The sequence below is a fragment of the Aegilops tauschii genome, chromosome 7, assembly GCF_002575655.3.
Source record: "Aegilops tauschii subsp. strangulata cultivar AL8/78 chromosome 7, Aet v6.0, whole genome shotgun sequence".
Lineage (NCBI taxonomy): Eukaryota > Viridiplantae > Streptophyta > Magnoliopsida > Poales > Poaceae > Aegilops > Aegilops tauschii.
The window spans coordinates 639,874,159-639,946,247 of record NC_053041.3 but is presented as its reverse complement, the minus strand read 5'-3'; the positions used below and the strand labels follow the sequence as shown (position 1 = coordinate 639,946,247).

At 43.7% G+C, this 72,089-nt stretch overlaps 3 protein-coding genes across 3 annotated transcripts; 2 read left to right on the top strand and 1 right to left on the bottom strand.

Moving 5' to 3' along the window:
• The first annotated feature begins 28,586 nt into the window (after positions 1-28,586).
• On the top strand, positions 28,587-32,473 carry LOC109751759 (uncharacterized). Its single transcript, XM_020310644.4, has 4 exons — positions 28,587-29,038; positions 30,217-30,346; positions 30,440-30,665; positions 32,146-32,473. Exons 1-4 carry the CDS (start codon positions 28,638-28,640, stop codon positions 32,304-32,306), a joined length of 918 nt encoding a protein of 305 aa, XP_020166233.1. The 5' UTR covers positions 28,587-28,637; the 3' UTR covers positions 32,307-32,473.
• Positions 32,474-44,442: 11,969 nt separating this feature from the next.
• Positions 44,443-50,925, top strand: LOC109751761 (uncharacterized). Its single transcript, XM_020310647.4, has 7 exons — positions 44,443-44,649; positions 44,758-44,906; positions 47,552-47,584; positions 48,490-48,514; positions 48,737-48,905; positions 50,034-50,235; positions 50,522-50,925. Exons 3-7 carry the CDS (start codon positions 47,566-47,568, stop codon positions 50,692-50,694), a joined length of 588 nt encoding a protein of 195 aa, XP_020166236.1. The 5' UTR covers positions 44,443-44,649; positions 44,758-44,906; positions 47,552-47,565; the 3' UTR covers positions 50,695-50,925.
• A 7,860-nt stretch (positions 50,926-58,785) lies between these two features.
• On the bottom strand, positions 58,786-61,928 carry LOC120968445 (uncharacterized). The gene is made up of 4 exons (XM_040395239.3): positions 61,330-61,928; positions 60,496-60,619; positions 60,167-60,392; positions 58,786-59,152 (listed from the first exon to the last, which is right to left on the bottom strand). The coding sequence occupies exons 1-4, from the start codon at positions 61,728-61,730 to the stop codon at positions 58,992-58,994; spliced, it is 912 nt and encodes a 303-aa protein (XP_040251173.1). The 5' UTR covers positions 61,731-61,928; the 3' UTR covers positions 58,786-58,991.
• Positions 61,929-72,089: the final 10,161 nt, after the last annotated feature.

Below are 72,089 nucleotides of genomic sequence, written 5' to 3'. Positions count from 1 at the left end.
AAGCCTGTGTGTAATCTCCGCTGTCAAGTACCTCGCTTCTCATAGATCCTTGATATCCTTCTCCGTTACGGAGGAGGCCATCCACTTGCCCTGGGAACCGGATCCAGCCATAGCTGGAAAAGTTGGGGTGAAGGGAAAGATTGGAATTGGGGCGCTGGAGCTCGAGAATGTAGAGGCAGGAAGGGAGGGAGGTGCGGGGGAGAGGGATAGATCCTTATCCTCTTATAAAGGCGGTGAATGTCAAGCGCCCCCTCCCTGGCCTTAAAATTTGTCTACTCCCAAGGGTTCGTGCGGATGGCACGGTTGGATTACCCAAGCCCTCATTGATGAGAATCCCGCAATAAGGGGACACGATCTCTGCTTTGACAAGACGTGTCAATGAATACCGCGTCTCGAAGCGCGAAGCGGGAGGTTGAAAAACGGTTCAAACTAATAAGGTCGGAGCACAAATACCTCGCCGAAAAAGTTGTCAGAAGACATAACCTATTTTTATTTAAGTATTTTGCCCTCGCGGTTCAGGGTTGTAACTATTGTACAGAGCCGGATATAGTTCTTTTGATCAACTACTTTGGAGTATTCGGAGGAGGAACCCACCTTGCAATGCCGAAGACAATCTGCACGCCGGACCCATCGTCATTGAAGCCTGGCTGAGGAGCTACTGGGGGAGTCCTGGATTAGAGGGTCCCCGGGCGTCTGGGCAATGTGACTTGGGCCGGACTGGTGGGTCGTGAAGGTACAAGATAGAAGGCCTCCTCCCGTGTCTGGATGGGACTCTCCTTGGCGTGGAAGGCAAGCTTGGCGTTCGGATATGAAGATTCCTTTCTCTGTAAACCGACTCTGTACAACCCTAGCCCCCTCCGATGTCCATATAAACCGGAGGGTTTAGTCCGTAGAGGCAATATAATCATACAGGCTAGACATCTAGGGTTTAGCCATTAAGGTCTCGAGGTAGATCAACTCTTGTAACCCCTATAATCATCAAAGTCAATCAAGCAGGAAGTCGGGTATTACCTCGATTAAGAGGGCCCGAACCTGGGTAAACATCGTGTCCCCTGCCTCCTGTTACCTTCGATCCTTAGACGCACAGTTCGGGACCCCATACCCGAGATCTGCCGATTTTGACACCGATAGTGTCCCTCAGGATAAAGTGGTTCCTGAGTCATTTTACCTCCTCTAGTTGCTACTCTAACAACATAATCATTCATATTATTGTTCATTTCATTAAGCAATTCTCTTTGAGATTTAGCAACTTGTTCTAACTGAGTTTGAATCATAAAGGCATGTTTTCCTACACCTCTAACATCATTAGTGGGTCTGCATAACAAGTCACTAAAGCGTGCAATCATATCAGAGTTTTGTTTCAGTTGTTCCATAACATTTGCATTGAAGTGATCTTGTTTCATAACATAATTATCAAATTCATGTAGGCATTGACTAGGATGTTCATTGTAAAGGATGTCACCTTCATCAAACTTTAATAAATAAATTACCTCTACCACCTGTGGTGGTGGTGTCTCAAGTCCATGTATTTCTTCGATAGGTGGTAAATTCTTAACATGTTCAGCTTTAATAATTTTTTCCTTCATACATTTCTTTGCCTCTTGCATATCTTCAGGACTGAGAAATAAGATAGCCCTCTTCTTTGGAGTGGGCTTAGGCGGTGAATCAGGAAGAGTCCAATCATCATGATTTTCGATATATTATTCAATAATTCCTCAGCTTGTTCAATAGTCCGTTCCCTGAAAACACAACCAGCACAACAATCTAGGAAGTCCCTAGAAGCATCGGTTAGTCCATTATAGAAGATATCAAGTATTTCATTTTTCTTAACAGGATGATCAGGCAAAGCATTAAGCAATTGGAGAAGCCTCACCCAAGCTTGTGGGAGACTCTCTTCTTCAATTTGCACAAAGTTAAATATTTCCTGTAAGGTAGCTTGTTTTTTATGAGCAGGAAAATATTTTTTAGAGAAGTAGTAGATCATATCCTGGAGACTACGCACACAACTAGGAGCAAGAGTATTGTACCATATCTTAGCATCACCCTTTAATGAGAACAAAAATAACTTGAGAATATAATAATAGTGAATTTTCTCATCATGAGCAAATAGGGTGGCTATATCATTCAGTTTAGTAAGATGTGCCACAATAGTTTCAGTTTCATAGCCATGGAAAGGATCAGATTCAACCAAAGTAATTAACTCTAGGTTGACAGAGAATTCATAATCCTTATCGGTAACAAATATAGGTGATGTAGCAAACTTAGGATCACATTTCATTCTAGCATTCAAAGATTTTTCTTTCAACTTGGCTAGTAGTTTCTTTAGATCATCTCTATCCTCGCAAGCAAGAAAGTCTCTAGCTACCTCTTCATCCATAACATAACCCTCAGGTATCTTAGGCATTTCAAATCTAGGGGAGTTAGGTCTAATAGGTGTTTCATAATTCTCAGTTTCAAAGACTTCATCAGTTTCAGCATTCTCAATATCTTTGGCTCTAGCAAGTTGTTCATCAAGAAATTCACCTAGTGGCACATTATCATCAAGAAAGGTACTAGCATCATCATAAACATCATTCAGACCAGAAGTAGCATCATCAATAACTTGCGACATATCAAGATTAATAACATGTGGTGGTGTTGCAAGTTTACTCAAAACAGAAGGTGAATCAAGTGCAGAGCTAGATGGCAGTTCCTTACCTCCCCTCGTCTTAGAGGGAACGATCTTGGTTCTTGTCTCTTTCAGATTCTTCATAATGATAAATAGATAATAATCCCAAGTGACTCATCAAGTATAGCTATGCTCCCCGGCAACGGCGCTAGAAAAAGGTCTTCATAACCCACAAAAGTATAGGGGATCACAACAGTTTTTGAGGGTAGAGTATTCAACCCAAATTTATTGATTCGACACAAGGGGAGCCAAAATATATTTGCAAGTATTAGCAGTTGAGTTGTCAATTCAACCACACCTAGAAATTAAATATCTGCAGCAAAGGGATCACTAGTACAGTAATATGATAGTTTTGATAGAAGTGGTAATAGTAACAATGGTAACGGTAACAACAGTAAAAGTTTTGTAGCAGTTGTAACAGCAGCAATAGCAATAATAACATAGCAAGAGCAATATGTGGAAATCATAGGCATTGGATCGTTGAATTCGTTGGATGATATTCATCATATAACAGTCATAACCTAGGGTGACACAGAACTGGCTCCAGTTCATAAATATAATGTAGGCATGTATTCCGTAAATACTCATACGTGCTTATGGAAAAAAACTTGCATGACATGTTTTGTCCTACCCTCTGCTACCTCTTGAGCACTGCGTTGGATTTCCCTTGAAGAGGAAAGGGTGATGCAGCAAAGTAGCGTAAGTATTTCCCTCAGTTTTTGAGAACCAAGGTATCAATCCAGTAGGAGGCCACACACGACTCCCTCGCACCTACACAAACAAATAAATCCTCGCAACAAACGCGATAAGGGGTTGTCAATCCCTACACGGTCACCTACGAGAGTGAGATCTGATAGATATGATAAGATAATATTTTTGGTATTTTTATGATAAAGATGCAAAGTAAAGAAAACAAAATAAAAACGGCGCCAGAAATAGCTTGTTGTTGGGAGATTAATATGATGGAAAATAGACCCGGGGGCCATAGGTTTCACTAGTGGCTTCTCTCGAGAGCATAAGTATTTACGATGGGTGAACAAATTACTGTTGAGCAATTGATAGAATTGAGCATAGTTATGAGAATATCTAGGTATGATCATGTATATAGGCATCACGTCCGAGACAAGTAGACCGACTCCTGCCTGCATCTACTACTATTACTCCACACATTGACCGCTATCCAGCATGCATCTAGAGTATTAAGTTCATAAGAACAAAGTAGCGCTTTAAGCAAGATGACATGATGTAGAGGGATAAACTCATACAATATGATATAAACCCCATCTTGTTATCCTCGATGGCAACAATACAATACGTGCCTTGCTGCCCCTACTGTCACTGGGAAAGGACACCGCAAGATTGAACCCAAAGCTAAGCACTTCTCCCATTGCAAGAAAGATCAATCTAGTAGGCCAAACCAAACTGATAATTCGAAGAGACTTGCAAAGATAACCAATCATACATAAAAGAATTCAGAAGATTCAAATATTGTTCATAGATAAACTTGATCATAAACCCACAATTCATCGGTCTCAACAAACACACCGCAAAAGAAGATTACATCGAATAGATCTCCACGAGAGAGGGGGAGAACATTGTATTGAGATCCAAAAAGAGAGAAGAAGTCATCTAGCTAATAACTATGGACCCGAAGGTCTGAAGTAAACTACTCACACATCATCGGAGAGGCTATGGTGTTGATGTAGAAGCCCTCCGTGATCGATGCCCCCTCCGGCGGAGCTCCGGAACATACCCCAAGATGGGATCTCACGGGTACAGAAGGTTGCGGCGGTAGAATTAGGTTTTTGGCTCCGTATCTGGTAGTTTGGGGGTACGTAGGTATATATAGGAGGAAGGAGTACGTCGGTGGAGCAACATGGGGCCCACGAGGGTGGAGGGCGCGCCCCCCTACCTCATGGCTTCCTGATAGCTTTCTTTACGTAGGGTCCAAGTCCTCTGGATCATGTTCGTTCTGAAAATCACGTTCCCGAAGGTTTCATTCCGTTTGGACTCCGTTTGATATTCTTTTTCTGCGAAACTCTGAAATAGGCAAATAACAGCAATTCTGGGCTGGGCCTCTGGTTAATAGGTTAGTCCCAAAAATAATATAAAAATGTATAATAAAGCCCAATAATGTCCAAAACAGAAGATAATATAGCATGGAACAATCAAAAATTATAGATACGTTGGAGACGTATCAAGCATCCCCAGGCTTAATTCCTGCTCGTCCTCGAGTAGGTAAATGATAAAAACAGAATTTTTGATGTGGAATGCTACTTGGCATAATTCCAATGTAATTCTTCTTAATTGCGGTATGAATATTCAGATCCGAAAGATTCAAGATAAAAGTTCATTATTGACATAAAAATAATAATACTTCAAGCATACTAACTAAGCAATTATGTCTTCTCAAAATAACATCGCCAAAGAAAGATCATCCCTACAAAATCATATAGTTTAGTCATGCTCCATTTTCATCACACAAGAATGCTCTCATCATGCACAACCCCGATGACAAGCCAAGCAATTGTTTCATACTTTAGTAATCTCAAACTTTTTCAACCTTCGCGCAATACATGAGCGTGAGCCATGGATATAGCACTATGGGTGGAATAGAATATGATGATGGGGGTTATGTGGAGAAGACAAAAAAGGAGAAAGTCTTACAGCAACGAGGCTAATCAATGGGCTATGGAGATGCCCATCGATTGATGTTAATGCAAGGAGTAGGGATTGTCATGCAACGGATGCACTAGAGCTATAAATATATGAAAGCTCAACAAAAGAAACTAAGTGGGTGTGCATCCAACTTGCTTGCTCACGAAGACCTAGGGCACTTGAGGAGGCCCATTGTTGGAATATACAAGCCAAGTTCTATAATGAAAAATTCCCACTAGTATATGAAAGTGACAAAACAAGAGACTCTCTATCATGAAGATCATGGTGCTACTTTGAAGCACAAGTGTGGTAAGAGGATAGTAACATTGTCCCTTCTCTCTTTTTCTCTCTCCTTTTTTTTGGGCCTTCTCTTTTTTATGGCCTTTCTCTTTTTTTCCTCACTTGGGACAATGCTCTAGAAAATGATGATCATCACACTTCTATTTATTTACAACTCAATGATTACAACTCGATACTAGAACAAAGTATGACTCTATATGAATGCCTCCGGCGGTGTACCGGGATATGCAATGAACCAAGAGTGACATGTATGAAAGAATTATGAATGGTGGCTTTGCCACAAATACGATGCCAACTACATGATCATGCAAAGCAATATGACGATGATGAATGTGTCATGATAAACGGAACGATGGAAAGTTGCATGGCAATATATCTCGGAATGGCTATGGAAATGCCATAATAGGTAGGTATGGTGGCTGTTTTGAGGAAGATATAAGGAGGTTTATGTGTGAAAGAGCGTATCATATCACGGGGTTTGGATGCACCGGCGAAGTTTGCACCAACTCTCAATGTGAGAAAGGGCAATGCACGGTACCGAAGAGGCTAGCAATGATGGAAAGGTGAGAGTGCGTATAATCCATGGACTCAACATTAGTCATAAAGAACTCACATACTTATTGAACAATCTACAAGTCATCAAAAACCAAGCATTACGCGCATGCTCCTAGGGGGATAGATTGGTAGGAAAAGACCATCGCTCGTCCCCGACCGCCACTCATAAGGAGGACACTCAAAGAACACCTCATCTTTCAAATCTGTTACATAACGTTTACCATACGTGGATGCTATGGGACTTGCAAACTTCAACACAAGTATTTCTCAAATTCACAACTACTCAACTAGCACAACTTTGATATCACTACCTCCATGTCTCAAAACAATCATCAAGCATCAAACTTCTCTTAGTATTCAACACACTCATAAGAAAGTTTTTACTAATCTTGAATACCTAGCATAATAGGATTATTTAAGCAAATTACCATGCTGTTTACAACTCTCAAAATAATCTAAGTGAAGCATGAGAGGTCAATAGTTTCTATAAAACAAATCCACCACCGTGCTCTAAAAGATATAAGTGAAGTACTAGAGCAAAAACTATATAACTCAAAAGATAAAAGTGAAGCACATAGAGTATTCTAATAATTTCCGAATCATGTGTGTCTCTCTCAAAAGGTGTGTACAGCAAATATGATTGTGGTAAACTAAAAAGAAAAGACTCAAATCATAAAAGACGCTCCAAGCAAAACACATATCATGTGGTGAATACATATAGCTCCAAGTAAAGTTACCGATGGAAGTAGACGAAAGAGGGGATGCCTTCCGGGGCATCCCCAAGATTTGGCTTTTAGGTGTCCTTAGATTATCTTGGGGGTGCCATGGGAATCCCCAAGCATAGGCTCTTGCTACTCCTTTTTCCATAATCCATCAAATCTTTCACCCAAAACTTGAAAACTTCACAACACAAAACTCAGCAGAAAATCTCATGAGCTCCGTTAGCGAAAGAAAACAAAAGACCACTTCAAGGTACTGTAATGAACTCATTATTTATTTATATTGGTGTTAAACCTACTGTATTCCAACTTCTCTATGGTTTATAAACTATTTTACTAACCATAGATTCATCAAAATAAGCAAACAACACACGAAAAACAGAATCTGTCAAAAACAGAACAGTCGGTAGTAATCTGTAACTAACGCAAACTTCTGGAACCCCAAAAAATCATCCAAAATAGGAAGACCTAGACAATTTGTTCATTGATCAGAAGAAATTGGAATCAATATTTTATCACGTTCTGGTGATTTTTAACAATTATTTTCATGAACAGAAAGTTTCTGGAATTTTCTGCAAGATCAAATAACTATCATCCCAGAAGATCCTATAGGTTTAACTTGGCACAAACACTAATTAAAACATAAAAACACATCTAACCAGAGGCTAGAACAAAGATTTATTCCTAAACAGAAGCAAAAAGTAAAAAACTAAAAATAAAATTGGGTTGCCTCCCAACAAGCGCTATTGTTTAACGCCCCTAGCTAGGCATAAAAGCAAGGATAGATATAGGTATTACCATCTTTGGTAGGCAATCCATAAGTGGCTCTCATGATAGATTCATATGGTAATTTTATTTTCTTTCTAGGGAAGTGTTCCATGCCTTTCTTTAATGGAAATTGGAATCTAATATTCCCTTCCTTCATATCAATAATTTCACCAATCGTTCTAAGGAAAGGTCTACCAAGAATAATAGGACATGAAGGATTGCAATCTATATCAAGAAGGGCACATAGTTCCTATTTGCAACAATAAGAACATAATTAATTATTCCCATAGGTTTCGTAATAGTGGAATCCGCAAGGTGCAAGTTCAAAGAGCAATCATCAAAATCATGGAAACCTAGCAAATCGCACAAAGTCTTTGGAATCGTGGAAACACTAGCGCCCAAATCACACAAAGCATAGCATTCATGATCTTTAATCTTAATTTTAATACTAGGTTCCCACTCATCATAAAGTTTTCTAGGGATAGAAACTTCCAACTCAAGTTTTTCTTCATAAGATTGCATTAAAGCATCAACGATATGTTTGGTAAAGGCTTTATTTTGACTATAAGCATGAGGAGAATTTAGCACGGATTGCAACAAGGAAATACAATCTATCAAAGAGAAATTATCATAATTAAATTCCTTGAAATCCAAAATAGTGGGTTCATTAGTATCTAATGTTTTGATCTCTTCAATCCCACTTTTATCAATTTTAGCATCAAGATCTAAAAACTCCGAATTTCTGGAACGCCTTCTAGGTAAAGTTGGATCATATTCAGTCCCATCATTATCAAGATTCATATTGCAAAACAAAGATTTAATAGGGGACACATCAATAATTTTTAGATCTTCATCTTTATTTTCATAGAAATTTGAAGAACACGCTTTCACAAAGCAATCTTTCTTAGCACGCATCCTAACGGTTCTTTCTTTGCACTCATCAATGGAAATTCTCATGGCTTTGAGAGACTCATTGATATCATGCTTAGGAGGAATAGATCTAAGTTTTAAAGAATCAACATCAAGAGAAATTCTATCAACGTTCCTAGCCATTTCATCAACTTTAAGCAGTTTCTCTTCAAGCAAAGCATTGAAATTCTTTTGCGAATTCATAAATTCCTTAACACTAGTCTCAAATTCAGAAGGCATCTTATTAAAGTTTCCATAAGAATTGTTGTAGGAATTACCATAATTATTAGAGGAATTACTAGGATAAGGCCTAGGATTAAAGTTTCCTCTATATGCGTTGTGTTACCAAAATTATTCCTACCAACAAAATTCACATCCATAGATTCATTATTATTCTCAATCAAAGTAGACAAAGGCATATCATTAGGATCAGAAGAAACACTCTTAGTAGCAAATAATTTCATAAGTTCATCCATCTTTCCACTCAAAACATTAATTTCTTCTATCGCATGCATTTTTTTATTAGTAGATCTTTCAGTGTGCCATTGAGAATAATTAACCATAATATTATCTAGGAGTTTAGTAGCTTCTCCTAAAGTGATTTCCATAAAAGTGCCTCCTGCGGGCGAATCTAAAAGATTTCTAGAAGAAAAATTCAATCCGGCATAAAAAATTTGTATAATCATCCACAAATTCAAACCATGCGTAGGGAAATTGGGTATCATTAATTTCATCCTCTCCCAAGCTTGTGCAACATGTTCATGATCAAGTTGCTTAAAATTCATAATATCGTTTCTAAGAGAGATGATCTTAGCGGGAGGAAAATACTTAGAGATAAAAGCATCTTTGCACTTATTCCATGAATCAATACTATTTTTAGGCAAAGATGAAAACCAAGCTTTAGCACGATCTCTAAGCGAAAAAGGAAATAGCTTCAATTTAACAATATCATTGTCCACATCTTTCTTCTTTTGCATATCACACAAATCAACGAAGCTATTTAGATGGGTAGCGGCAACTTCACTAGGAAGGCCGGTGAATTGATCTTCCATGACAAGATTCAACAAAGCAGCATTGATTTCACAAGATTCAGTATCGGTAAGAGGAGCAATCGGAGTGCTAAGGAAATCATTATTGTTGGTATTGGTAAAGTCACATAATTTGGTATTATCTTGAGCCATCGTGACAAGCAAGCAATCCAACACACGAGCAAACAAGAAGCAAGCGAAAAAGAGGCGAACAAAAAAGAGAGGGCGAATAAAACGGTAAGGGTGAAGTGGGGGAGAGGAAAACAAGAGGCAAATGGCAAATAATGTAATGCGGGAGATAAGGGTTTGTGATGGGTACTTGGTATGTTGACTTTTGCGTAGACTCCCCGGCAACGGCACCAGAAATCCTTCTTGCTACCTCTTGAGCACTGGGTTGGTTTTCCCTTGAAGAGGAAAGGGTGATGCAGCAAAGTAGCATAAGTATTTCCCTCAGTTTTTGAGAACCAAGGTATCAATCCAGTAGGAGGCCACGCACGAGTCCCTCGCACCTACACAAACAAATAAATCCTCGCAACCAACGCGATAAGGGGTTGTCAATCCCTACACGGTCACTTACGAGAGTGAGATCTGATAGATATGATAAGATAATATTGTTGGTATTTTTATGATAAAGATGCAAAGTAAAGAAAACAAAATAAAAACGGCGCCATAAATAGCTTGTTGTCGGGAGATTAATATGATGGAAAATAGACCCGGGGGCCATAGGTTTCACTAGTGGCTTCTCTCAAGAGCATAAGTATTTACGGTGGGTGAACAAATTACTGTTGAGCAATTGACAGAATTGAGCATAGTTATGAGAATATCTAGGTATGATCATGTATATAGGCATCACGTCCGAGACAAGTAGACCGACTCCTGCCTGCATCTACTACTATTACTCCACACATCGACCGCTATCCAGCATGCATCTAGAGTATTAAGTTCATAAGAATAGAGTAACGCTTTAAGCAAGATGACATGATGTAGAGGGATAAACTCATGCAATATGATATAAACCCCATCTTGTTATCCTCGATGGCAACAATACAATACATGCCTTGCTGCCCCTACTGTCACTGGGAAAGGACACCGCAAGATTGAACCCAAAGCTAAGCACTTCTCCCATTGCAAGAAAGATCAATCTAGTAGGCCAAACCAAACTGATAATTCGAAGAGACTTGCAAAGATAACCAATCATACATAAAAGAATTCAGAAGATTCAAATGTTGTTCATAGATAAACTTGATCATAAACCCACAATTCATCGGTCTCAACAAACACACCGCAAAAGAAGATTACATCGAATAGATCTCCACGAGAGAGGGGGAGAACATTGTATTGAGATCCAAAAAGAGAGAAGAAGCCATCTAGCTAATAACTATGGACCCGAAGGTCTGAAGTAAACTACTCACACATCATCGGAGAGGCTATGGTGTTGATGTAGAAGCCCTCCGTGATCGATGCCCCCTCCGGCGGAGCTCCGAAACAGGCCCCAAGATGGGATCTCACGGGTACAGAAGGTTGCGGCGGTGGAATTGGGTTTTTGGCTCCGTATCTGGTAGTTTGGGGGTACATAGGTATATATAGGAGGAAGTAGTACGTCGGTGGAGCAACATGGGGCCCACGAGGGTGGAGGGCGCGCCTAGGGGGTAGGCGCGCCCTCCTACCTCGTGGCTTCATGGTAGCTTTCTTGACGTAGGGTCCAAGTCCTCTGGATCATGTTCGTTCCGAAAATCACGTTCCCGAAGGTTTCATTCCGTTTGGACTCCGTTTGATATTCTTTTTCTGCGAAACTCTGAAATAGGCAAAAAACAGCAATTCTGGGCTGGGCCTCTGGTTAATAGCTTAGTCCCAAAAATAATATAAAAAGTGTATAATAAAGTCCAATAATGTCTAAAACAGAAGATAATATAGCATGGAACAATCAAAAATTATAGATACGTTGGAGACGTATCACCCTCCCGTGGCAGCGGGGTCCATAATGAAAGTAAGGGATATTAAGGCATACTTTTAATAGAGAACCGGAATAAAGCATTAACACATAGTGAATACAGAAAGTATCCCAATTACTGTCACCCTGGGGTTTACGGATCATAACACGCAGCAGGTGCATATGACTTGCAAGACTGGATCTAGAACATAAATATAATGGTGAAAACATAAACGGTTTAGATCTGAAATCATGGCACTTGGGCCCTAGTGACAAACATTAAGCATAGCAAAGTCATAGCAACATCAATCTCAGAACATAGTGGATACTAGGGATCAAGCCCTAACAAAACTAACTCGATTACATGATGAATCTCATCCAACTCCTCATCGACCAGCGAGCCTACAAAGGAATTACTCACTCCCAGTGGGGAGCATCTTGGAATTGGTGGAGAGTGGTTGGTGATGACGAAGACCGATGATCCCCATCTCCGGAGCCCAGAACGGGCTCCAAATCTGGCCTCCCAATGAAGAACAGGAGGTGGTGGCAGCTCCGTATCCTAAAACGCGATGAAACTTCCTCTCCTATTTTTTCTGGAAAAATAGGATTTTATAGCGTCGGAGTTAGGGTCAGCGGAGCCACGAGGGCCCCACCACCCACCAGGGCACGCCCTGGTGTCTTGTGGGCAGCCAGCCACCCCCCTCCAGTGGGTCTTGGTTCTAGTATTTTTTATTTATAGGGAAATAATTCTACAAAAAGTTTCGTCCAAATCTGAGAACTTTTATTTCTGCACAAAAACAACACCATGGTAGTACTACTGAAAATAGCGTCAGTCCGGGTTAGTTTCATTCAAATCATGCAAATTCGAGTCCAAAACAAGAGCAAAAGCGTTAGGAAAAGTAGATACGATGGAGACGTATCAGTGCTTGAGTAGTAAAGCGTTCTCGAGGGTTCCGGAATCACTACCACATATATGAACTATCGAATCCTCTGTTCACTAGTCAAATGTATAAGTGCGCGGAGCTAGGTACAAAACACATTCTACTCGAAGTAGACTTCATGGCACGCATGCCACCATCAGTCTCCCCCATAGGGTTACAACTAATGATAATTAAGGGTTACCCCGTGGATGTGGCCTCTCTAAGGGTTCTCCAATTGTTCCCCTATCAATTGTGACGGCGAGGAATCAAAGGCTTTTACTGTCACCTTGAATTATCCCAATGCCCCAACCCTTCACAATGATAGTAGTTCCTCTATGACCTATCATGGCAATAGTGCGAACGAGACCACCTCTCCACACTCGTGAGAACGCTAACTCTAATCATGAAAAGAAGATATTGGTTCACATCAAGTATAACATAGTGTTCAACCATATCCCCAAGAACTATTGTAATTACTCAAACAAGTTAATGGTACACATAGAGGTGAGGGTCAAGTTACAAGCCGGCGTCATGCCAGTGAAGGGAGAAGGCATAGAGGCACCGATGATGATGGTGGTGGCGATGGAGGCCATGGTGGTGATGACGGAGGCGGCGCCGGTGGGGTGCCGGCGCAGTGGAGATGGGGCCGGTGCTCGCGGTGGTGGAGCCCTCTCTTCTTTCCTTGATCTTGTCCCTTCCTCTATGGTGGTGATGGAGAAGCAATTGAGATGGAGATGGATGTGTTGGAGTTGAATGACATGGTAAATGATCGTGGAGGCGACTGATACATCTCCAACGTATCTACAATTTTTTATTCTTCCATGCTATTATATATTCTGTTTTGGATGTTTAATGGGCTTATTTATACACTTTTATATTATTTTTGGGACTAACCTATTAACCGGAGGCCCAGCCCAAATTGATGTTTTCTTGCCTATTTCAGTGTTTCGAAAAAAAGGAATATCAAACGGAGTCCAAACGGAATGAAACCTTCGGGAGAGTTATTTTTGGAACGGAAGCAATCCAGGAGATTTGGAGTAGACGTCAGGGAAGCTTCGAGGTGGCCACGAGGCAGGGAGGCGCGCCTGCCCCCCTGGGCACGCTCCCCACTCTCATGGGCCCCTCTTGGCTCCCCTGACCGACTTCTTTCGCCTATATATATCCATATACCCTAAAAACATCTGCGAGCAGAATAGATCGGGAGTTCCGCCGCCGCAAGCCTCTGTAGCCACCAAAAACCAATCGGGACCCTGTTCCGGCACCCTGCCGGAGGGGGGATCCCTCACCGGTGGCCATCTTCATCATCCCGGTGCTCTCAGGGACGAGGAGGGAGTAGTTCACCCTCGGGGCTGAGGGTATGTAATGGTAGCTATGTTTTTGATCTCTCTCTCTCTCTCTCGTGTTCTTGATTTGGCACGATCTTGATGTATCGCGAGCTTTGCTATTATAGTTGGATCTTATGATGTTTCTCCCCCTGTACTCTCTTGTAATGGATTGAGTTTTCCCTTCGAAGTTATCTTATCGGATTGAGTCTCTAAGGATTTGAGAACACTTGATATATGTCTTGCATGTGCTTATCTGTGGTGACAATGGGATCTTCACATGATCTACTTGATGTATGTTTTGGTGATCAACTTGCGGGTTCCGTGACCTCGTGAACTTATGCGTAGGGGTTGGCACACGTTTTCGTCTTGACTCTCCGGTAGAAACTTTGGGGCACTCTTTGAAGTTCTATGTGTTGGTTGAATAGATGAATCTGAGATTGTTTGATGCATATCATATAATCATACCCACGGATACTCGAGGTGACATTGGAGTATCTAGGTGACATTAGTGTTTTGGTTGATTTGTGTCTTAAGGTGTTATTCTAGTACGAACTCTATGATAGATCGAACGGAAAGAATAGCTTCGTGTTATTTTACTACGGACTCTTGCATAGATCGATCAGAAAGGGATAACTTTGAGGTGGTTTCGTACCCTACCATAGTCTCTTCATTTGTTCTCCGCTATTAGTGACTTTGGAGTGACTCTTTGTTGCATGTTTAGGGATAGTTATATGATCCAATTATGTTATTATTGTTGAGAGAACTTGCACTAGTGAAAGTATGAACCCTAGGCCTTGTTTCCTAGCATTGCAATACCGTTTGTGCTCACTTTTATCATTAGTTACCTTGCTGTTTTTATATTTTCAGATTACAAAAACCTATATCTACCATCCATATTACACTTGTATCACCATCACTTCGCCGAACTAGTGCACCTATACAATTTACCATTGTATTGGGTGTGTTGGGGACACAAGAGACTCTTTGTTATTTGGTTGCAGGGTTGCTTGAGAGAGACCATCTTCATCCTACGCCTCCCACGGATTGATAAACCTTAGGTCATCCACTTGAGGGAAATTTGCTACTGTCCTACAAACCTCTGCACTTGGAGGCCCAACAACGTCTACAAGAAGAAGGTTGTGTAGTAGACATCAGCGATGGCTAGGGTTGTAGATGATATATATGGAGCCTCCCTAGCCTCCTCTCTTGATGGCTTCATCCAATGGCTCAAGATGAGCCTTATCCTCTCCCAATATCTTCTTTACGAGCCAAGGATCTCGTGGAATTGAACGGGGATGAAGTCGGTGAAGAATCCCCTCTGGAAGGGCAACTTCGGAGGTGTATGCACGTCAAACAACAGTGTGCGGTCGTTTGGAACGTCGTATGTCACTCTAACCTTGTCCGGTAAAACGGCCGCGCTTCATAAGAACTCGGAATTTGACATTCTTGGGTTGGCTGGACTCGTATGATCGACGCTGATCCATTTCCGGTCTTAGATCTTCATTTGGAACACTTTGGAAAAAATGACTTCTCCCGACCTCCGAAATGGCTAAGTTCGCCCCCCTGGTTGACTCTGTATCGAACGCATCCTTGGTCCTTTCATAGTGCTTGGTCCTAGGTTGCTTCAAAACACCTGTAGACACAAGAAAACAAGAAAAACTTATAAAAATAACTAAAATACTAAATGTGCAATGCTAATACTAAAAAGTGTAAATAACGTTAATCATGCATAATGGTCAACTATTTTGTTCAATGGGACATGATATATAAAGAGAACTTGCAACAAATGAGCTCTAAAAATGCATAAAATATAGAGCAATCATGCCACCAGCCGCGCGCCTGCCGCAGGAATAACACATAAGCGCCGACAGCTACACGGTGGAGGGCCCCAACTCACCCCCCCCCCCCCCCCCGCAAGGACCAATGCCGGCATCCCAGCGGCTCGTGGAGCAGCTAGCGTCGATTTTTGTTTTGGGGCGGGCACGACTCTGAGGTTGTCCTCAACGAGCACCACCAGCGAGACATCCGTGTTGGCGTAGTTACGGTGCACGTCGGGCCCCACGCGTCCCCACCCGTTCTAGCGGCGCGCGACGTGTGTCGCCCCCCGGGCGCCCCAGGCGCACCAGATCCCGCCGGAACTGGCGACGCTAAGAGAGGTGGCCAACCCCGAGGACACGCCAGGGCTTTTGCACGCAATTCGCGTCTAGGTGTCGACGTCGAGTTTGGTTCCATCGACAGAGCTGTGAGACACGAACGACTCGGCGCATTAGCCGGGGTACATGACCATCGTCCACGAGTTGATTCAGGCAGCCAATGACGAGCTCGTGTTCCTCGACGACATCGACGACAACAATGATGATGGTGTCGAGACGGCGACGACAGCGAGATGGACATCAGCAACCTGAGTGGCAACAACGACGACTTAGTTACAATTTATTTTTCAATTTTAAATTTCAATTAAGACCGGTGTAAAATATCCTTAAATTTGAATGAAATTTAAGTTGTTTTAATGAATTATGAAGATTTAGCATAACATGTATAAAAAATGATGAACGATGGATGAGCCACAAATATTATGTCAGTTATATGATCATGCAAAGCAATATGACAATGACGATGTGTGTCATAAAAACGGAATGGTGGAAGTTGCATGGAAATATATCTCGGAATGACTATGAAAATGCCATAATAGGTAGGTATTGTGGCTGTTTTGAGGAAGATATCAGGAGGCATATGTGTGATAGAGCGTATCATATCACGGGGTTTGGATGCACCGGTGAAGTTTGCACCACATCTCGAGGTGAGAAAGGGAAATGCATGGTACCAAATAGGCTAGCAAATTGTGGAAAGATGAGAGTGCGTATAATTCATGGACTCACATTAGTCATAAAGAACTCACATACTTATTGCGAAAGTTTATTAGCCCTCGAAGTAAAGTACTAATACATATGACCCTAGGGGGATAGATTGGTATGAAAATACCATCGCCCCCCGACCGCCACTCATAAGGAAGACAATCAATAATAAATCATGCTCCAACTTCTTAGCAAAATGAGAGACTATACGTGCATGCTTCGGGATTCACAAACCTTAACACTAAAATTCTTACTAAACCACAATCATTCACTAGTATCTCCCACATATTACCATCTTTATATCGCAAAACTATTGCAAGGAATCAAACTTATCATATTCAGTGATCTACATGAAAGCTTTTATTATATCCCTCTTGAATACCTATCATATTAGGACCAATTTCGTAACCCGTGCATATTGCCATTACTATTTATCGAACTCTCAAAATGATATTAGTGAAGCATGAGAGAGAGCAACTATTTCTTTAAAATATAACCACCGTCGTGCTCTAAAAAATATAAGTGAAGCACTAGAGCAACTGCCTAGCCCAAAAGATATAAGGGAAGCACAAAGAGTCACTACAAAAAAAAGACACATCCATGACATTTTGGCCCGAACAATTTTTTTTCTGTCATGGTTATGACATTTCTATGACGATAATTGTGACAAAAACACGTATCATCATAGATGTGGTGGGCTCCTACTTCTATGACAAATAATCATAACAAAAAATGGGCTTTTCATCCTAGGCGGGCCAGGGACGCACCTACATGACATTCTTTGGGTCGTCCATGTTGGAAAAATTGTGGTAGAAGCAAGGGCGAGGAAAATTTTGGGGAGTTCCTGGTTATGGTGGGTGGTCGGGGCCGAGCGATGCACGGAGTTTTGCGCGTTTCTCTCATATACGTATGCGCGTGTATGCGAGCGTTGGGCTCTAACTGAACCCGAGCGAGGCGTTCGCTTACTGAACTCGAGCTATTGCACTAGCTACATTCCTGAACTTGAGCGATCGATCCCTGGCTATTAACTGAACCCGAGCCATTCCTTCGCTGCTGACTGAACCCGAGCGATTCCTTCGCTACTGCTGCTAACTAAACCCGGGCGATCAATCGCTGCTGTTGCTTACTGAAGCCGATCGAACCTGCCTCTTGATGAACAGTGACCGTTGGGGGTTGGTTGAACGAGTCGAGACGTGGTGAGTCTAGCCGGTTGGTTGGGGTTGGATGAAAAGTTCCCGGTGGGGGTTGGATGAACATGACCCCGTGGTAGTAGGCCGTTGTCGTTGGATGAACAGGACCCCGAGGAGTCTGCCACACCCGAGCCGGTTGGGGTGGATGAACAGGACCCCATGGAGAGCTGGTTGAATAGTAGCCAGTGGAGGCTGGATGAACAGTAGCCCGTGGATGAACAGTAGCAGGTGAAGGCAGGTGGAAGTCGACGGTGGATGAACAGTAGCCCGTGGAGGCTGGTGCGTGGCAATAGACGGTGGATGAACAGTAGCCAGTGGAGTCCCATTCTGCGGTATGCCACACCCCTCCCGATGAACATGACCCCATTTCGATCGTAGGAGCTCAAACAGAAGTCAATTTCCTCCGTTTTGCGGTACACCAGACCCTTCCTGATCAACAGGATCCTGTTTCGACCGTATCCGATCGAACAGAAGGCCGTTTCCTCCGTACTACGGTACGCCAGACCCCGTTTTAGCTGTTCTCCAAACCAGTTGGCTCCCATCGAACATGACACATTCCGACCCAGTCTGTTGCCTCCTAATGAACATGACGATGTTTCTCCATTCTAACCCAGCCAGTTGGCTGCCCGATGAACAGGACGTCGTCACTGTGCGCATTCGAGACCATGCCTGTATGTACGTACGTGGCCGTCTTTTTGCAGCGTGGTTGTCATATGTGTACACGATTTAGACGGGACTGCCTGAACAGCTACCGCTCCTTCCTAGGCCAAGGTTCATCGTGGCAGAAAGACCGATGGACTAGTATGTACACGTTTGCGACCAGAATGACAACGCTACGTACGCTTCAACTGGGTGGGTCCTAGATGTCAGGGAGGATAAGAAGGCACTTCCGTGCGTGCGAAGATATTGATGGTGGGTCCGAGCTATCAGGGGGGATTCATTTTTTTGCGCGTAATAAGGAGGCACTTCCTTGCATGCGAAGATGTAGCTGGTGGGTTGACGTGGCTTGTATCTGCGTCGGTATTTCCCCAAAGAGGAAGGGATGATGCATCACAGCTACGGTAATTATTTCCCTTAGTTATGAAACCAAGGTTATCAATCCAGTAGGAGAACTAAGCAACACTATGTAAACGGTACCTGCACACAAAGAACAAATACTTGCAACCCAACGCGCAAGAGGGGTTGTCAATCTCTCTACGGTACAAATATAGATTAAATTGTATGAGATTGGACAAATAGATCTAGCAAAAACACAAAATAAAAAAATTAAAGAAAAAGTGCAGCAAGGTATTTTTTGGGTTTTTGAAATAATCGATCTGAAAATAATATGATAAAAGATAGACCTTGGGGCCGTAGATTTCAGTAATGTCCTCTCTCGAGAAAATAGCATACGGATATCCAAGGCAATGATGATGTATATAGGCATCATGTCCAAGATTAGTAGACCAACTTCTGCCTGCATCTACTACCATTACTCCACACATCGACCACTATCGAGCATGCATCTAGTGTATTAAGTGTTGGAATCGTAGCATAATTTAAAATTTTCCTACGCTCACCAAGATGCATCTATGGAGTATACTAGCAACGAGGGGAGGGGAGTGCATCTACATAACCTTGTAGATCGCGAGCGGAAGCGTTCCAATGAACGTGGATGACGGAGTCGTACTCGTCGTGATCCAAATCACCGATGACCGAGTGCCGAATGGGCGGCACCTCCGCGTTCAACACACGTACGGTGCAGCGACGTCTCCTCCTTCTTGATCCAGCAAGGGGAAAGGAGAGGTTGATGGAGATCCAGCAGCACGACGGCGTGGTGGTGGATGTAGCGGGTCTCGGCAGGGCTTCGCCGAGCTTCTGCGAGAGGGAGAGGTGTTGTAGGGGAGGAGGGAGGCGCCCAAGGCTGCGTGCTACTTGCTGCCCTCCCTCCCCCCCCTTTATATAGGCCCCCTTGGGAGGGGGGGCGCCGGCCAAACCCATCTAGGGTGGGGGCGGCGGCCAAGGGGGGTGCCTTGCCCCCCAAGGCAAGTGGGAAGCCCCCCACCCTAGGGTTTGCAACCCTAGGCGCATGGGGGAGGCCCATGGGGGGCGCCCAGCCCACTAGGGGCTGGTTCCCTTCCCACTTCCGCCCATGGGGCCCTCCGGGATAGGTGGCCCCACCCGGTGGACCCCGGGGACCCTTCCGGTGGTCCCGGTACAATACCGGTAACCCCGGAAACTTTCCCGGTGGCCGAAACTTGACTTCCTATGTATAATTCTTCACCTCCGGACCATTCCGTAACCTCTCGTGACGTCCGGGATCTCATCCGGGACTCCGAACAACTTTCGGGTTTCCGCATACACATCTCTCTACAACCCTAGCGTCACCGAACCTTAAGTGTGTAGACCCTACGGGTTCGGGAGACATGCAGACATGACCGAGACGCCTCTCCGGTCAATAACCAACAGCGGGATCTGGATACCCATGTTGGCTCCCACATGTTCCACGATGATCTCATCGGATGAACCACGGTGTCGAGGATTCAATCAATCCCGTATGCAATTCCCTTTGTCAATCGGTATGTTACTTGCCCGAGATTCGATCGTCGGTATCCCAATACCTTGTTCAATCTCGTTACCGGCAAGTCTCTTTACTCGTACCGCAATGCATGATCCCGTGACTAACGCCTTAGCCACATTGAGCTCATTATGATGATGCATTACCGAGTGGGCCCAGAGATACCTCTCCGTCACACGGAGTGACAAATCCCAGTCTCGATCCGTGCCAACCCAACAGACACTTTCGGAGATACCCGTAGTGCACCTTTATAGTCACCCAGTTACGTTGTGACGTTTGGCACACCCAAAGCACTCCTACGGTATCCGGGAGTTGCACGATCTCATGGTCTAAGGAAAAGATACTTGACATTGGAAAAGCTCTAGCAAACGAAACTACACGATCTTTTATGCTATGCTTAGGATTGGGTCCTGTCCATCACATCATTCTCCTAATGATGTGATCCCGTTATCAATGACATCCAATGTCCATAGTCAGGAAACCTTGACTATCTGTTGATCAACGAGCTAGTCAACTAGAGGCTTACTAGGGACATGTTGTGGTCTATGTATTCGCACATGTATTACGATTTCCGGACAATACAATTATAGCACGAACAATAGATAATTACCATGAACAAAGAAATATAATAATAACCATTTATTATTGCCTCTAGGGCATATTTCCAACAATTTCATCTATTTCTTCAAAATAAAACCACCGTCGTGCTCTAAAAAGATATAAGTGAAGCACTAGAGCAAATGACAAAACTACTCCGAAAGATATAAGTGAAGATCAATGAGTAGTCAAATAATTATGCAACTATGTGAAGACTCTCTAACATTTAAGAATTTCAGATCTTGGTATTTTATTCAAACATCAAGAAAAACAAAAGAAAATAAAATGGCGCTCCAAGCAAAACACATATCATGTGGTGAATAAAAATATAGCTCCAAGTAAAGTTGCCGATGAACGAAGACGAAAGAGGGGATGCCTTCTGGGGCATCCCCAAGCTTAGGCTTTTGGTTGTCCTTGAATTTTACCTTGGGGTGCCTTGGGAATCCCCAAGCTTAGGCTCTTTCCACTCCTTATTCCATAGTCCATCGAATCTTTCCCAAAACTTGAAAACTTCACAACACAAAACTCAACAGAAAACTCGTAAGCTCCGTTAGTATAAGAAAGTAAATCACCACTTAGGTACTGTTGTGAACTCATTCTAAATTCATATTGGTGTAATATCTACTGTATTCCAACTTCTCTATGGTTCATACCCTCCGATACTACTCATAGATTCATCAAAATAAGCAAAAAACACAAAGAAAACAGAATCTGTCAAAAACAGAACAGTCTGTAGTAATCTGTATCATTCGAATACTTATGTAACTCCAAAAATTCTGAAATAAATTGTTGGACCTGCGTAATTTGTCTATTAATCATCTTCAAAAATAATCAACCTAAAATCACTCCCCAGTAAAACATGGCAGCTAATCTCGTGAGCGCGCAAGTTTCTGTTTTTTACCGCAAGATCACATAGACTTCACCCAAGTCTTCCCAAAGGTTCTACTTGGCACAAACACTAATTAAAACATAAAACCACATCTAAACAGAGGCTAGATGAATTATTTATTACTAAACAGGAGCAAAATCAAAGAACAAAAATAAAATTGGGTTGCCTCCCAACAAACGCTAACGTTTAACGCCCCTAACTAGGCATGATGATTTCAATGATGCTCACATAAAAGATAACAACTGAAACATAACGGGAGCATCATGAATAATATTACTAGCACATTTAAGTCTAACCCACTTCCTATGCATAGGGATTTTGTGAGCAAACAACTTATGGGAACAATAATCAACTAGCATAGGAAGGCAAAACAAGCATAACTTCAAGATTTTCAACACATAGAGAGGAAACATGATATTATTGCAATTCCTACAAGCATATATTCCTCCCTCATAATAATTTTCAGTTGCATCATGAATGAATTCAACAATATAACTATCACATAAAGCATTCTTTTCATGATCTATAAGCATAGAAATTTTATTACTCCCCACATAAGCAAAATTCTTCTCATTCGGAATAGTGGGAGTATCATAAGAGACTCGAATACTACAAATTGTTTCCACATTAAAAGAGTAATGTTCAGAAAAGGGGTAATCATAATCATGAAAAGTTTTATAAATATAATCATCACTACTTTTTATAGCATAAGTGTCATCACAATAATCATCATAAATAGGAGGCTTGCTATCATCATAATAAATTTGCTCATCAAAACTTGGGAGGCTAAAAATATCATCTTCATTAAACATAGCATCCCCAAGCTTGGGACAAACATTAATTGCAGCAAATATATTCTCAAACATGTCATTCTCATCAAACATAGCATCCCCAAGCTTGGGCCTTTTCATATCATAAGCATAATCACTCTCATCATTAATAGTATGGATAGCACCAATAGTATAGCAATTATCATCATCACAATGAGTAATAGGAGCAACATCATTTGGGAGGGATACCTTTCTACCTTTGCTTCCCCGTCTTTTCTTTTTCTTCTTCCATCATGTGTGGGTTTAACCCTCTTTTTTTAGCTCTTTATTAATGAGATTGGTTGAATAGAAAGCTCCTCCTCGTTACCTGATTCATCATAAGAAATAATAGGAGGATATTGGGAAGTCTCTTCCCTTTCATTAGTATTCTCTTCATCTTCTATTTGTTTTCTTTTCTTTATGTAATTGGCAATATAATTATTTTCAATGCAATTCACCGCACAATACATAAAAATTTCTTCTAGATCAAAATCAAGAACTTTATCAAGGACAAATTCTGGCATATCCTTAGTTATACGTTTCATTTCTTCATAACCCAAAAGCAAACTAAGTTCATTATGATGTGCAAGGGAAATCAAGTCATCACAATTTTTGGACACAATGCGATCATGAAACAATTTGCATTGGATATTTAAATGACCACGTTCATTGCAAAGTTCACAAGGATGACTAAGAAAATTTAAATTTTTAGCACAAACATCTAGCCTTTCTTGCAACCATTTGGTTTCTAAATAAGTATGCCTCTTGCAAAATCTATCTTCCATATTTGGTGTGTACTTGCAAACTCTATGCACTCCACAAAAATTTACATGCTTATAAGAGACATTTTCATCATGACTAGTGCAATCATCATTAGTACCATGGATATTCAAAGAGTTCATACTAACAACATTGGAATCATCCTCATCATTCAAAGATTTAGTGCCAAACATTCTAATGCATTCTTCCTCTAGCAATTGAGCACAATTATCGGAATCCTTATTTTTCACGGAAGACATTAAAAAGATGAAGCATATGAGGCATCCTCAATTCCATTTTTTTACAATTTTCTTTTAGAAACTAAACTAGTGATAAAACAAGAAACTAAAAGATTCGATTGCAAGATCTAAAGATATAACTTCAAGCACTCACCTCCCCGGCAACGGCGCCAGAAAAGAGCCTGATGTCTACTATGCAACCTTCTTCTTGTAGACGTTGTTGGGCCTCCAAGTGCAGAGGTTTGTAGGACAGTAGCAAATTTCCCTCAAGTGGATGACCTAAGGTTTATCAATCCGTGGGAGGCGTAGGATGAAGATGGTCTCTCTCAAGAGACCCTGCAACCAAATAACAAAGAGTCTCTTGTGTCCCTAACACACCCAATACAATGGTAAATTTTACAGGTGCACTAGTTCGGCGAAGAGATGGTGATACAAGTGCAATATGGATGGTAGATATAGGTTTTTGTAATCTGAAAATATAAAAACAGCAAGGTAACAAGTAATAAAAGTGAGCGTAAACGGTATTGCAATGCTAGGAAACAAGGCCTGGGGTTCATACTTTCACTAGTGCAAGTTCTCTCAACAATAATAACATAATTGGATCATATAACTATCCCTCAACATGCAACAAAGAGTCACTCCAAAGTCACTAATAGTGGAGAACAAACTAAGAGATTATGGTAGGGTACGAAACCACCTCAAAGTTATTCTTTCTGATCGATCTATTCAAGAGTCCGTAGTAAAATAACACGAAGCTATTCTTTCCGTTCAATCTATCATAGAGTTCGTACTAGAATAACACCTTAAGACACAAATCAACCAAAACCCTAATGTCACCTAGATACTCCAATGTCACCTCAAGTATCCGCAGGTATGGTTATACGATATGCATCACACAATCTCAGATTCATCTATTCAACCAACACAAAGAACTTCAAAGAGTGCCCCAAAGTTTCTATCTGAGAGTCAAGACGAAAATGTGTGCCAACTCCTATGCATAAGTTCACGAGGTTACGGAACTCGCAAGTTGATCACCAAAACATACATCAAGTAGATCACGTGAATATCCCATTGTCACCACAGATAAGCACATGCAAGACATACATCAAGTGTTCTCAAATCCTTAAAGACTCAATCCGATAAGATAACTTCGAAGGGAAAACTCAATCCATTACAAGAGAGTAGAGGGGGAGAAACATCATAAGATCCAACTATAATAGCAAAGCTCGCGATACATCAAGATCGTACCACCTCAAGAACACAAGAGAGAGAGATCAAACACATAGCTACTGGTACATACCCTCAGCCCCGAGGGTGAACTACTCCCTCCTCGTCATGGAGAGCGCCGGGATGATGAAGATGGCCACCGGAGAGGGATTACCCCTCCGGCAGGGTGCCAGAATGGGTCTAGATTGGTTTTCGGTGGCTACAGAGGCTTGCGGCAGTGGAACTCCCGATCTAGGTTATGTTCGGGGGATTTCTGTATATATAAGAGGTTTTGGCATCGGGAAAAAGTCAGGGGGGTCTCCGAGGCGGCCACGAGGTAGGGGGCGCGCCCCCCACCCTCGTGGTGGCCTCGGGACTCTTCTGGCCCATCTCCGATGCTCCGTGGGCTTCTTCTGGTCCAAAAACAATCTCCGTTGAATTTCAGGTCAATTGGACTCCGTTTGGTTTTCCTTTTCTGCGATACTGAAAAACAAGGAAAAAACAGAAACTCGCACTAGGCTCGAGGTTAATAGTTTAGTCCCTAAAAATCATATGAAATAGCATATAAATGCATATAAAACATCCTAGATGGATAATATAATAGCATGGAACAATCAAAAATTATAGATAAGCATCATGTCCAAGATTAGTAGACCGACTTCTGCCTGCATCTACTACCTTTATTCCCCACATCGACCACTATCGAGCATGCATCTAGTGTATTAAGTTCATGGAGAAACGGAGTAATGCAATAAGAATGATGACATGGTGTAGACAAGATCTATTCATGTAGGAATAGACCCCATCTTTTTATCCTTGATAGCAACGATACATGCGTGCCTCGCTACCCTTCTGTCACTGGGTGAGGACACCGCAAGATCGAACCCATCACAAAGCACCTCTTCCCATTGCAAGAAAAATCGATCTACTTGGCCTAACTAAACCAAAGATTCGGCGAAGAAATATGAGACTATAACAATCATGCATATAAGAGATAAAAAACTCAAATAATATTCATAGATAGATCTGATCATAAACTCGCACTTCATCGGATCCCAACAAACACACCGCAAAAAGTCATTACATCAAATAGATCTCCAAAGACATCGAGGAGAACATAGTATTGAGAATCAAAAAGAGAGAATAAGCCATCTAGCTACTGCCTACAGACCCGTAGGTCTATGGTGAACTACTCATGAATCATCGGAGGAGCAGCAATGAGGATGATGAACCCCTCCGTGATTGTGTTCCCCTCCGGCAGAGTGCCGGAAAGGGCCTCTAGATTGGATCTCGTGGTTCTGGAACTTGCGGCGGCTGGAATTGTGTTTTGATCGTTCCCCTAGGGTTTGTGGAATATCTGAGTATTTATAGAGCTAAGAGGCGATGGAGGGGACCTTCATGGTCCCCACCACCCATCGGGGCGCGCCAGGGACCTCTGGCGCGCCCAGGTGGGTGGTGGGCCCATGGGCCTCCCCTTTGGTGATTCCTTGGCTCCCAAGTTATCTTCTGGTCCAAAAAAATCTCCAAAAAGTTTTACTGCGTTTGGACTCCGTTTGATATGGATATTCCGTGAAGTAAAAAACAGCAACTGGCACTGGGCACTATGCCAATAGGTTAGTCCCAAAAATGATATAAAGTTGCTATAAAATGAATATAAAACATCCAAGAATGATAATATAATAGCATGGAACAATACAAAATTATAGATACGTTGAAGACGTATCAGCATCCCTAAGCTTAATTCCTACTCGTCCTCGAGTAGGTAAATGATAAAAACAGAATTTTTGATGTGAAATGCTGCCTAACATGTTCACCACACATTCTTTTTTTTATAGCATGGACATTTAATTTGGACTTTTAGGTGGTTCAAAGCAATAGTCTATATTTGACATGAAGAATTCAATACTCAAGCATATCAACAAGCAACCATGTCTTTCAAAATATCAACACTAAAGAAAGCTATCCCTAGCCCATCATGCTCAATCATTGATCCATTCACGAAACATACTCGAATATTAGCTACATCCAATGCACAAGTATGATCATAATGCTCCCTAGTTGGTGCTTTATAAGAGAAGATGGAGACTCAAATAAAAATAAAAATTCCATAAAAGTAAATAGATAGGCCCTTTGCAGAGGGGAGCAGGGATTTGTAGAGGTGCCAGAGCTCAAAGATTAAATTGAGAGATAAAATATTTTGAGAGGCATATTTTTCCCGTCAACGAAAACGGCCGAGTAGTTTCCAATACTTTTCATGCTAGATACATCATAGGCGGTTCCCAAACATAAAATAAAGTTTATTCCTTTTTTTCACAGTTCTTTCACAATCCATGGCTAGCCGTATTTACGGGTGCCTTCCATACCAACACTTCCCAAGAAATTTATTATTTGACAACATAAAGTAAACTTCTATTTCATTTCGGGACTGGGCATCCGTATTACCGCCACACTCTCGTGCAATGACAAGTGAATAAACACTCATCTTGAGAATAACACACCGGTTGTCTTTGGCAATGGGGTGTAGCCGCGGGTAGCTCAGGCACACTGTTTGTCTTTGGCAATGGGGTGCCTAGATCCGGATCTGGAGGCTGCTGCACGTCGCGGGTGTCCTCGGTGCCTCATGGTGGCACTGGTGAGCTGCCAAGCGAAAGCTCCGCGCTTTGGTGCCCACACCAGCGACACCTACGGGGTGCCGCTATCCTCCCGGGGACGCTGTTGTGGTTCTACTCTCTGTGCCTAAGTTTTGGGTGAAAACGCTCGTTCGATTCGGGCGTGACAACGATGATGTTTGGCGCCCTTTCCCCTCCTGAGGGCGTTGTCATGGAGCTTAGGTGTTCTAGGGCATCTCGTGGTGTTATAATCTAGTCGTCCTATGTTTTCTTTCGACATCATAGGGGCGTGCGTTTGTGTTGTCCGGTTATCCCAGGGTCTACTTTGTAAAAAGGCTGCCTCACTACCCTGTATCATTGGGCCGTGTATTTGGTTGTGGTGCTTTATTATATATAGAGCGGGGACGAAAACTTGTTTCGGGAATAGTCATGAATACGAAAAATCAACAAGAGAAGTATGGAGAATCATACGGAGGAGGAACAACTTACTTGTGGACCCGTGCGGCTGTTGTTGTCAACGCCTTAGCGGCATGTTGAATGTGGTACGTCGTCGGCTCATCTGGGGCGGTCAGCCGTGGCTTATTGCCTTGGTATGACTTACTTAAATTTTTAAAACATGTTCATCGTGCATTTAAAAAATGTTAATGTAGTGTAAATTTTTGTTCTTGTAAGGTTAAAAAATGTTGGTAATATGGAAAAAATGTTTGTGCAATTTAACAATATTCAAGCATTTCAAAAAATGTTTGTGGCATTTAAAAAATATTATACAATGTGAATGTTCGCGTAATTAAAGAAATGTTTTGTACCATTCAGAAAAAGGTTGCAACCTTTAAAACAAATTTCATGTATTTCAATATGTTCCTGCCCTTTTTAAAAATGTTTATTATAGATTTTTTTAAGGTAAAATGTTTATTATATTAGATGTAAAAAAAATGTCCCCGTCCGGGCTAATTGGGCTGTCTCCGAGCTCTGCTGCCGACCGAAAACGGCAATCTGCCGATTTGGTGCGTGGGATTCGACCCGGACACGGGCCACTGCGTTTGGTCCGCAACATAGCCCACTATAAAAAAGAGCACCTCTCCTCTCCTCTCCTCTCCTTTGAGAGAAAACCTAGACAGCAGAAATCCCCAATCCAAATCGAGGATCCATGGAGACGGAGGGCGGCTCCAGTGGGTCGCCGTCGAGCGGGTCGTCCGCCAAGTCCTCAGGCTCAAGTGGGTCGTCTTCGAGCGGGTCGGCGGCGCCGGCGAGGACGAGGAAGCCGGGGACATGGAGGAGGCTCCCGCGTGTCCCGCGCGCCCCGACCCATGCCATCAAGGAAAGGGGGGAGATGGGGATATGGTTCATAACGCCTGAGGAGTTGCAGCGGCAGGCCCGGGAGCGTGCCAACGAGCTGGAGAAGATGGACGACAGCGGATGCGACACGGAGGAGGCCAAAATCGCCTTCCGGGCCTTCAAGGAGGAGCATCTCCGCTTGGACCGCTGGATCGCCAAGGGCTGGCCGGAGCATATAGTCGTCAACCGCACCAAGCACTTCAGCGACACACAGTAAGGACACTCACTATTTGACTTGCTCAGTTAATCAACTACTGTAGCTGCAAAATTTAAACATATTTCCCAGCTACTTAAGATATGAAACAGGAGAATATATGCCAAATAAAAATATATTCCACGATTTGTTAAGTATTGTGGATATAGATAAGTTTCTCTATGTAAACTTGGTCACAGTCTATGAAGCTTGACTTTTGAGAAACCCAATGGGCACTATATTACAGAAAAGGAGGGAGTACTCTGTTTTGGGGTAACATGACTAACTGAAGTGGGGGCAAATAGATGGTATTTTACTAAGTTGCAACCAATTTGACCCCAAGTATCAGTATGGAGGCAGTTTCCACTTTAATTTGTTTATGTAGCTATGCCATTCCGCTTTAAGCTATTTTTAGTTGCTTTGCTTAGTGCAATGAAAGTATATAGCTTGTGCAATCCCATCAAGGGCCTTCGAGAACAATCAGGCGGATAGATTCTACTTTATGTTAGTCTTTCTTGGGTACTCTTGAAGAGAGTGAATGAAGATGATGCCTTTTTCTTGTAGAATTCACATTGTACATGGTTTTCGGTAATGCCTTTTTTGTTGATCCCATACGTGATGATCAACAGTACTGATCCTAAAATGGCAACCTTGGTATTCTTATACAAATCCTTATAATATTGCACCATTACAATGGCAACTTTAAGACAAACATGTTAGTGGTGCAATGCTTGGTTGTCCTGGAACTTGGAAATTTGGACAATCATCTGGCCACCATTCACCGTAGTGTTGGTAGGAGCATCTCAGTGCTCATTTACTCACTAGATAGATGAATAGATGCACATCTCATTGCATATTACAATGGCTACAAGTGGCAGTGGCCAATTGGTTTGTTCATGCAAGATATGTGTGATGTTAGAATCCAAATTGGGGTTTAGGATCTCGAAAATACTCCTGATAAACGATTATTCGTTTTTTTTTTCCTTTTTGCTGATGATGCTCACTACTAAAAAGAAATTTTTTGAGAATTTCCATTTTTGTGTTTGCCTATCCAGTTTAAACATGTATGTATGTTATCTAGAATGACAATGGGCATGTAAAATATCAATGGAACATGGAACACTCAAGAGAAAACTCTGATTTTCTATCCAATAATAATGTGATAAAAGAAGTGCTAACTACCTTCCTTCACTTGCAGGGAGGAGTACTTGACCGCTGAGGACATGGAGGCACGCTTCGCTCATCGTGACCCCACTTTGCTTCACGTCGAGCAACTAGAACACTTTGCTCACCTTGCCTTGACGCATTACAATGCCAGAAGGACCGAGGTTTGCATTGCATCCATAACTTATCAATCTTCTATATGAGTCTATTGCTTGATGCACTAACAATATCTTGCTAAAACAATTCTCAACAACCAGCACAAGTTTGACATTGCTCAAGCCTTGACGTCTAACTGCTTCTCTGAGGCGTGCGGGACGACATATGCTCATGTCAACTTCACCGCCACTCCCCGGAACAGTGATGACCCTACAAAGAGGCTGTTCTTTGCTGAGCTCATGCTCGTCCCAGAGCTCCAGCTGCAGGAAGATAAAGAGCCTATGCGTGTGCTGCATGTCTCGACCATTGATGATGTTCCCTGTTTTGGTACGTTTTCTGTACGTCTTACTATGCAACACACGTCTCGACAATGAAATTCATTTTTTTCACTTACACTAAAGCTAAATAGTTGTCTTTTCTGTTGTTATTGTTAGTTTACACATTCTTTTACTAAAAAATGTCAAAAGAAAAAATAGCATGCATGGGTAAGATACGTCTTGATAATACAACACGTTTTTTTTTAACTCCACCTTTTCTTTAATGAGCTGTCTTTTCCATGGTGTTTGTTCGTCCACAACTTCGTAATACAAAAATGCTAAAGACTAAAGAGAACACTCATCATTCAATCATCACAGCTACTGGAAGAAACAAATAAGGATGCAAAGCATATTTACATTTGGGACCCACCAAAGACTTGCATTGCACCGCTAGGTGCACGCTCTTATGGCTCTATCCTATCACATGACAGCCAGAGATACATCAGACTCTACCTTTGCTATTGTCAGCTCACGCATGATAATGTGTAGAACCTGCATGACATCCTGAGCAGCCTTTGTCTCCATCCGAGCTGTAAACTGCTTGAGCCAGTGGAGATGACTTCTTGCAGTGAGCGTAAACCACCTTGAAATTTATCTAATGCCTAAAATATCATCATACATACACTATCCAGTAGAATCAGAACAAAATGCAAGAGGTGTCTCTATAAAAAAAAACATCACTACAGGGTAAAAAGGTGGATAAGAGTTTCTAAAATTTACAGATAAACATATCTCGAGTTTATTCTAGCTATATTGTTGGTGCGCCCCCTCCTTGGGCTGGTGCAGCTCCTGAGCTCCTCTTGCACAGATTTGTGGAACTTGTTCCGGTCACTAAAACACGTGTTCCAAAATAGACAACTGCAATAGCAGCCCTTTGAACAAAGAAATCTGGGTTGCTGTGATAATATTGCAAGTAATTTCTTGAGAGAAGTGGAGCAGGTCCTAAAATTATGGCATTCTATGTGAAAACTTATTTGTGATAGCTACTGTATGCCATTCATTATTATTTTTGAAGAGCACATCCACCTGTGGCATCGCAGTCAAGGTGTCACCTTCTCTACACCGCCGTTTTCATTAGACAAAAATGTCTACATACAAATACAGAGTATCATATGGTGAGAATGAATGCAATTGCAGAATATCGGTAGTGTAGATAAATATTTATTTTCTTGTAGTGCTATATATTCACCATTTGTTTGCTAATGCAGTTTGCTACATTTTTGAACTTTGAAGCGATACATGAAGACCACTCTTATTAATACATAAATCTTGTGTACTGCTCCCTCTGTCCCGTAATATAAGACGCTTTTCGACACTACGATAGTGTCAAAAAACATCCTACATTATGGGACGGAGGGAGTACCACATACATTGTGGCAGCATGCATAAATCTTTATTATTCTGTACTCCCTCTGTAATAAATAAACTAATATAAGATCTTTTAGATCACTAAAGACGGGTATTAATTTTGAAATATCATATGCCTGCAGGTGGATGCCATGAGATATATCGGAAGATCAACCACAGGATGAGGGGCGACATGGATTACGAGCGCTGCCATGCGTGTCACAGCATTCTGAAGCATCCAAAAGGAGATCTCTTCATCGGAGGGCATGATAGCACGAGGATGCCTTACTACTCTGCAACCTGAAATCTGAATTGGTACCAATTTGGAGGTTACCCCTATAATAAAAAAACGATTTGGAGGTTGAAATCACCATCACGTGTGATGTGATGATAAATTATTGTCATGTATGTTGTGAATTAGTACAACATTGAAAATTGTCGTGATGTGTGATGTTTGCACACTTGGATTTAGAGGGTTAAAATTGTTGAGCTTCATGCACTAGCCAACGCAACCAAAAGTTCGAACTGATGGAAAGGGCTAGTGCAATCCACATATACTGTAACACCCCCCCTCATGTGTGACGGGGAAGACAAGTCAACACGTGCAACCGGAAGAGAGCGACGGCGCGCGAAACTCACGTATGACTCAAGAGTAAATTGCAAGAAACCACCAGTTTGAAGGCTTGGTTTGCAGAAAACACTACGTTACATTTTTTTTGACAGAAAGTACCGCATCTTGTGTAATCTTGTTGCAAATAACACTGATTGGCGGATTAGAGCGCTTTAAGTATGTTTGTGACAGGTGGGTCCAGATTTTGCCGACGTGGCATAACGACTCGGCCGAGACGGCGTCATAGTCGACAGGGGCCCACCCGCCAGCTGGATTCTTCGATTCATCCTTGTTTCTCACCGGAAATTCCTCCTCGATCCCCTTTCTCATGGTGGACGCAGGTGTGCCGCCACCCACGGCCGATCCTAACCGCCACCACACGGCCGGACTGCGCCGTGACCGCCGGCGTCGACAACGAGCCCAGCCCTCCCTCTACTCCTCCCTGTTTCCTGGATCGACCGTGTACGCCGCTGCCATGGACCAGCGTCGTGGACGCCACTGCCATGGACCAGCGTCGTGGACGCCGCCGCCATGGACGAGCGCCAAGGACGCCGCCGCCTTGCCGTCGCGGCCACGCTGCCACATCAGGTTCGAAAGAAAAATTGTTGGCCGCCTTGAACTGCCTCTCCTTTCCGAGCACAAACACGGCCACCACCCGCGCCCAGTCGTCGGGCTTGAGCGAGGCCGGCTTGTCCCTCACCTCGAGGATGGTCTTGCGGTCCGGGAGGGAGACGGGCGGGATCCGGCGGAGGCGGGTGGCCTGGAGGAACTCAGTGTGCTTGAGGTCGTTGTGCTGGGCGAGGAAGACGGCGGCGGAAAGCGGGTAGGGGCGGCCGGACTGCTTGGAGGCAAAGGCGGTGGGGAGGTTGGCCGGGAAGGTGTAGTCGTCGCCGAAGAGGACGTCGTCACCGTTGAAGATGATCTTGTCCAGGTCGCCGCGGGCGGCGTAGTCCCAGAGCACGGCCAGGGGATCCATCGCCACGCCGCCGGAGCTCTGCTTTGGCTTGGCTTCTCGCTGGATCAGGCGGCTCTGGGGTTCTGCTCGCGTGCTTGGGTAGGCTCCAGGGAGCTGATTGCTTTTTTGGTTTTCATCTAAGGGTTCCTTTAAAATTACAGGGACTTGTTTGTAAATCTAGACAAATGCACCATCTAACGCCGTCTCAGCCGAGTCGTTATGCCACGTCGGCAAAATCTGGACCCACCTGTCATAAACATACTTAAAGCGCTCTAATTCGCCAATCGGTGTTATTTGCAACAAGATTACACAAGATGCGGTGCTTTCTGTCAAAAAAATGTAACCTAGTGTTTTCTGCAAACCAAGCCTTCAAACTGGTGGTTTCTTGCAATTTACTCCGTGGACACAAAGGAGGGCTACGAGCAATTTTTGAATAAATTGCGAAAGCCAGGACTTGAACTCAAGACCTTGGACCTTGATACCATGTTGAGCTTCATGCACTAGCCAACGCAACCAAAAGTCCGAACTGATGGAAAGGGCTAGTGCAATCCACATATACTGTAACAAAAATAACTATTATGTGACGGCACAGATTATTGGCATCTGATATCTGAATGCTTACTCGTTCAACTATTATTAAATTTTTTTGACCCTGAAACAGCAGGGGAGGGTCGAATGAGAACGGACTTTTGAAAAAATCAAAATACAAATTGTCCGCTTTAAAAAAAATCAGAAACAAGTTGTGCAAGTAAGAAGGATGTTATGTTTATGTGTGTAAATTTTTATAATGAAATACCTTGACATGCGGTCTATAAAAAAAGACAAATTTTGCTCTGAAAATTTACACACTTGTGTTATGCCTTCATGTATATCTATAACTTTTTTTAAGAATTTTTGAAATGTAAAAATATGAATTTTGAAAAAATTTGAAATTTTCATTTGAAGGCCTCCATGGAGGCCAAGCTCCAAAGCAATTTTCAAGGGCCGTACGGCATACGAGTTAATAAAGCAAATACCTTGCATATGTGTAAGGTGAGGGTCTACCACTTTGGGCAGGGCCCAAAAAGGAAAAATCTCTATCTCTATCTCTATCTCTACCTAATATTAAAGGGAGAAGCGTTTCTCCACTTTTTTTCGTCACGTAAGTGTTTTGTACGTCGTCATCTGAGGATTTGGTACGTCCGTCGTGTGTTTTAAAAATATATAAAAAAATATGCGTCCAGATGGACTCGAACCGGCACGAACAACCATCAGGCCAAGCTGATGCTCTCGGTTGTGAGGCGGAAGTTCTTCTATTATTGAGGCCGGTGGTAGCTGGCATTTTTCCGTGGGCCGGCCCAATATGAAAAGATGATGTCCCACGTATTTTTTCTTTTGTTTGTACTTTCTGTTCCTTTTTTTCTCTTATGTTTTTTATTTTCATATTTCTTTTTTCCTTTTTAGGTTTCTAAATTATTCATCTTACTTTAAACAGATGTAAATCATTTATTTGAAACAAATATGTTTTTTATCTACAAGAAAAATATATAAAAATAATGTTAAACATATATAAAAATGCTTCAGATGTATATAAAAATTGTATAATGTGCACAAAAAAAGTGGACATCAAAACATATGTTTCCTGAAATTTTAACATGTATAATCAAATATTTCATATGCACACAAACAATTTACAATATGTAGAAAAAACTAGACATCAAAATGTATATATGAAAGCATATATTATAAAAATGTTAAACATGCACAAAGTTAGTACAAAGTTCAATCACTTATTTTGGGACGGAGGGAGTATAAAAGTATGTACAATGTGTATTAAAAAATGTAGACATGTCTTGAAACAAAGTAGATCAAACATTTACTTTTAAAAATTTAATTATCTATTTGAAAAAATTTAAACATGTATAAAGAAATGTGCCTGATATATACAAACAAATGTACAATGTGCAATAAAAACATAGACAATTAAACATATATTAAAATAATGTTAACCATGTATTAAAAAATAATAAACGCATGCAATAAAAATGTCCCTTACGTATAAAAAAATTGTACATTATGCGTAAAAAAGTAGACAAGTGTTGAAAAAATAAAAATAATTTTTTTATAAAAATCTGAAAGGAATAAAGTGAAGGAAATCATAAAAAACAAAGAAATAAACAGTGAAATGGAATAATGAAATAGGAAAAAGGAAAACTGAAAATACTGAAGAAAAACAGGCTTCAAGCAAGGGAAAAAAACAAAAAAGATATAAAAATTAAGGTACAATGTTGGGCCAGCCCACTATTTCCTATGCGTAGGCGTTCCTAATAGGATCAGTACGAGAGAGAAATAGTCATCACGGTCTTATTGTGGAAGAGAGTTTTCTTATAACATAAATTAATAAACTGCTCGTTCCTCAAGCCCACTGAGTTGGGCACATACGCTGTTTTTTTAGTCGCGCCGCACGTCCCTATTCTGGATACGTTTTGAGTTTTTGACTATCAAATCGCTCGGTAGCCAAATTATTCTTGCTCTCACTTACAAAAAAGCCTACAAATCAGGAGGAAAATATATTTAAAATTTTTAGGTGAAAAGTTATTCCAGGCAAGGTAGAAAACTAACTCTACGTCCGAGAGTTCATGGAGCACATGTCGGACCCCAATCATCCATCTCCGATTTGTCCTTGCCTCCATGACTCGCACCGTCACGGACATCTCATGTGCACGCGATGTGATCGACACCACCCACATCGAATTGATTGCTAATCAGTACTATGTCCGAAGACATCTTCTAAGGAAGGCCTATATATATATATACAACCTTCAGTGGAAGCGATCGCAATATCTCAGCGTGTCGTCAATGTTGATGCTACCGTGTACCTCCCGCCAGACATCCAAATACAGATAGACATGGTAATTATCGTGACCCTTTTTATTTTTCAATGAAAGTACTCAACGATAACCTGGACATATGAAATCATCCAGGAGCATTAGATGGGCGGGTGTTGGACGTGTACAAGGTGCATGCATGCACACGGCATACCATCACATCTTCACCAGCTACCGCATCAACTAGCAGTCGCCGGCATTGATGCGCTTCTATTTTGGGTGTCATCGGGCAGGAGCCCACCTCATTTGCCCCACTACCATCGCTGGGTGGCATCATCCAGAGGCTGGTGTGTCGCGCTGGTGAATGTTTTGATGGACACGATAATTTTCTCTCCCGTTGCAACGCACGGGCATATGTGCTAGTAAATATAAATAGAACAACAAGAATCATGTTTTCAAGGAATCCTTGGTCCTATATAAGATAAGAGAGTGAAATCTGCCTTGTAGCGTCATCCGGAAAGAAACAAGACATGATGGTTGCTGGTTGGTCTCAACTTTTGCCTACATTGCATACATGCCTCAACTCAGTCTGGTTGAGCAAAACCAAGCCAAAAAACAACATATGCATGTTGTTTGGTCGCCCGCATTGCATCAGTGGCCATTTTAGGGCCAAATATTTGGTTGCACACATTTGTGCTTCAAGGTCAGCAGATGCACACCACAGTTGTTTGGCTGCGTGCACGTTTGTGTTCTGCTGACATCTTTAAAATGTGGTGGCCTTACCACCACATTTGTAGCATAATAAGATGCACAACAGAAAAGAAGACAACACAACAAAAAACAGTAAAGAACAACATATTAATAGGCAAACTACATTAACTACGACCATAAGTTAAAACAACATGGACATCCCATGCCCCCTGCTTCAAACCAGGGTGTTGATCCTAGCCAAAATATTAACAAGTACATCACGGCAGAAGTTCAAACGATCACCATTAGCACAAACTAACAACATGTTCATAGTCAAGACCGAGTACTAGGTCTAGAGTGAAAGAGAAATGTCGTCGACGCAGCTGTGCTTGGTGCAACAAACCCTGCACATGATCGAGCTATCGTGGTTGTAGATCCGAACCTTCAAACCATGTCCGGAGATGCGCAGGACGAGGAGGTCGCCCGGGACGATCCTGTGGCGGTGGCAGAAGTACTGCAAGCCCTTACCAAGGACTATGTGGCCCTGGAAGTTCTAGACCTGAACCCAGAACTTGCACCACTTGTTGGCCGACAACCTGACGATGCTCAATGGCTTCGTCACCAGCCACTGCAGCAGCACCTCTGTGAACTTGCGCGGGATGACGAGCATGGCGAGATCCTCCATGTCCTTGGTATGCACATAGAGACGCAACAGCTCTCATGCCGCTCTTTGTGGGCGGTCCTCGGTCTCATCCCCGTGACCGTGGCTGGCTCATGGCAGCAACCCTGCCAAGCAGGTTCAATTTCTTGAGCCACCCGTTCGTCGGGATGAGGTCCTTTGCGCCCTCTGTGCCTACGTCCCACTTCGTCTTCATGATCTTGCCAGGTAAGATGACATGTGTTAGTAATAGAGCATTGACAACTGCCTCAAATGGTTGACAGTTGCAAATGGTCAGTGAGATGATCATTGGCAACTGGCACTGATCAGTGGCAGTTGGCCAAGTGCAAGTGGCACTGATGAACATGCAATGCTCTGTTTCAGATCATAGCACTGGATTAGTGGCAATTGCCAAATCAGCAATACGATCTAAACATAGCAGTGCACGTTTACCAAGTTCCTAAACATACAATGCTATGTTTATATCATAGCACATGATTAGTGGCAATAGCCAAATCAGTGGTATGATCTTAACATAGCAGTGCAAGTTGTGCCAGTTGCCAATCATTAGCAGGGCACCCACATTTTGGAAGCTTGGTTGGTGCGGAGGGCCATCGCGACCACTTTTGATGTAGCCTTCGGAGCCCTGGTGGCGGCCTTTGCTGCAGTCGTCGTTGGCGGAGCAGTCGTTAAGCGACCACTCCTCGCCGTCAAGGCGGCAGCGGTGCCTAGCGTCCATCTCCGCAATGGTGACGGAGTGGTCGAGAGCCCATGTGGCGGCAAGGGCGGGGTCGCTGAGGACCCAATCTCATGCCACGTCGATTTTGGCGAACGCGAAGCGTCGACCGACATTGCGGCAGTTGTACAACGCTTTTTGCCTCGCCGCGCACTCCTCGTCGGAGACGACGACCCAGGATCCCGAGGGACCGCTGACACCGCCGCTTCAGAGGTATAGTGGAGGATGCAGCCCTGTGCCTTCGTGATCATGAGCGGCAGCTCCTCTTTGACGACAGCCGTGCCAGCGAGGCAGGCCCGTTGCTACCTGTGAGTTACATTGGGTTTTTCCCCCGAAGAGTAGAGGAGATGCAGTACAATAGAGATAAGTATTCCCCTCAGTTAAGAACCAAGGTTATCAATCCAGTAGGAGAATCACGCAAAGCCTCGTGAATAGCACCTGCACACACAGAACCAAATACTTGCACCCAACGCGAGCAAGAGGGTTGTCAATCCCCTTGTACTCATTAATTGCAAGGATCAAATCTCGTAGTGGTAGATAGATAAATTGCAAAAAAACAAAAAGTAAATAAAATGTAGCAAGGATATTTTGGATTTATATATGATAAAAGTGAGACCCGGGGGCCATAATTTTCACTAGAGACTTCTCTCTCGAACACATAGCATATGGTGGGTAAACAAAATACTATTAGGCAATTGATAGAAAAGCGCATTGTTATGACAATATTCAAGGCAATGATCATGTATATAGGCATCATGCCCGAGACAATTAGACTCACTCATGCCTGCATCTACTACTATTACTCGACCCATCGACAGCTATAGATTATGTATCTAGGGTATTAAATTAATAAAATTAGAGTAACGTCTTAAGCAAGATGACATGATGTAGACAAAGTAAATTCAATCAATATGAATAAATCCCATCGTTTTATCCTTAATAATAACAATACAAAGACGTGTATTGTCCCCTTCTGTCACTCGGATATAGAGCGCTGCCAGATTGAGCCCATTACAAAGCACCTCTTCATCTAAAGATAAATCAATCTAGTTGGACAAACCAAACAAATAGGTCGGAGAGAAATACAAAGTTATAACAATCATGTATAATAAAGTTCAGAAAAGACTCAATTACTTCTCACGAATAATCTGATTATAAACCCACAATTCATCGGATCCCAACAAACACATCGCAAAAGAAGATTACATCTGGTAGAACTACAAGAAGATCGTGGAGCACATGGTATTTAAGATCAAAGAGAGAGAATAACCCATATAATTACTAGCTATGGACCCGTATGTCTGTTGTAAACTACTCACGCATCATCGGAAGGCAGCAATAATGATGTATAAACTCTCTGTGGTCGATTTCCCCTCTGGTAGAATACCCAAAAATGCCTCCATATGGGATCGCGGAAGAACAGAAACTTGCGGCGGCGGAACGGGTGTCTTTGTGGTATATTGGGAATATTTGCAAATTTATGAAGTTGAAATTAGGTTAAGAGGTGCCACAAGGGGCCCACAAAGCTCAGAGGGCGTGCCTAGCGAGCTTGTCGCTCCCTCGTGACTCTTCTGGTCCAGAAAAAATTAATACAAAGTTTTTTCTTTGTTTGGACTTCGTTTGATAATGATTTTCTGAAAAGCCAAAAACAAGCAACAACAGCACTGGCACTAGGCACTGAGTTAATAGGTTAGTCCCAGAAAATAATATAAAATAGTATGAAAATACATATAAAGCATCCAAGATTGATAATACAGTAGCATGAAACAATAAAAAATTATAGATACACTGGAGATGTATCACCCGTCAATGCGTGCGTACTGACTTTGCGGGGGGCGATGTCGGCTCGTCCTTGACCCGCCAAAGCGGGGACTCTGGTTCACGCTTCACACGGTGGCGCAGCGGGGACGCCGACTCCTCCTTGCGCGCGTCAGCAATGGTGGCGACTGGCCCATGTGACAGAGCGAACGCTCCGTCATTATCTCAATTTGACAGACGAATTCTTCATCTGTCACAGCAGCCTCTAAAGAGAAGGCGGGGCCCCTGCTGCGGCGGCTCCTGCGGCTGCGACGATGGCGTATAGTCCTCCTCGTCGCTGGAGGAGATGACAATCCCCCACTTGTCGGAGGAGGCGGGTGTCGTGGATGCCGAGGGCCACGGAGAGTGAGGGTTGCGGTGCCAAGAACCACCGAGCAAAGAATTTCCAGCGTATCCGCCTGCCGGCACGGAGGACCAGGACTTCGGCATCGCCGCTAGGCTCGGAGAGGAAGAAGGGTTCGGGGATGGTGACGCGGAGGGGGAGTGGGACCGTGCTCGAGAAGGGGGAGTGTGGCTTTGGCGTCACCGGTGCACAGCTTAAATAGCCACAGCCAGGCTAGGCGAAGGGGCGGTCAGCTCGCTTTAATGCGGTGCAGCAGCCGGAGTTGGTTTCTCGGGATGCGGCATCCGCACTGAAATGGTGATTCCCGAGTAGTTACGTCCGTCAGCGCCGCCCTCCCATCTGGTCAAATCACTGACATCAATGCTGGGCGCTGCATGCTCTGGTCCGGCAAGCGGCGCGAGCGTTCGATGGAAAGCGTGAAAGAAGCGGGTGGTTTTTTTGGATGGGCCAGGGCAGTCAGATACGGGTTTAGCAACAGTCTGGACGCCCGCAAAGCCTCCCCACCCTACTTTTGTCTTCGGTTTGCGGGGAAAAAGATGTTCAGACCGGTAAGCGAACCGCGTTGGATGCAAAACATGTCCGGACTGCGTGGTCCGGACGTATGCGGGCGGTTTAAGGGTTGGTGTTGGAGATGCCCTAAGGACGCATAAAAAAAAAGTGCGCGACCCCTCATGCATTTTTGTTCGGACACGTCTAGGGACACTAGTAGAAAACGGAGCTTTAATACCGGTTCATAAGGGCCTTTAGTGCCGGTTCTGCAACCGGCACTAAAGAGTGGAGACTAAAGGCCCCCCCCTTTAGTACCGGTTCAGCACGAACCGCCACTAAAGGCCCACCACGTGGCGTGAGCTCGCGCCGTGGTATGGGGGGCCTTTAGTACCGGTTGGTGTTACCAACCGGTACTAAAGGTTTTTTTAAATTATTTTTTGAAAATTTTGGAAAAAAATTGATTTTTTTCGATTTTTGATTTTCTGAATTATTTGATGATTTAGTCTCTAATCACCACTCTTAACTGCTCAAGTGTGGATCACTCCCCCAGCCTGAGCATGCTTAACTTCGGAGTTCTATTCCCCCTACTTTCCAAGTCTGCACTTGTTGTTTTCCTGACAAATGTAAGCTGTAAATCCTATTAACCCTCAGCAGTTTAGCTTGAGCATTAGGTCACACATTTCACCGTTTGAGTTTGAAACTATTATTCTAAAAAACAGTAATTATTTAGTAACACTAATATTTCTTGAATAAGTTTGACCATAGTTTGACCACAGTTTGACCATAGTTTGACTAGATTTGACCAAAATTCAAAAAATTGAAATAATTATTTAGTAACACTAATATTCTTGAATAAGTATGTAGTAACATTAATACTTCTTGAATAAGTAGTTTGACCATAGTTTGACCAGATTTAACCAACATTAAAAAACTTAAATTTGAGCATATCTTTTTCCCCTTTTGGAATTTGAGGATTCTAAAAAATTGCAAACATGCCGTAGGCCGTCAAAATCGGATGCGGATTTTCGTGCTGAATTTTTGATATATTATACGTTTTTTTTCCGACATCGTATGCAAAAGTTATAGCCGTTTTACATTTTCCCTACACTTTTTGCAAAACATGTCCAAATTTAAGTTTTCAAATTTTCCTAACTAGTAGATGTAGTAATATAACTACCTCTCGAAGGATTTTATTTTTTGAAGTTTTTATCATTTTCTTTTGATTTTTTCAAAACTGAAATGGCGATACGCGGGGGGGGGGGGGGGGAGGGGGGAGGGGGGGTAGAGTTTGAAAATTTCCCTGTAGTGCCGGTTTGTGTCTCCAACCGGTACTATATGTCAGACCTCTTTAGTACCGATTCGTGGCACGAACCGGTACTAAAGGTTAGCCCTTTAGTACCGGTTTATGACACGAACCGGTACTAAATGTGATCATGGGGCCCCGGCCTGACGCCAGGCTGCCATCACCCCATTAGTACCGGTTCATGGCACGAACCGGTACTGAAGGTTCAACACGAACCGGCATTAATGCATAGCCGTTCGAACCGGCACTAATGGTACCATTAGTATCGGGCTAAAATCAAACCGGAACTAATGTGTCTCACATTAGGTCCCTTTTCTACTAGTGGGAGCGGCCGGCTGCTCCCTAGCGGTCCAGAGTGGCCTACTTATTTGGAATTTTTTTGTCCCCACATGATCCTAAAAAGAAAATATTACCTTTCGTGTGAATCAAAAGTACTAAAAAGGACATTGCTAATTAATCATCCCATGTGATCTCTTATCATATGATGGATCTCTGCATGCCTCCCACTCACGTTGTCTTTTGTGCAATAATTTTGGGTTTTCAATTTTTTTAAAAGCCATATCTTTCAAACGGCGTGTCGGAATTCAGATCCGTTTACACCGTTGGAACCATCGTGACGTGCTCTTCGAAACTAGATCCCACATGGGTATGTTTTGTTGAATTTTTTTATGTGCAACTAAGTCTCTCGTTTTGTGCAACTGCCTAGCAGTGGATGTAAACTACCTGACATTGGATGTGCAACTTTTCGCCTACCCCATGGAAGTGTAGTTTTCATTGATGGCACATCTACCCCCAAACTACCTCCTCCTAGTGAGATGTTCAAATTCGTGTTTTGCCCAGACCAAATGCCTAGTAGTTCATGTGCAACTTTCCACCCGCCCGTGATTGTGCTTTAACTGTTTGCTGCATCAGCCAACTAGCAACTTTGGATACTGTCACCGCCAACTGTCTGCCAGTGATGTGCAACTATCCCTCATACCTCATGGATGTGTAATTTCCTTACTAGCACTCGGAACCACACATCTAGTGGGATGTGCAACTTTAGGGCCCCATTTATATGCAACTTTTACTACCCTCATGAATATGTAACTTTTCAGTACCCTCATGAATGTGGAATTTTCACCATCCAACTCTCTCCGCTTCTGAGATGTGCAACTTTATATGTTGCTCCGGCCAACTGCCTAGCAAACTTTGTGCAACTTTATTTGTTTCCCCCGCCAACTGAAACTACATATCCACAAGTAGGGAGGGGAATTAGTTGCACATTTAGTAATAGAAAGTTGGCTCGTACAACAGACTAAGTTGCACATATCACTGGTAGGGAAGGTGGGGCAGGGTGTGTCAACTATAAAAAAAACTACACATCCACGAGTAGGGACAAGGGTTGCGCATCGACTACTACATATATAGTTGGTCGGGACAGTAGACAAGTTGTACATCAAGTTTTCATGATTCTCTAGGTTGTAACCTCATGTGAAGTTAGATCATGCAGTTCCAAAAAACTGGTTTTAAAAAAAATTGCACCATGCAGTACTAAAGTTGCACAATGCAGTACTAAAGTTGCATAATATAGCGCCAAAGTTGGCATCAAAAAAATTTCGTCGAAACATACCCATGCGGGATCTAGTTTCAAAGATCTCGTCGCGAAGAATTCAATAGTGAAAACGGATCTGAATTCTGACGCGCGGTTTGAAAGATATGGCTTTTAAAAAATTCAGAAAACCAAAATAATTATACGTGAAGCTGTTTCTTTCAAATCAAACTAACAGTGTGAACACATTAAATACTGATACAGACATGCATTAGCAGACAAAAAAAATAACTCATGCATGGCTAGGAAGCCCAGCCGCTCGTTGTGTCCAAATAATGCGTATACAATTTTTAGATTTTAGGTTTTTGTTTTTTTTTGAGAAAAGGGCCTGGCTAGAGAAAAAGGATGCGCGTGGTCAGCCCGCGTCCGGCCCAAACGCTCGGCCGGCAGGCCGGCAGCAAACGTTCCCAATTAATTTTTTTCGGTGGCGTGGACGTAGATGGGTCTGCCCGTCAGGATTGACTGTCCCCTAGACCCTAGCCCACCATTTCCCCACTTCTTCCATCCCCCGCTCCGTCCGTCGTCCGCCGCCGCCGCCACCCCCGCCGGCCGCTGCCGCCGCCTCCCCCCGCCGCTACACCGTCAGACGCCGCCTCCCTCCCCCGTTTCTATCTCCTCCGGTCGCAGCCGCCTCTCTCCCCCGTCTGGTTAGCTCTCCCGCCCGTTGCCGCCTCCCTTTCCCCCCTCCGGCGCCACCCCCGTCCGGCCGGGCACCCTCGCCCATCCATCCTCATCCGTCTCTATCTCGTGTGTAGTGCTGAGCTCCCCGACTTCCTCCACTGTCCTGCGGCTCACGGTTAATCGAGTTCGGGAGAAGACCTGCGAACATCAACCGGAGCAGCAGCAGGGAGATCTGAAAACAGTCTCATCGAGCCGAAATCGTCTCAAAAAAACCAAAGACAAGGTATGTTCTTGGTTGAAACACCGTATACATTTTCTTATCGTTTTTGTCCAAACCCTAGCAGTTCACAATACTAATAATGGAGTCGCACGAGGGGTGTTGAATACATAGCTACTGCCCAGCTAGGTCATTGTTTAGTACTCCATTCTACATAAAACAATGCTACTTTTCAAGGATTGGAGTGCACCAGCCATGATCCATGGCGGATCTGGTTATGCTATTTTTATGATCCCAGTGTAGAGTGTAGACTGAGTTATATAAATTAGTAGTCTGATTGTGTGTGCAGTGTACAGATTCACATCCATCTATGCAGTGTACTCAATACCTTTTGCTTTCTGACCAGGACATATATTATTTTATTTGGTTTGGTCAGTGAGTAGTGTATGGCTTTTTCATCAGTTCTATGTACTTAATTTGCCAATGGTACTCCCAGGGAATGGTTGTTGGGTGCAGCACCCATGTTTAATTTGCATGTTATGATTCTATGAGTGATACCGAAGCATTCCAGTTAAGAAATGTCGGAAAGGCATGTTGGTTTGACTGTCATAGGAGATCTCTTCCTGTAGGTCATGAGTTTATAACTTAAGCTGATCTTTTTCAAAAAGGCACAATATCGTTAGATCAAACACCTGGGCATAATGCATAACGAGCAAAATGTAGCCAAGTCTATCTGGAGCACATGCTTAACTAAATCCGTTTTACCAATTAATTTGTGCAGAACCAGATTTATAGGAAAATACGTTTGGCTTACTCCTCCCGTGACCTTTCTTCCCGAGTCCCCCTGTGACCCCCAAATTGACCTTTGGAGACAGCTCCCAAGCCCCAGCCTCTAATTCCTCCTCAGTTCTGCATCCTCAATCTCTAGGCACCATTGTGTGTCTTCCTCGGGCTGGCCCTGGACGATTCCGTGCACTGACGCCTGCAAGGGGTTTCCTGGGTCACTTAGCTTGCCTCTCCTACTAGCCTCGCCGACGTCGTGGTTCCACGAACGGTGTCACCAAAGTACCATGTCGTCTCGGCCGCCATGCATCCCATGTATCCACGCATGCTGAGGGACTCGACGGAGGTGCGGTCGTCCAAGACCAGCACGAGCACGCGCACGCCCATGTTGTCCTTGCGTTTCAGGAGCTTGCCGAGGGTGTCATCGTCGAGGCGTGCCCGGGCACTGTCCCACATGTAATCTTGGTATACACCAACTAGCCGGTGATGCACATCAGGTGGCGGCTGTCGCTGATGGCGTGAAACACACAACACCGTCCCTGCTAGTAGCTCTGGCCGCTGGCGAGCAGGATCCTGGGTACGAACGCATCCAGGGTGATTCCAGGTCTGCCGCCCTTCAACACTTTATGTCGAGGAGCATCTGTAGCAAACAGCAGCGCAAATCACATTTATATAAAAACGACTATCCATAAACGCAGAATTCTTGTTTTTGTAAACAAAGTTTTCTATAGCTACAAATTTGTTAAAGCATCCAAACGTGGTTTTATTCTGTTAGGATGATTTCCTGGTTTATAGAGAATCGGTTCTCTACATTCAACCTATCCAAACAACCTTGTAGTGTGACTCCCTACGCATGTAAACACCGCCTCCCTGCTATTGGCGTGGGTTGCTGCGTTCTTGTATCATTTTCCTCCTGATTGTCGTTTTTGTAGGTTCTTGACTAGCGTACAACTCAATGCTATTTTGCTGTTTTGATCGTGTGGGCAGGTTAGTAAGGTAACATATAATGTTGGAGGATGGATATCCACTTAGAATTAGAAATGCACAACAATCAATTACAAATCAGTGTGTTTCTCATCCCTACCAAATAAGTGAAGCTAAAGGAGCACAGCTAAAGATTGATTGTTATACAAATTTTTCGGATAGATGGCATTCTCAGTGGACACATTGCTTCTGTGATGTGTATTGGTCTCTTTCGGCAGAAGGAATATCTGCATGCAGAAGTAGCCTTAATCTTCCATACACACAGGAAACCTTTCTTATCAGTGGCGATATGTTACTTCATAGATACATATAGCTACAATTTACAAATTTGTGCAAATTCTGTCAGTTCTGTTCAGAGTGGTGGATACCTTTTTTGTCAGTACACCAAGCAAACATGTGAATTTGTGTTAAACAAAACTTGATCCTCGTACGTTCTTATTTGCCACATAAATTCAGTATAACGCAGTTCCTCAGAATCCTATCTGAAATTCACCATGGCAAAATGCAAATGAATTGCACCAGTTTCTATCACAGTAAAAAAACACCTGGGCTAGGATTTAATACATCTAGTTTCTATGGCATAGTCATTACGCTGAGATTAGTTGAGTAACTGTAGTACAAATCCATTTGATGCTTCTTTTGCTAATTCTCGGTTGCTTGAAAATTTTCAAAAATATAGATGACCTAACAACCCTGAGTTTCAGTTTCACTCCTTTTATACATTTCAATTTAGTAAAGTATTAATTTAGTTCATATGTTTTTAAATTTGGTTAAACATTAATTCAGCTTTTAGTTGTCATATATGTGATGACATTGACTTGAGAGATAATGGTACTTGAACTTCCATCAAAAGACTTGTAAATGTGATTAAATTTTTAAAAGGAACAGATCACTCATTATTAGACGACCCCTAAATCCTAATTGCTAATTATTTTATCTTGCAGGCTGACACAAGCTAATGATGGCATCTTCATCAGGTTAGATATGAAGTACATTTTTGTGTGACAATGGCAGCATCCTAGTCTGCTAGAATAGTAAGCCTATATATTCTTCTCAATTCATGGCGCGTCTCACATTTACAATTAAGAGAACATAACAGGTAAACCTATTTGTACACTGTGAACTAGGGTAACCTGTTTGCTTAATGGTCTGAGACTGTCAAATTTGGCTCTCCATCTTAAACTATCGACCTCTTGGCTTCTTGCTATCCATAACGTCCCAGTTGGTAGCGCATCTAGAGAAAAATAATGATCTAGATTCTTTTCTGTAACATAGACAACTTTTTTTCGTGGGAACTTTATTAGAGGAAAAGAATGTCAGGATTATTGTGTCTGGAGTTCTAGTAGCACTCAAATTGCTGCAGTTCCAACGTATGTCTTTTATCAGATCAATCCACTATGAGGACCTTCCCCTTGCTTCTCTTATCTGTTTAGACTCAAAATCTTTCATTGTTTGGCAGCACTTTGAAACACAAAATTCCAACCAACTCTTTGATATTCTGATTGTCCCTTTTCCTATAGCAACCTGCAAAATTCCCAGTCGCATAGCAGCGGCAGGAACTCCTTTTAATTTTAAATAATACCCAGTATGCATGGATGTAACTTAAATTATTTGTATCTGCTAGCACCCAACAGGAAGAAAGCCATGAGATAGTCGCCTAGTTTGCAGTTGTGCGCCAATAACAATCTAGACATGTTGCAACGCTTGAGCTAGCACACAGTAAAAATAGTAGTCAGAAAAGAAAATGTAGTTTAATGTTTTTTTTTCACTTAAGGAAGGCACACCCTCCCTCCCACGATTCAGACCCTACTAATAATAAAATTGCATTGACTTCATCAGTATTTTTTTACTAATAAAGTATTGTTTGGTCATTTTACTTTAGGTCAACCTGCGAAGCCTGGGAAGAGGTATGCCTCCAAATATCTTTCCAGATTAAAAGATTACACCTGTTATTTCTCAAAAAGACAAATATGAGTAGCTTAGGAGTAAATAGGAATTTTCTGATCATATCAAAGTTAAGAGATAACATAGCAATAATATATATATGTATATATATATAGTAATGCTTTTAGTTAAAGGTAGATTTCATCGAATTATAATAAACTGAACATATTTTTTCTTTTTTGTAGTGTTGGTGAGGAGTTCGTTGATCATCGACTGCTCAGTCGAAATGTTCATTATCCTGATTCAAAAAATTTGCCAAGACCCCTGGACATGGCGGCATACTTCGAGGATGATCCTCCCTGTCAAACAACACACTGCACTAATGTGGCAGTTGAGCAGCACAATAAAAAACAGGTACACATTTGTTTTTAAAACACGATCCTTTAAGTCTGATTCATTAAAAATGTTAGAAGAGAGTTGCCCGGTTAACTAATGGAAACCCGGGTGAAACTGTTACAACACACCCACAATGAAGGGCACCCGGCTTACTTGGCACTCTCAAGACCCATGTAGTACACAGTAGAGATCGCCTGCAATGTCATCGTCATCATCTCTCCCTGAGCAAGTGACTCTGACTTCGCCACTGACGATCCGTCAAGACCCCTCTGAACGAATGGTGCATGAGAACCCTGCCGGCCGAAGCCAAACAATCGGCAGAAGGCATCGAGGACCAGCTCAAACTTTGATGACGAGCCTTGCAGGAGAAAAGGAGCACGCCTTGCACCGATAGAGTCTGATCTGCCCATCGCCTGGCATCATTGCCGCAAAGTTGCCCGGCAACTCCGCAACTCCAACTTCACGCTCAGACGATTGACGACGAAGGCAAGCCGCGACCCTGCTCATCTTGCAACCATCATCGTCGCCAAGTCGCAATGCCACATCCGCACCGTCAGCCGGGCACCTTATGTATTACATTGTTTTTAAGGCGTCACACTTGCCTTAGCAGCGTAAAACATCTGCCTTGTAGCTTTAAGGCATGTAGGGTGTCACCCTTGGCCAGTCTAGTTAAGGTGTTGCGCTAGTCTAGACCATTTGCTTTGAAATGGAATGAAAACAAATCATTCAGACAACAAACGGTTGTATTATTTACACATTTTCAAACCTATATACAACTGGAAGCTTATCTGGTTGTGTCATCCAACAACACAAAATACCCACATTAATTTGAGTTTGATGCTTAACTGACGGTACTTTGCTGACTCCAAGAGATTTGTTTTAAGCAAAGCCTAAAAAATCGCAGGTTGTGTCTATACTCTATAGTGTGTTAATCACATCTCAGCATCTCACATCTCTGAATTATCATTTATTACATTATTTTTTATATATACTTGCCTTATTACTGTATGGCTGTTTGTAGAAATTGTTGTATCCCATATCACCGTATTCGTATTGTCGTGTCCGTGTCCTCATATCGGTGCCATGTAGATTAAGAGTATACTTTAATCTGGGTGGAATACTAATCTTTTCTGTTCTATTCCATAGAAGGGTGGTAAGCTAAAGATAAAGCGTGCTGTTGGAGTTCATAGCAACATGTTCGTTTTGGACCAGAATGACCCAGTGAGTTATTGGCATGTTTACTTCAAAGGGCACGATGGGAGAAGAAGAAGACGGTACAGGTACTTTGCCGAGTTGAGCGGGGTAAAAGGACCTGAGTTGCTGACATTTTGCGAAGTCGTGGATAAAGGTGCAACTAACTGTCTTGTCACTTTGAATCAATCATTAAAAAGCAGTTTTATAAAGTTTTTTTTTTATTTGTGATGAGTGCTCTCTTATCGAAAGTAGTACTAGTATAGTTCCACATACAAAAAGTACTACTAGTATAGTTCCACTATTTATTTACTGAGATGGGGCAATATTGTTTATGTAACCAATTTAGTAACTAGATAAAATGGTTTCTAGCATAATATATGATTTGTCAATTTGTACTAATTATGCAAAATGTTTATTTTGGGTGATTTGTATATGTGCAGCTAATGTTGTCTACTGCCCGCACTGCTTTGGAGGAATATATCACCCCCCAACCACAGAATCCGGTTCAGCGTCGGATCGTAGGCTGAACAGTGTAGCATTGGGTGAAGCTATACGTGGCCCCGGCAGAAAGAGAAAGGAGGCTGTCAGCTCCATTGATTCGATTCAGGCCTAGAGTATGTTTGGTTCCGGCAAAAAGAGGTTGTCATCTCGATTGAATCGATTCAGTCCCAGAGTACAATGTTGTGAGTCTGCCTGCGTTTTGCGTATAAATCAGCTGAACTGGCATGCTATGCGATTGTTCTGAAATGATGAAGATACCAAGTGTAATTGAACTAGCTTCTGACGCTTACTTTTATACAGAGATGCAGGGGAGATGATGATTGCATTTTTTTTCTGGGTTAAACTTAATAGTGTAAAGGGAGAAGCATTTCTTACCATCGTAATTTCATCCGTCTGTCTGTCGCTTTTTTATTTTTTTAGCAGTGCAAAAAATAAATAGTCTGCTGGCATGAAAAAAACCATGAACTCTGAAACGGTTTTTTTTTTTTAGCCGTGGGTGGTTTTGCTCATTTGATAGGTGGCATATCGAGTTGAGGATGACATCATATGTGGAGTCTGATGCCGCTCATCAGGTGTTGGACAAAAGCGGTGCTCTGCTCCTTTTCTTCCATCTGTTTTTGCACTGTTGGTGTCCTGCAGTGCCATCGGAACACGGCGAAGGCTTTGACGGAAGAGGAAAGCGGGTGCTCTGCTCACTTGATGGCCGTGCTGGTATGCATGGGGCGAAACTGCATGCGGCCGGACAAAGGGAATGGCCGTGCTGTGCCTGTGCGTGGCTGGCGACCTGGCGTGCACCGGGGAACCCAACCCGCGTACTGGCATCAGCATCCACCCGAGAACGTCGACGAACCCAAGATAACACAAGACAAGTATCGCGGCGTCGCCGATGTTCTCTCCGTACAAACCGATTGGGAGTGCATCAAGACCATCCGAGCTGTGCAATTTCCCAAACATCGACATCCCCATTGGCAGATTCAACCAACTCTCGATCGCACAGCCCAACATCCCCTCTCTCCCCGAATGACAAACGGCTGGTGCATGCGCGCCTGCCCTCCTCAGATTGAAACAACCGCACAACACAAAACCAAAACCAAAACCAAAACCAAAAATATCTCCCGCAAACAGGACGCAGTCGGTTTCGGAGCTACGAGTTTAGGGTTCGTTGTTCGCTGCTGCTAGGCTGCGGCCGGAGGACTGGGCTCACCTCGAGAGCACCGGGGGAGCAGAGCACTGCACAGCACAAACAAAGCAAAAACAGACAGAAGAAAAGGTATATACATACATACATACATACATACTCCCTCCGTTTCTAAATACTTGTCTTTCTAAGCATTTCAAATGACTATCACATACGGATGTATGTAGACATATTTTAAAGTGTAGATCCACTCATTTTACTCCGTATGTAGTCACTTGTTAAAATGCCTAGAAAAACAAGTATTTAGGAACGGAGGGAGTACATATATACATACATACATAAGAAAAGGAGCAGAGCTAGCACCATTCCGTCCAACACCTGCCATGCAACATGGACTCCACAGATGACGTCATCCTCAACTCAATACCACCTATCAAATGAGCAAAACCACTCACGGGGGGAGATTTATCCGGTTTGCCAGATTTCAGGCCCTAAAAAACCAGTTTTAAAGTTCAGGGAGTTTTTGATGCCAACACCCACATTTGTGGAGGGGGGACTCAACTCGCGACGTGCTAGCAGCGGCATTCAAGTGAATTATGAAAAACCACCACACTGGCACATAGTTTTGCAGAAAACACCGGTTTACGAATTTCTGCCAGGAACCACTAATTTTTGGTCTAATCTTTTGCAGAAAACACTAATGAGTCGCTTGCGATATTTTAACCTCGATTATGACATGTGGGTCATGTATTTGATGACATGGCATAACGGTTCAGGATAAGACGACGTTAGATTGGTCATTTCCAAAAAAACTCCCTCACAAAAACACATCTTCCTCCCCCTCCCGATCTAGATCGGTATCTGTCGTTCCTGAAGTACGCCAGAGAGAAGAGGAGGTGCGACCTGGACGCTGCCGAGGTCCAACAGCCGCCCTTTGACTACCCAGCCGACGAGGTCCTGTTCTTGGCCAGCGCTCACTGCTTCTCCTCGCCACCATCTCATGTTGCTGCTCACCGCCATCTATTGCTCATGGCCTCCGCCGCCCCATAGTGTTGGTGCAGCTTGCCGGCTCGTCGGCGCGGACGAGGCGAGCAGGTGAGGAGTCGGCGGGTGCGGCGGGTACAGGCGAGGCGCCGACGGACGAGGCAAGCAGGTGAGGCGCCGACGGGTGTAGCAGGTGTGCCGATGGACGCAGTGGTTGCAGCGAGTACATGTGAGGCGCCGGCGGACGCAACGGGTGCTGCAACGCGGGGGCTGCTCCTAGGAGCAGCGTACGCAGGCAACGACCCATTTGTTTGCGTGCCCACGCGAGCAGGTGAGGCGCCGGAGTTAATTGCATGGAACTACCACACTTCGGCACGTCGTAATGAATCAATACCATTAGTCATTTTTTTTGCCATGCAGTACCAACTACCAACTCTAAGTCTAAGTGTTGCAAACGGTCTAAGCCATGTATAAACGCGTATTTTTTTAATGTATAAACGCGTATTGATGGTGTATCTGATTGCTGGGACCCGTGTGTCAGGAGCCAACCTGGCATATTTTTTTTGCAGAAAACACCTTTGTTATAAATTTAATTACTCAAAGCTCCCCGCCTCCCCTGTGCCATGCCGCCTCGACCTTGCCGGCCTCCCCTCGCCGGAGCCCCATCGCTGGCTCGCCGGAGCCCAGTCGCTGGCTCACCGGAGCGGTCGCTGGCTCGCCAGAGGACCGGTGCCCCTCTCCCTTCTCCTTCATTTCCTCTCCTCTTTGCTAGCTCGCCAGGGTGGTGGTGGTCTTTGACGCTGGTGGGATGCGTGGGTTGGTGATGGTGGCCGTGTGGGCGTCGCCCAGATCTGGTGTTAGGCGACGGGGGTTGAGGGCGGCGCGGCGGCGTGGTCGCCGGTGGCCGAACAGGAAACGGCCGCTGGAATCAACCCCCACCGCTGTGTTCCTCGTCAGATCCGCTCGAGGTAGACGAGCCAGAATCGCGTGGGCTGCAGGACGGCCCAATCGTGACCCAGTGAGGCCAACACATTGTTTTTTCTGCAGGGAGTGAGGCCAGCACATATAGACCTAAAAAGAACAATTCTTTTCATTTTTTGTAATTATATATTAGTACTATTTAGTGACAAGCACCAGACCCACGCACGGCAAGATTTTATGTGGGTGAGTATTATTTACTGCCAAGCATGAACTTTTTCCTAAAATTTATGTGGATTAAAAGATCAAATGTAAGAAAATTTTATGTGACTTCACTCAGGACCACACGCATGGACAACTATTATGCATCATCAATATATTTTTGAAATACACAATTAAACAAATTATATGCCCAACTTACAGTTACTGCATATATTTTTTGTATTTTTTTAATGCACAGTTACTAAAAAAATGATAACATTTACTAAAAATTATTGTGTAATCGTAAATAAAAAATATTGCATGACGCACATTTTAGAAAATACATTTACAATTTTTAAATACGTGTTCAACATTTCCCAAAAATGTTCTGAATATTTTTTTCTTCAAATGCACAAACACTTTATTTACCTTTCAGAGTAATTTTAAATTTTTTTGAACGTCAACCCAAAAAACAAAGCAGAAACCAGCAGGTTTATTCTTCAGAGCTTGGGTATTCTTCAGACATTGTATACTATAAAATGTTCAACATATATACGATGAACTTTTTAATATATTATGCAATGAATATATTTTTAATTATACGACGCGACAAACATTTTTTTAATGTCATATATTATATTTTTAGTATCTTATAAAAATCGGAACGGCTAGGAGTTTAAGGCGTATACGCGTACTAGTTGACGCATAGGATGCGCAAGCAAGCGCTGCAAACGACTAGGCGCGGGCTCGATTTCTGTCGGACGGGCGCGCGATTTTCTACTTGGTAAAAAAACGAATTGCCCAAAATATAAAAACATCTACACATGCTTGTTGACGCAAAAGGAGTAACAGCACAGCGGCAGCGAGCTACCCATGCGTTTATTTTCGAAAAAAGATTTTTTGTGGCAACACCTTCTTTTAACAAGCAGAGGATATATGCGTGATTAAATAAAAAATAAGGGTTGTTTTTGTAAAAGAGCATGCCACGTCAGCCCTGACGCACGGGTCCCAGCGGTCAGATACGCCGTCAATACGCGCTTATACGGCTGTCAAACCGTTTTGCAACACTTAGTCTTAGAGTTGGTACTGCATGGTAAAAAAATGACTAATGATACTGATTCGTTACGACGTGCCGAAGTGTGGTAGTTCCATGCAATTAACTCGAGGCGCCGACATTCGGGTGCCTCTCAAGGGAGATGGGCGAGCTAGGGCTGATTGCATTTTTGTATTCTGATTGAAGGGTGTCTATGCAAAATACTAGGGACTATTCGGTAAATTTACATCAAACTCTGTCTAGCACCGTTCGGGACCAACAGTTACGCCATGTCAGCAAAAGTGGGCCCCACATGTCATAATCGTGATTAAAATGTCCAAAGTGATTCATCAGTGTTTTCTGCAAAAGATTAGATCGAAAATCAGTGGTTTCTGATAAAAATTCGTAAACTGGTGTTTTTTGCAAACCTTGACGCTAATGTGGTGGTTTTCTGCAATTCACTCAGCTGCATTGGGCGTCGGTTCCTTATTTGGTCCAGAGTTTTTGACGCCAACACCCACATTTGAGGGTAAGTGCAACTTTTTTTTTCAAGAATCAAAATAAGTGCAACTGTGAGGCTGGTTGTAATGGCAAGTATTATATACCAGTATCATGCATATGATACTAGTGTATGATACTACATCCGTAATGTATAGTATTATATGTTAGTATCATAGATGACTTCATTTATTAGCATGCATGACATATAGTAGCACAACATTTAATATGACACAGCATCATGATATGATACTCAACCCCCTCTTTTTTCATTTAATTATATGCCACATCATCAAATTTGCGTAGTTGTCATGCATGATACTACCTATGATACTCCTATTACGACCAGTCTGAGGGCTCGAACTCGCGGCGTGGTAGCCGCTGCATTGAGCCTCGATTCCTTATTGGGTCCTGATTTTCAATGCAACCCAGCCAGCCTATCCAGTCCGAATTGCAAAAGTAAATAAGTGCAACCATCAGGGATTGAGCTCACAACGTGCACCCATTCTCAGAGCATCTCTAGCAGATCCCGTATCTTCCCGCCCCCTAATTTTCATTTGCGGGTCCCTGTAAAACCAATTTGCGGAAACGCGCAAACTCGCACAGAACAGATCTGGTATAAACATATGCAAATTTAAACTTAGATAAACAAGATAGTTCACGCACATAGTTCGCCCGAGTTCATACAAACGTTCACACAAACTAGATAAAACTAGCTAGATAAACTTGTTGTAGCTGGAGCCGCCATCTACTCCTCGCCGGCTTCCCTCCGTGCAGCGTATCGTGGATGAGCTGACCGGGAGCCAGGTTTGGAGCTGGTACTCCGCCCAGAGCGCCGGCAGCTGCGCAGCCGCATCTTCGGCCGGTGGTCCTTCCCGCCCACCACCCCTGCTCTGCCACGCGCTGCCGTTGGAGAGCCGGGTCGAAGAGCCGGCCGCAGCGCCGGAAGGTCTTCCACACACAGGACTTGGATCAGACGCTGCGGGACTTGGCGCTGCGCTTGCGCGTCACCTCGCGTTGCCGGTCTGACACGGGAGGGCGGAGGCCAGGGCCGCCGGCCTCGTCATCGTTGCGGCGCTTGCGGGCGACAAAGCCTCCGCGCGCGCCGCCTTCACCGCGGCAACCGAAGCCCCCATGACGACTGAAACCGTCACTGCCGCCACGCCCTGCACCCACGGTCGACATCCCCGGAGGTTTTCGATGGCCGGACGCGCCGGAAAAGGCTGCCGGAGAGGAGTGGATTTGTCACCGGAGGGGGGAGATTCGCGGCGGAGGAGGGTCCGGGATATGTGGGACTACAACCCTAAAAATCGTTGGCGCCCGGATATATAGTGGAATTGGGGTGGTTTACTCAACCTCCACATAGGGATGGCAATGGGTACCCATTACCCACGTACCCCGCGGTTACCCCGTTAGGGTAAGGGTATAGGACAAAAAGTTACCCATGGATATATAAATAGGAAATTCTCAAACCCATCGGGTAGAGAGGGTATGGGTAGCTGGAGAGGAGACTATCACGTTTGGATATAGGTGGGTAGCTGGAGATGGAGCTAGGATATTGAATGGGGTGTAGTTCTTCATCGCATTAGAAAACTCACAAACCTTCGTCCGATAATCCGCCCATGTTTGCTCGACACTGGCAACTAGATGAAAGCTCACCTCCAACCATGTGAAGCATAACAACCAGTTCTCCTTCATCGTGTTTATGTGGCTCTCTTCGCTTTCTGGATTCTGTACACATCGGGCTGGGGGGGGGGGGGGGGGGGGGGGGGGGTTCATTCCACCGATCTTATGGTGTCCATCCGCGGAGCTGGCGCATTCCTAAGGGGACAGCTGCCCGATGAGCTGCGAGGACTCAATGACGTTGTAGTCGGAGTTGTGGTCGATAGTGAACTGTGACGATGGATCAAACTAGGAGACCAGGGCAACATGGGAGACCTGGGCAAAATGGTTGGTCGATAATGCTTTGTAGGCTATATCTGCTTTTTCCCGCGCTGCCGCACCTGCAATTTAGGCATTATACGCAGTATAAATTCTGAGTTCGGCCCAACGGGCAATGGCACCTCGAAGATGTCGAAATCATTAATTAAGGAGTACTAGTTGCAAAGAACACTTCATTTCCCAGGTCATGACAAGTGGCACACATGCAGCGCGCCACTTGTCGCAACCTGAGAGTTTTCCATTTTTTCGTAGATTCGTTTATTTAAAACGTTTTATCTCTTAAACCGTGCGTCCAAATCTCAAACCGTTTTCACCATTGGATTCCTCGCGTCGAGATCTTTAAAACTAGATCCCATGTTGATAGGTTTTGACGAACTTTTTTTTCACGAAAAAAACCGGACGAAAAAACCAAACCGGGAGCACGGTTTTTTTCCTTTCCGAAAGAGGCACACCCGTGCCTCTCGCGAAATCACAACCGTGCCTCTCCTGGAAGCAAAACCGTGAGTCTCGTAGAAAGAAAAAAAACAGAAAACGCGTTTTTTCCCTTTTCGAAAGAGGCACGCCCGTGACTCTCGTGAAAGCACAACCGTGCCTCTGGCAAAAGCAAAACCGTGACTCTCGCGAAAGAAAAAAAACAGAAAACGCGTATTTTTTTCCCTTTCCGAGAGGCACGGCCGTGACTCTCGCAAAAGCACAACCGTGCCTCTCGCGGAAGCAAAATCGTGACTCTCGCGAAAGAAAAAAAACAGAAAACGCGTTTTGTTTTTCCCTTTTCGAGAGGCACGGCCGTGACTCTCACAAAAGCACAACCGTGCCTCTCGCGGAAGTAAAACCGTGACTCTCGCGAAAAAAAAACAGAAAACGCATTTTTTTTTGTTTCCGAAAGGCACGGCCGTGACTCTCGCGAAAAAAACATGACTTTTCACGAAAGAAAAAAAGTATACGCATTTTTTCGTGCAAATTTTTTTTTCCAAAAATATTTTTTTGGTCGAAACGCTAAGGAAGACCGGGGAAAAACCAAAACATCGAAAAAACCCGGGAAAAAAACCGTTTAAAAAACCGAAAACGCGTGCGAAAAAAAAACAAAATCTGGAGGGAACGTCCAGAGCGCGACACGTGGCGAATGGCTGAGAGCGCGCCAAGTGGCGCTGATCGTTGCGAGGCTCCCGAAAGAGCGCTTGTTAACTAGTTGCTTCCCGAAGATATTGGATAGGCGGAAGAATATGTGGGATTATTTGCAACAGCGGTTGTGGTCGAGTTAGGTGGGGTGGCGGCATGAGGTCTAAGATTGGGAAGAGCAAGTGGAGGAGGTGTGTGGCGGATGGGGAGGGGTCGGGATGTGATTAGGGGTGGGAACGTTTTTTTCAGACTGATGTGGCGTACAATCAAGATTTCGTGAGTATGTATTCTCCTCCATTTGGGGCCAGACTGGGTGGTATTTAACAGTTTGGACTGTCCAGACCAAAATGGGGAAGCAAGTTGTGTTGCATTGTCGATCTGGACATTTGTGGGATGAATGTGGGAGACTGCTTGATTTGCTCTGACCCATAAACTGTAGTCATGCGAACATCAAACCTACCAATAATTTACACCATCACACCACATATAACAATAATATTAAACATCTAGCCTTTACTCATGCAAACATCACACTTGATGGTAATTTTAACCTTCTAAGCTGTTACTAATTCACATCTTAGGTTGCAGAGTAGTAGGGCATCCTCGTGCTATTATGCCCTCCGATGAACATATCTCCTTTTGGATGCTTCAGATTGCCGTGACATGCGTGGCATCGCTCGTAGTCCATGACGCCCCTCATCCTGTGAGTGATCTTCCGACATATTTCATGGCATCCACCTGCAAAGCAAGCAAAAGTATAGCAGGCATGTTATATGTCAGAATAAAAATACAAAATACTCCCTCTGTAAACTAATATAAAAGCGTTTAGATCACTAAAGTAGTAATCTAAACGCTCTTATATTAGTTTACGGAGGGAGTAATAAATATTACATTCATGTGCAAACGCACATATATACTCCAAGGTATATTGTACATAGCACAATATTATGTATGAATAGGAGTGGTCTTCATGTATCAGTTCAACACATGCAGCAGACTTAGACTAGCAAGCAAAGGGTGCAAATATAGCAGGCACTACAAGAAAATAGATATCTATCAATCTTTGTTTACATGGCACCCCTACCAATATTATATATTTGGATTCGTTCTAGCTACAATGTAAGATACAATCCAAGAGCCTAAAGTCCTCAAGGTCACGGCACTACCACAATGGATGTACATTGTCATCCTATATATTTGTTGTTCCATAATATTCTAATCTTTCTGATTCATGTCCGGAATTAAATTGGTACACACGAAAAATCCACATTGGAAGCAGCTTCTCAATGACTTGTTTAGGAAATTAGCATCTTTCCTCGTAGTAGGATCATGGGAATGAATGGGAAAGACTTCACTATATTTCTTACTGTGAACAGGGCTTATCACTCCTGTTGAGCAAATAGTACATGCCAACATCTGTTGTTTCATAATTATTATTTGTATGCTATTGGTTTTACTATGCATTTATCAAGGTCGCATGTGTTAGTTGTTAAATAATGTTAGCAGCAAAGGAGATCTACAATGTATAGTATTACCGAGCACCAATTAATTGTGAGGACCTAGAGTCACTAACATTTTCTTGGTCCCTGTTGGTGTGACCAAGTAAGGGTTGGTACTTAATGATCGGAGCTTTAGCCACCAAGAGCACGATGTTGGTCGCTAAATACCTCTAGCGAGTGGTGTCAATACATAATTAGCAACCAATATTTAGGTACAGCACCAGCTACATAATAAGATATCCGGAAAACATACCATAACAGGGAACATCATCAATAGTCGAGACATGCAGCACACGCATAGGCTCGGTATCCTCCTCCATCTGGAGCTCTGGAATGAGCATGAGCTCAGCAAAGAATAACCTCTTCGTAGGGTGATTACTCTTCTGGGGAATGGCCGTGAAGTTGACATGAGCATATGTCGTCCCACACGCCTCAGAAAAGCAGTTAGACGTCAAGGCTTCACCAAGTTCAAACTTGTGCTGGTTGTTGACAATTGTTTTGGAAGATCTTGTTAGCTCATCAACCGTAGAGTTATATCAAAAGAAAAATATCAGAGTAATAAGTTGTGTGTGCAATGCATACCTCGGTCTTTGTGGCATTGTAATGTGCCAAGGCAAGGCAAGCGAAGTGTTTTAGTTGTGCTCCATGAGTGGGGTTACGATGTGAGAAGCGTGCTTCCATGTCCTCGGCGGTCAGATACTCTTCCCTGCAGGACAAGTAAGCTAATTAGCACTTATTTTATTACGTTAGGTAGATAAAATTATTTCGTATCTTTGGTAGCTCCATGTTTCATTGATAATTTACATGGCCTTTGTCGTTCTAGATAACACAGATATATACATAGGTGTTCAGACTGGGTAGAAAAACACAAAGCATGCAAATTCTCGGTTTTTTATTAATAGAACATCAACAACGAAGATAAAAAAAGAATAATACTTATCCTCCTTTTCAAAAAAAGGAGATGTGCATCTATTTATGTATATATCTAGCTAGTGAGTAAACCAAGCATGGCCGTCTTTCTAGTACATGCATATTTGATCTGTATGTTCATTAACTAGTGGTGGAGCATGTAGTGATGAGGGCGAGGTGAAATAGTGAGTGTCCTTACTTTGTGTCTCTGACATGAAAAAATTGTGTCTTCTCTTGAATAGCTCCATGAATAATTTAGATGGACATTGTCGCACGAATTATGTACCAGCCTAAAACACAATTATGTACCAATTCGTTGCTGCCACTTGCTGGTCTAGGAAAGGCTGCCTCCATGTTTTACATCTATCTATCTATCTATCTATCTATCTACTGAGTAAGCCAAACATGGTCGTGTTTCTATCTACTGCATGCATACTTTAACTGTATGTTCATTAACCAGGGGACAGTGGTAGACAAGGGAGCACGTCGAAAAGTGGGTGTCCTTACTCCGTGTCGCTGAGCTCCGGGTTGCGGTTGACGACTATATGCTCCGGCCAGCCCTCGGCGATGCTGCGGTACAAGCGTACATGACGCTTCTTGAATTCCTGGAAGGCGATTCTGGCCTCCTCCGTGTCGCACCCGCTGTCGTCCATCTTCTCCAGCTCGTTGGCACGCTCCAGGGCCTGCCGCTGCAACTCCTCAGGCGTTATGAACCATATCCCCAGCTCCCCCCTTTCCTTGATGGCATGGGTCGGGGCGCGCGGGACACGCGGGAGCCTCCTCCATGTCCCCGGCTTCCTCGTCCTCGCCGGCGCCGCCGACCCGCTCGAAGACGACCCACTTGAGCCTGAGGACTTGGCGGACGACCCGCTCGACGGCGACCCACTGGAGCCGCCCTCCGTCTCCATGGATCCTCGATTTGGATTGGGGATTTCTGCTGTCTAGGTTTTCTCTCAAAGGAGAGGAGAGGAGAGGAGAGGTGCTCTTTTTTATAGTGGGCTATGTTGCGGACCAAACGCAGTGGCCCGTGTCCGGGTCGAATCCCACGCACCAAATCTGCAGATTGCCGTTTTCGGTCGGCAGCAGAGCTCGGAGCCAGCCCAATTAGCCCGGACGGGGACTTTTTTTTTACATCTAATATAATAAATATTTTACCTTAAAAAAATCTATAACAAACATTTTAAAAAAGGGCAGGAACATATTGAAATGCATGAAATTTGTTTTAAAGGTTGCAACCTTTTTCTGAATGGTACAAAACATTTCTTTAATTACGCGAACATTCACATTGTATAATATTTTTTAAATGCCGCAAACATTTTTTGAAATGCTTGAATATTGCTAAATTGCACAAACATTTTTTCCATAGTACTAAAAAAATTTAACCTTAAAAGAACAAAAATTTACACTACATTAACATTTTTTAAATGCACGATGAACATGTTTTAAAAATTTAAGTAAGTCATACCAAGGCAATAAGCCACGGCTGACCGCCCCAGATGAGCCGACGACGCACCACATTCAACATGCCGCTAAGGCGTTGACAACAACACCCGCACGGGTCCACAAGTAAGTTGTTCCTCCTCCGTATGATTCTGCATACTTTTCTTGTTGATTTCGTATTCATGACTATTCCCGAAACAAGTTTTCGTCCCCACTTTATATATAATAAAGCACCACAACCAAATACACGGCCCAATGATACAGGGTAGTGAGGCAGCCTTTTTACAAAGTAGACCCTGGGATAACCGGACAACACAAACGCACGCCCCTATGATGTCGAAAGAAAACATAGGACGACTAGATTATAACACCAGGAGATGCCCTAGAACACCTAAGCTCCATGACAACACCCTCAGGAGGGGAAAGGGCGCCAAACATCGTCGTTGTCACGCCCGAATCGAACGAGCGTTTTCACCCAAAACTTAGGCACAGAGAGGAGAACCACAACAGCGTCCCCGGGAGGATAGCGGCACCCCGTAGGTGTCGCTGGCGTGGGCACCAAAGCGCGGAGCTTTCGCTTGGCAGCTCACCAGTGCCACCATGAGGCACTGAGGACATCCGTGACGTGCAGCAGCCTCCAGATCCGGATCTAGGCACCCCATTGCCAAAGACAAACAGTGTGCCTGAGCTACCCGCGGCTACACCCCATTGCCAAAGACAAACGGTGTGTTATTCTCAAGATGAGTGTTTATTCACTTTTCATTGCACGAGAGTGTGGCGGTAATACGGATGCCCAGTCCCGAAATGAAATAGAAGTTTACTTTATGTTGTCAAATAATAAATTTCTTGGGAAGTGTTGGTATGAAAGGCACCCGTAAATACGGCTAGCCATGGATTGTGAAAGAACTGTGAAAAAGGGAATAAACTTTATTTTATGTTTGGAAACCGCCTATGATGTATCTAGCATGGAAAGTATTGGGAACTACTCGGCCGAGGCACCGAGGACACCTGCGACACACACCAGCCTCCAGATCCGGATTTGGGCACCTCAATTGCCAAAGACAAACAGTGTGCCCGAGCTACCTGTTGCTACACCCCTTGCCTGTTGGAAATATGCCCTAGAGGCAATAATAAATGGTTATTATTATATTTCTTTGTTCATGGTAATTGTCTATTATTCATGCTATAATTGTATTGTCCGGAAATCGTAATACATGTGTGAATACATAGACCACAACCTGTCCCTAGTAAGCCTCTAGTTGACTAGCTCGTTGATCAACAGATAGTCATGGTTTCCTGACTATGGACATTGGATGTCATTGATAACGGGATCACATCATTAGGAGAATGATGTGATGGACAAGACCCAACTTAAGCATAGCATAAAAGATCGTGTAGTTTCGTTTGCTAGAGCTTTTCCAATGTCAAGTATCTTTTCCTTAGACCATGAGATCGTGCAACTCCCGGATACCGTAGGAGTGCTTTGGGTGTGCCAAACGTCACAACGTAACTGGGTGACTATAAAGGTGCATTACGGGTATCTCCGAAAGTGTCTGTTGGGTTGGCACGGATCGAGACTGGGATTTGTCACTCCGTGTGACGGAGAGGTATCTCTGGGCCCACTCGGTAATGCATCATCATAATGAGCTCAATGTGACTAAGGCGTTAGTCACGGGATCATGCATTGCGGTACGAGTAAAGAGACTTGCCGGTAACGAGATTGAACAAGGTATTGGGATACCGACGATCGAATCTCGGGCAAGTAACATACCGATTGACAAAGGGAATTGCATACGGATTGATTGAATCCTCGACACCGTGGTTCATCCGATGATATCATCGTGGAACATGTGGGAGCCAACATGGGTATCCAGATCCCGCTGTTGGTTATTGACCGGAGAGGCGTCTCGGTCATGTCTGCATGTCTCCCGAACCCGTAGGGTCTACACACTTAAGGTCCGCTGACGCTAGGGTTGTAGAGATATATGTATGCGGAAACCCGAAAGTTGTTCGGAGTCCCGGATGAGATCCCGGACGTCATGAGGAGTTCCGGAATGGTCCGGAGGTAAAGATTTATATATGGGAAGTCTTATTTTGGTCGCCGGAAAAGTTTCGCACTTTATCGGTATTGTACCGGGAGTGCCGAAAGGGGTCCGGGGGTCCACCAAGGGGGTCCACCAGCCCCGGGGGGCCACATGGGCTGTAAGGGGTGCGCCTTGGCCTATATGGGCCAAGGGCACCAGCCCCAAGAGGCCCATGCGCAAGAGATAAGAAAAAAGGGAGAGTCCTAAAGGGGGAAGGCACCTCCGAGGTGCCTTGGGGGGGAAGGACTCCCCCCTGGCCGCACCCTTCCTTGGAGGAAGGGGCAAGGCTGCGCCCCCCCTCTCCCTTGGCCCTATATATAGTGGGGGGAAGGGAGGGCAGCGAGATCTAAGCCTTGGGCGCCTCCCTCCTCCCCTGCAACACCTCTCTCTCTCTCGCAGAAGCTCGGCGAAGCCCTGCCGGAGACCCGCTACATCCACCACCACGCCGTCGTGCTGTTGGATCTCCATCAACCTCTCCTTCCCCCTTGCTGGATCAAGAAGGAGGAGACGTCGCTGCACCGTACGTGTGTTGAACGCGGAGGTGCCGTACGTTCGGCACTCGGTCATCGGTGATTTGGATCACGGCGAGTACGACTCCGTCATCCACGTTCATTGGAACGCTTCCGCTCGCGATCTACAAGGGTATGTAGATCCACTCCTTTCCCCTCGTTGCTAGTAGACTCCATAGATGCATCTTGGTGAGCGTAGGAAAATTTTATATTATGCTACGATTCCCAACAGTGGTATCAGAGCCAGGTCTATGCGTAGTTACTATGCACGAGTAGAACACAAAGTAGTTGTGGGCGTTGAGTTTGCCAATTCTTCTTGCCGCTACTAGTCTTTTCTTGTTTCGGCGGCATTGTAGGATGAAGCGGCCCGGACCGACCTTACACGTACTCTTACGTGAGACAGGTTCCACCGACTGACATGCACTAGATGCATAAAGTGGCTAGCGGGTGTCTGTCTCTCCTACTTTAGTCGGAACAGATTCGATGAAAAGGGTCCTTATGAAGGGTAAATAGAAATTGGCAAATCACGTTGTGGTCATACGTAGGTAAGAAACGTTCTTGCTAGAAACCTACAAACCACGTAAAAAACTTGCAACAACAATTAGAGGACGTCTAACTTGTTTTTGCAGCAAGTGCTATGTGATATGATATGGCCAGAAGATGTGATGAATGATATATGTGATGTATGAGATTGATCATATTCTTGTAATAGGAATCACGACTTGCATGTCGATGAGTATGACAACCGGCAGGAGCCATAGGAGTTGTCTTTATTATTTTGCATGACCTGCGAGTCATTGAATAACGCCATGTACATTACTTTACTTTGTTGCTAAACGAGTTGGCCATAGAAGTAGAAGTAATCGTTGGCGTGACGACTTCATGAAGACACAATGATGGAGATCATGGTGTCATGCCGGTGACAAAGATGATCATGGTGCCCCGAAGATGGAGATCAAAGGAGCATGATGATATTGGCCATATCATGTCACTATTTGATTGCATGTGATGTTTATCATGTTTTTGCATCTTATTTGCTTAGAACGACGGTAGCAAGTAGGATGATCCCTTATAATAATTTCAAGAAAGTGTTCACCCTAACTGTGCACCGTTGCGAAGGTTCGTCGTTTCGAAGCACCACGTGATGATCGGGTGTGATAGATTCTTACGTTCGAATACAACGGGTGTTGACGAGCCTAGCATGTACAGACATGGCCTCGGAACACACGCAATACACTTAGGTTGACTTGACGAGCCTAGCATGTACAGACATGGCCTCGGAACACGGAGGACCGAAAGGTCGAGCATGAGTCGTATAGAAGATACGGTCAACATGGAGATGTTCACCGATCTTGACTAGTCCGTCTCACGTGATGATCGGACACGGCCTAGTTAAACTCGGATCATGTTTCACTTAGATGACTAGAGGGATGTCTATCTGAGTGGGAGTTCATAATCAGATGAACTTCATTATCATGAACATAGTCAAATAAGTATTTGCAAATTATGTCATAGCTTGCGCTTTAGTTCTACTGGTTAAGATATGTTCCTAGAGAAAATTTAGTTGAAAGTTGGTAGTAGAAATCATGCGGACTGGGTCCGTAAACTGAGGATTGTCCTCATTGCTGCACAGAAGGCTTATGTCCTTAATGCACCGCTCGGTGTGCTGAACCTCAGCGTCGTCTGTAGATGTTACGAACATCTGACATACACGTTTTGATGACTACGTGATAGTTCAGTGCGGTTAGGATTGTGGCACCAAAGACGTTTTTGAAACGTCGCAGAACATGAGAGAGGTTCCGAAGACTGAAATTGGGATTTCAGACTAGTGCCCACGTCAAGAGGTATGAGACCTCTGACAAGTTTCTTAAGCCTGCAAACTAAGGGAGAAAAGCTCAATCGTTGAGCGTGTGCTCAGATTGCCTGAGTGCCACAATCGCTTGAATCGAGTGGGAGTTAATCTCCCAGATGAGATAGTGATAGTTCTCCATAGTCACTGCCACCAAGCTAGTAGAGCTTCGTGATGAACTATAACATATCAAGGACAATTATGATGATCCTTGAGCTATCCGCGATGTTTGACACCGCGAGAGTAGAAATCAAGAAGGAGCATCAATTGTTGATGGTTAGTAAAACCACTAGTTTAAGAAGGGCAAGGGAAAAAGGGATACTTCATGAAACAGCAAGTCGTTTGCTGCTCTAGTGAAGAATCCCAAGGTTGAACCCAAACCCGAGACTAAGTGCTTCTGTAATGAGAGGAACGGTCACTAAAGCAGTACTACCCTAGATACTTGGTAGATGAGAAGGCAGGCAAGGTCGACAGAAGTATATTGGATATACGTTATATGAATGTGTACTTTACTAGTACTCCTAGCAGCACCAGGGTATTAGATACTGGTTCGGTTGCTAAGTGTTAGTAACTCGAAATAAAAGCTGCGGAATAAATGGAGACTAGCTAAAGGTGAGATGATGATATGTGTTGGAAGTGTTTCCAAGGTTGATGTGATCAAGCATCGCATGCTCCCTCTACCATCGAGATTTGGTGTTTGCGTTGAACATGATTGGATTATGTTTACCGCAAAACGGTTATTCATTTAAGGACAATAATGGTTACTCTGTTTATTTGAATAATACCTTCAATGGTCTTGCACCTAAAATGAATCTCGATCGTATTGATACACATGTTCGTGCCAAAAGATATAAAATAGTAATGATAGTACCACATACTTGTGGCACTGCAATTTGAGTCATATTGGTATAGAACGCATGAAGAAGCTCCATGTAGATGGATCTTTGGACTCAGTCGTTTTTGAAAAGATTGAGACATGCGAACCATGTCTATTGGTATATGTGCATGAAGAAACTCCATGCAGATGGATCGTTTGGACTCACTTGATTTTGAATCACTTGAGACATGCAAATCATACCACATGGGCAAGATGACTGAAAGGCCTCGTTTTCAGTAAGATGGAACAAGAGAGCAACTTATTGGAAGTAATACATTTTGATGTATGCAGTCCAATGAGTGCTGAGGCATGCAGTGGATATCGTTGTGTTCTTACTTCACAGATGATTTGAGTAGATGCTGAGTGTATTTACTTGATGAAACACAAGTCTGAATTATTGAAATGTTCAAGTAATTTCAGAGTGAAGTTGAAGATCATCGTGACAAGAGGATAAAATGTCTGTGATATGATCATAGAGATGAGTATCTGAGTTACGAGTTTGGCACACAATTGAGACATTGTGGAAAGTGTTTCACAATTAATACCGCGTGGAACACCATAGTGTGATGGTGTGTCCGAACATCATAACTGCACCCTTTGGATATGGTGCATACCATGATGTTTCTTATCAAATTACCACTATCGTTTATGGGTTAGGCATTAGAGACAACCGCATTCACTTTAAAAGGGGCACCACGCAATTCCGTTGAGACGACACCGTTTATAGAAACCTAAGTTGTCGTTTCTTAAAAGTTTGGGGCTGCGATGCTTATGTGAAAAAGTTTCAGGCTGATAAGCTCGAACCCAAAGCGGATAAATGCATCTTCATAGAATACCCAAAAACAGTTGGGTATACCTCCTATTTCAGATCTGGAAGCAAAAGTTATTGCTTCTAGAAACGAGTCCTTTCTCGAGGAAAAGTTTCTCTCGAAAGAATTGAGTGGGAGGATGGTGGAGACTTGATAAGGTTATTGAACCGTCGCTTCAACTAGTGTGTAGCAGGGCACAGGAAGTTGTTCCTGTGGCACCTACACCAATTGAAGTGGAAGCTTATGATAGTGATCATGAAACTTCGGATCAAGTCACTACCAAACCTCGTAGGACGACGAGGATGCGCACTACTTCAGAGTAATGCGTGATCCTGTCTTGGAAGTCATGTTGCTAGACAACAATGAACCTACGAGCTATGGAGAAGCGATGGTGGGCCCATATTCTGACGAATGGCTCGAGGCCATGAAATCCGAGATAGAATCCATGTATCAGAACAAAGCATGGACTTTGGTGAACTTGCCCGATGATCGGCAAGCCATTGAGATAAATGGATCTTTAAGAAGAAGACGGACATGGACGGTAATGTTGCCGTCTATGGAGCTCGACTTGTGGCAAAGAGTATTTTCACAAGTTCAAGGAGTTGACTACGATGAGTTTTTCTCATCCGTAGCGATGCTTAGGTCCGTCGGAATCATGTTAGCATTAGCTACATTTATGAAATCTGGTAGATGGATGTCAAAACAAGTTTCCTTACCAGTTTTTCGTGAGGAAAGGTTGTATGTGATACAATCAGAAAGGTTTTGTCGATCCTAAGGATGCTAAAAGGTATGCTAGCTCCAGCGATCCTTCCATGGATTAGAGCAAGCATCTCGGAGTCAGAATATACGCTTTGATGGGGTGATCAAAGTTTTTGGGTTTATACAAAGTTTGTTAGAAACTTGTATTTACAATAAAGTGAGTGGGAGCGCTACAACATTTCTGATAAGTATATGTGGATGACATATTGTTGATCCGAAATGATGTAAAACTTCTGGAAAGCATAAAGGGTTGTTTGAAAGGAGTTTTTCAAAGGAAGACCTGGATAAAGCTACTTACATATTGGGCATCAAGATCCATAGAGATAGATCAAGACGCCTGATGATACTTTCAAAAGACAGCACGCCTTGACATGATTTTGAAAGAGTTCAAAATAGATCAGCAAAGAAGGAGTTCTTGGCTGTGTTACAAGGTGTGAGTATTGAGTGAGACTCAAGACCTGACCACAGCGGAAGATAGAGAAAGGACGAAGGTCGTCCCCTATGCTTTAGACATAGGCTCTATAGTATGCTATGCTGTGTACCGCGCATGTAGTGTGCCTTGCCATGAGTTGGTCAAGAGGGTACAATGGTGATCCGGGAAAGGATCTCATGACAGCGGTCGAACTTATCCTTAGTACCTAGTGGATTAAGGAATTTTCTCAATTATGGAGGTGGAAAGGAGTTCGTCGTAAAGGGTTACGTCGATGCGAACTTTGACACTAATCCGGATGACTCTGAGTAGTAAACCGGATTCGTATAGTAGAGCAATTATTTGAAATGGCTCCAAATAGCGCGTGGTAGCATCCACAAGATGACATAGATATTCGTAAAGCACATGGTTCTGAAAGGTTCAGACCCGTTGACTAATAACCTCTCTCACAAGCATAACATGACCAAACCAGAACACATTGAGTGATAATCACATAATGATGTGAACTAGATTGATGACTCTAGTAAACTCTTTAGATGTTGGTCACATGGTGATGTGACCAGTGAGTGTTAATCACATGGGGATGTGAACTAGATTATTGACTCTAGTGCAAGTGGGAGACTGTTGGAAATATGCCCTAGAGGCAATAATAAATGGTTATTATTATATTTCTTTGTTCATGGTAATTGCCTATTATTCATGCTATAATTGTATTGTCCGGAAATCGTAATACATGTGTGAATACATAGACCACAACCTGTCCCTAGTAAGCCTCTATTGACTAGCTCGTTGATCAACATATAGTCATGGTTTCCTGACTATGGACATTGGATGTCATTGATAACGGGATCACATCATTAGGAGAATGATGTGATGGACAAGACCCAACTTAAGCATAGCATAAAAGATCGTGTAGTTTCGTTTGCTAGAGCTTTTCCAATGTCAAGTATCTTTTCCTTAGACCATGAGATCGTGCAACTCCCGGATACCGTAGGAGTGCTTTGGGTGTGCCAAACGTCACAACGTAACTGGGTGACTATAAAGGTGCATTACGGGTATCTCCGAAAGTGTCTGTTGGGTTGGCACGGATCGAGACTGGGATTTGTCACTCCGTGTGACGATCGAATCTCGGGCAAGTAACATACCGATTGACAAAGGGAATTGCATACGGATTGATTGAATCCTCGACACCGTGGTTCATCCGATGATATCATCGTGGAACATGTGGGAGCCAACATGGGTATCCATATCCCGCTGTTGGTTATTGACCGGAGAGGCGTCTCGGTCATGTCTGCATGTCTCCCGAACCCGTAGGGTCTACACACTTAAGGTCCGCTGACGCTAGGGTTGTAGAGATATATGTATGCGGAAACCCGAAAGTTGTTCGGAGTCCCGGATGAGATCCCGGACGTCATGAGGAGTTCCGGAATGGTCCGGAGGTAAAGATTTATATATGGGAAGTCTTATTTTGGTCGCCGGAAAAGTTTCGCCCTTTATCGGTATTGTACCGGGAGTGCCGAAAGGGGTCCGGGGGTCCACCAAGGGGGTCCACCAGCCCCGGGGGGCCACATGGGCTGTAATGGGTGCGCCTTGGCCTATATGGGCCAAGGGCACCAGCCCCAAGAGGCCCATGCGCAAGAGATAAGAAAAAAGGGAGAGTCCTAAAGGGGGAAGGCACCTCCGAGGTGCCTTGGGGGGGAAGGACTCCCCCCCTGGCCGCACCCTTCCTTGGAGGAAGGGGCAAGGCTGCGCCCCCCTCTCCCTTGGCCCTATATATAGTGGGGGGAAGGGAGGGCAGCGAGATCTAAGCCTTGGGCGCCTCCCTCCTCCCCTGCAACACCTCTCTCTCTCTCGCAGAAGCTCGGCGAAGCCCTGCCGGAGACCCGCTACATCCACCACCACGCCGTCGTGCTGTTGGATCTCCATCAACCTCTCCTTCCCCCTTGCTGGATCAAGAAGGAGGAGACGTCGCTGCACCGTACGTGTGTTGAACGCGGAGGTGCCGTACGTTCGGCACTCGGTCATCGGTGATTTGGATCACGGCGAGTACGACTCCGTCATCCACGTTCATTGGAACGCTTCCGCTCGCGATCTACAAGGGTATGTAGATCCACTCCTTTCCCCTCGTTGCTAGTAGACTCCATAGATGCATCTTGGTGAGCGTAGGAAAATTTTATATTATGCTACGATTCCCAACATTGCCGCCCTGACGACAGGGGGCATAGCCATCGCTGTCTCCATGCCACCCTTACTATGTCCTTACTGTGAGTGTCCTTACTGTGTGTCGCTGAAGTGCTTGGTGTGGTTGACGACTATATGCTCCGGCCAGCCCTTGGCGAGCCAGCGGTCCAAGCGGAGATTCTCCTCCTTGAAGGCCTAGAAGGCGATTTTGGCCTCCTCCGTGTCGCACCCACTGTCGTCCATCTTCTCCAGCTCATTGGCACGCTCCAGGGCCAGCCGCTGCAACTCCTCAGGCGTTATGGTCCATATCCCCAGCGCCTCTCTTTCCT

Excerpts from the sequence above, each read along its gene's own strand:
- LOC109751759 (XM_020310644.4), top strand. The coding sequence starts at position 28,638 with ATGGAGACGGAGGGCGGCTCCAGTGGGTCGCCGTCGAGCGGGTCGTCC. Across the intron at positions 30,347-30,439 it reads ACAATGCCAGAAGGACCGAG|CACAAGTTTGACATTGCTCA; the intron begins GTTTGCATTGCA and ends CTCAACAACCAG. Across the intron at positions 30,666-32,145 it reads TGATGATGTTCCCTGTTTTG|GTGGATGCCATGAGATATAT; the intron begins GTACGTTTTCTG and ends ATATGCCTGCAG.
- LOC109751761 (XM_020310647.4), top strand. Across the intron at positions 48,515-48,736 it reads CCTGCGAAGCCTGGGAAGAG|TGTTGGTGAGGAGTTCGTTG; the intron begins GTATGCCTCCAA and ends TCTTTTTTGTAG. Across the intron at positions 48,906-50,033 it reads AGCAGCACAATAAAAAACAG|AAGGGTGGTAAGCTAAAGAT; the intron begins GTACACATTTGT and ends TCTATTCCATAG.
- LOC120968445 (XM_040395239.3), bottom strand. The coding sequence starts at position 61,730 with ATGGAGACGGAGGGCGGCTCCAGTGGGTCGCCGTCGAGCGGGTCGTCC. Across the intron at positions 60,620-61,329 it reads CCGGAGCTCAGCGACACGGA|GGAAGAGTATCTGACCGCCG; the intron begins GTAAGGACACCC and ends CTTGTCCTGCAG. Across the intron at positions 60,393-60,495 it reads ACAATGCCACAAAGACCGAG|CACAAGTTTGAACTTGGTGA; the intron begins GTATGCATTGCA and ends GTCAACAACCAG.